Source organism: Lepus europaeus, chromosome 1 (genome assembly GCF_033115175.1).
Source record: "Lepus europaeus isolate LE1 chromosome 1, mLepTim1.pri, whole genome shotgun sequence".
NCBI classification, from domain to species: domain Eukaryota; kingdom Metazoa; phylum Chordata; class Mammalia; order Lagomorpha; family Leporidae; genus Lepus; species Lepus europaeus.
This window is the reverse complement of record NC_084827.1, coordinates 167198852-167270940: the sequence shown is the minus strand read 5'-3', so window position 1 is coordinate 167270940 and position 72089 is coordinate 167198852. Positions and strand designations below refer to the sequence as shown.

At 41.1% G+C, this 72089-nt stretch overlaps 1 protein-coding gene across 2 annotated transcripts; it reads right to left on the bottom strand.

The window, feature by feature from the left end:
* Positions 1-27634: 27634 nt before the first annotated feature.
* Positions 27635-71828, bottom strand: MOGAT1 (monoacylglycerol O-acyltransferase 1). Of its 2 annotated transcripts, none has more exons than XM_062192824.1 (6): positions 71632-71828; positions 49856-50034; positions 48940-49144; positions 44911-45085; positions 43828-44027; positions 27635-32293 (listed from the first exon to the last, which is right to left on the bottom strand). In XM_062192824.1, exons 1-6 carry the CDS (start codon positions 71723-71725, stop codon positions 32139-32141), a joined length of 1008 nt encoding a protein of 335 aa, XP_062048808.1. In that variant the 5' UTR covers positions 71726-71828; the 3' UTR covers positions 27635-32138. The 2 variants fall into 2 exon arrangements, with proteins under 2 accessions (XP_062048808.1, XP_062048819.1); XM_062192835.1 differs by lacking the exon at positions 27635-32293 and adding an exon at positions 36201-36285.
* Between the last annotated feature and the right edge of the window lie 261 nt (positions 71829-72089).

Below are 72089 nucleotides of genomic sequence, written 5' to 3'. Positions count from 1 at the left end.
GATATTTAAATTTAAAATAGCGCTCATTCTCATACATCCTCGGGCTTTTTTCACAAAGTTGTCAAGTAGGGTCTTGTTTCATTTCCCCATCCTTTTTGCTCAGGAACACACAACTGTGTCACAGGTAAAGTGAAGAAATTTGGGGAGAGAGGTGGAAGAAAAGAGAGAGGAAGGAAAGGAGGAATGGAAAAACACAAAAAGAAAAAAGTAGAAAAAGCAGGATCCAGAGTCAAGAGTTAAGGCTTACTAAACTGTAGCATATAATTGGTAACCCTTTCCCAAATGGGATCTCCTAATTGTTATGGGGCTTGAGAAATCGGACTTATTATCCTCATTTTGTGGATACAGAAGGTGCAAACTGCAAAAGACTTGGCCCATGGTGTTGGTTTCACACAGCCCCCAGGACTCCACAGCAGGCCAGTGTTGTGGTCAGGAGGCTGGGACAGCATTCTGCAGGGCACATGAGCGTCAGAATTACTTTTCCTCTCTTCTGTCAAGAGCCATACTAGGAACTGAGTAATATTGAAATGTGACCACATTAGGCACAAAAAGTGAACATCTGAAATGCCTGATGCTCAGAATCAAAGGAGGGAGAAAAAGGAAGGCAGTGACTACATCATCTGCCTGCTGTGTGCCAGCATTGTTGGATAACTTTTCAAACAGTTTTCCTCCTAACTTTACCAGCTATTCTTGACTAATTACAGCACAGACATAACTGTTTTTAACCATATATTCTTGTGTTTTAATAGTTTTTTCCAATGTGCTACAGGGATCCGACTTTCAGGGAATGGGTTGGATGTTTTTTATGTCCCGACTCATCTTTGTCTGCATTTTCTTTACTGTTACTGCAAACATCTGACAGCTCTGCTCATCTGTGCCATGAACTTCTTGCTTTCTACCCTGGTTTCTCTTCTCCAGCTCTGCAGGACTCCCTCTGGAGCCCACCCAAGAATTTTCGTGGAAGAACAAAATGAAAAGGGTGAGGGTGCTAACGCTTTATGGGCAGACTTTGACCAGTGGAGAAACTTGACACTTCCCTTTATCAAGCAGACAACGCTAAGGCCCAATCAGCAAGGTCTAGTGAGCTGAGCCCTGATTTTCCACAGCAAAACCCAGCTCCATGCTGCCTCTGCATCTGATGCATCATTGCATTAACTCTCCTCTTCTTATTTCCTCTCCAGAATGTCACAGTCCTGTTTCCTGAGGTCACATCCCAGAGTAAACTGCAAGCAAGCTTGGTTCAGGATCTGTTGAGGCAGGAGACTAAAATAGCGCCACTCATCCTCGTTCTTAATCCCAGATGATAATAAAAGGAAGCAATAATGCACCAGGAATGCCTTAAAGACTCAATTAACTGATGTTTTAGCAATCGTGGCCAGCTGCTTTACATTGTTATTACAACTGTATGAAAAAAAATAATTACCTAACAAGAAGTACTTCTCAAACTTGAGCGGCCATCAGAGTCACCAGGAGGGCTTGTCAACGTACACTGCAGGCCCTAACTCCAGAGCTTCTAACTCAGAAGGCCTGAGGTGGGACCTGAGGATACGCACTTATATCGGGTTCCCAGGTGATACTGATGCAGCTGATCCCTGGACCAGGGATGAAGCCTTGGAGGACCACTGCTCCATAGCAGCACTACACCACATAACTTTCTATGATAGTGGAAATGGTCTGAACTTGTTTCTGTACCATCCAGTATCCCCAGGCCACATATATCTTGAATAGTTGAAATATGGCTAGTGCCATAAAGGAACATAATTTACTTCATTTTTGTTTATTGAATTTTAAATTTACATAACCACAAGTGGCCAGTGGCTTGATATTGGAAAGCACAGGATTAGTTAGATCCTTGCTCTTCCCAAATGTGCTCTTTGGACTAGTATTGGCATCACTAGTATCTCAGGCCCTTGCCTCAGGCTAACTTAGTCAGAAATTGGATTTTAAAGTGATGTCTAGAGGATGTGTATGTAGACTAAATTTAAACAGTGGTTTGGCAGCCATTATGTCCCTAGTGCTGGACCAGATTTCCTACCCAACTATTAAGTACTGAAATTTGTTTCCCAAGAAGTTGTGAAGCCCAGCTCAGCTCTAAGTGAACGTGACCTTATTTGGAAATTGAGTGGGTGCAGATGTAATCATGTTAAGATGAGGTCATCAGTATGCCCCTAATCCAGTAGGAACTGGACCCTTGTAAGAAGGGGGAACTTCAGACAGAGACTCAAGGAGGACACTATGAGACAACAGAGGAAAGAGGGGAGAGACACAGCTGTAGCCAAGGAACACCAAGGATTGATGGTCACCAAGGCAGGCTGGAAATGGTGAATGAAGTCTTCTTCCCTACAAATTCCAGAGGGAACATGGCTCCTCAAACACCCTGACTTCCAGCACTGAACCTTGTGAATTGTGAGACAACAAATTCCTGTTGTTTTAAGCCACCCACTTGTGATATTGTTACAGTAGCCCCAGGAAAGAAATACACTAATTTGGGGTGAATTCCTCTGCTTCTCTGATGATGGAAATCTCTACTTGTGCAAGAGTAGGCATTATTTAATGACCTATTATAGAAGGATGCTTCATGGATTAAAGAGAACATCAGGGATCTCTGAAGGAAAGATTATCATAATTTGACAGGGAAATATTGGGGTCTGTCACACTATGAATTAAACATACAAGTAAAAAGATCTGAAAAGAGGGTGCTAAGTTGGAATCAACAACTTTTCTTACACTCACGGGTTTGATTCATATTTTTAGCATGCATATGTAAACTTGGATTTGCTATTATAACCTACAATGATGTATCCACATCACATTTTGCCCCAGTAAGTGTAGCACCTTTTATCCAGGGAATGGGCTCAGTTCTTAAACCAAAGAGATGGCAAATGCTGAAAACCTTCAACCAAGGAATAGTAATGGATCCTCCCCCTCAAACTCTCCCTGAGAATCTGACCTATTTTTCCCCCCAAACCAGCTTGCGACAGCAATTCATATTGAAGACAGCTGAGAATTCCAGCCTGTCTGTTGTCTCAAGGTCAGCCAATAGCTGCTGTTTTCCCAACTGCTTTGTCATTGGCAATTGGAGGAGCTATTGTAACAGATACCTTGACTTATCCATGGGTGCATGGCCAGGCCTGCTTCCAGGGTCAAAGGAACCAATGTAATGAGTATGAAAAGGAATTATTGGAATCATAAAAAGAAAAGGAAGGAAGAGAGGGAGTGAAGGAGGGAAGAAAAGAAATGGCCCTGGTCATTTCTACATTAAAATGGTAGACAGTTTAATAAAACAAAGTGGGTGGAATTTTCCACCACAGAATCTATTATTGTGCCTTACTGATAGAAAAAGGAGATGCTTTGCTGGCCATGGGCTAGATTAAGAAATAAGTAGGAGAGGCAGGCATTTAGTGCAGTGGCTAAGACATCAATTCAGATGCCTGTATCCCATGTTGGAATTCCTGATTCAAGTCTAAGCTCTGCTTTCAACCCAGTTTCCTGCTATGTGTACTCTGGGAAGCAACCAGTGACGGCTCATTAGGTCCCTACCACCTATGTGGGAGACCCGGATTGAGTTCCAGGCTCCTGGCTTCAGGCTGGCCCAGCTCTGGCTATTGCGGGCATCTGGGGAGTAAACCAAAAGATGGGAGATCGCAGTCTGTCTTTTTGTGTTTCTCTGCCTTTCAAATAAGATGAAAATAAATAAAAATTTTTACAAAAGAAACAAAAACTAAAATAGCATATAGTAAAATAATAGGTAATTCTGGAACCAAACCATTTTCTTAAAGAAGATTTATGTATTTACTTGAAAGTCAGAGTTACACAGAGAGAGGGGAGAAGCAGAAGAGAGAGGTCTTCCATCCGATGGTTCATTCCCCAGATGGCCGCAACGCCTGGAGCTGCGCTGATCCAAAGCCAGGAGCCACGAGCTTCTTCCAGGTTTCCCATACGGGTGCAGGGGCCCAAGGACTTGGACCATCTTCTAGTGCTTTTCCAGGCCATAGCAGAGAGCTGGATTGGAAGTGGAGCAGCTGGGTCTCGAACCAGCACCCATATGGGATACCGGTGCTTCAGGCCAGGGCATTAACCCACTGTGCCACAGCACCAGCCCCAAACAAACCATTTAAAAGTCTCTAGAACACAGCAAATTGAGAAGTGGGAAAAGTGGATCACTAACAAAATGACTAGTGAACAAAGGTGGCAAGGGACATCTTTGACACTTGGAGGAGTCAAAGAAGTAGTAAAGGGAAGGCCCTGGTTTGGGGGCCTGGGTGGTGGAGATGCCTGTGCTATTTCATAAATACAATTTTTTCAAAAGTTAGATATTCCTTCAGTTAGGTAATAGGTCTTTGGATTGTTTCTCTGCTCTTGGGAAGTTGATATAAAGAGGTACATTGAGGTGATTATCTTGAAGGGATAGAAATAGCAGATAGATATTAACTCTGAGTCCAAATATCCCACTGTTTCTTAGAGTGGCCCTTGAAAAACCACTCTAGCAAAATGAACACAGAAAGAGCAGCATCCAAAAATAGAAAAGTTGTGAAGAACAGCATCAGAATGAGAGGTTTTTTTTTTTTGTTGTTGTTGTTTTTTTTTTTTTTTTACAGATAGAGTTAGCGAGAGAGAGAGAGTGAGAGAGACAGAGAGAAAGGTCTTCCTTCCATTGGCTCACCCCCCAAATGGCCGCTATGGCCAGCACTACGCCGATCCAAAGCCAGGAGCCAGAAGCTTCCTCCTGGTCTCCCATGCGGGTTCAGGGGCCCAAGGACTTGGGCCACAGCAGAGAGCTGGACTGGAAGTAGAGCAGCCAGCACCAGAACCGGTGCCCTTATGGGATGCCGGTGCCTCAGGCGGAGGATTAACCAACTGTACCACAACGCCGGCCCCTACAATTATTTTTTAAAATAGTTTTTAATTGAAATATTATGGATATACATATCAATTCGAATTAGAAGCAAAATATTTATGATGAAAAATATTGCCTTTACCTATGGTTGCCAGGGGTTTAGTGGAGAGGGAAGGATGAGCAGGTAAAGCACAGCTGATTGTTAGGGTAGTGAAAATATGCTGTGTGATACTAAAAGGAGCGGTGTGTGTCGTGCATTTATCCCCACCTACAGCAAGGACAACACCAGGGGTGAGTCCCGTGGTGAACTGTGGACACAGGGGGATCATGACGCATCAGTGTCATTCACCTGCTCTGACCAATGGACCGTTCTGGTGAGGGATGTTCCTAATGGTGAGGGCGGGGAGGATATGAAAAATCCCTACTCCTTCCTCCTGTCTTGCTGTGAACCTAAACTTGCTCTAAAATATTAAGTAATTGTGTAAAAAGTGTTTCAATCTATTCCTACACAACTTCCTATCCTAATTCCCAAAGGCAATCACTTTTTATTCCTTTAGGCATTTCTTATGATAGTTAAAATTGCTAAATTACACGCTTCGTGATTTAAACATCAATTCAAGCCACTATCTATTGATTGTCCTATTCCTTATCTCCTCATTCACTCAACACTCAACATTTAAACTCTATCACTACTTATGGTCTCCATGATCACTTCAGTCAGTTACATTTGGGGGCCGGCATTGTGGACACGGGTTCAAGTCCTGGTTGCTCCATGTACAATCAAGCTCCCTCCTTATCTGTTTGGAAAAGCAGCAGAAGATGGCCCAAGTGCTCTCACACCTGTGAGAGGCCCACGCAAGGTTCCTGGCTTATAACTTCCGCCTGGCCCAACCCTGGCCATTGCTGCCATTTGGGGAATGAACCAGCGGATGGAAGATCTCTCTCTCTCTCTCTGTTTCTGTAACTCTGCCTTTCAAATAAATAAAATAAATCTTTAACAAAATAGAATGTGTTACATTTGTAACTTTAATGATACATGAGCACCACTGTTTCTTGCTCACCAGCTACAATCAGATCTCTAGATTCCCTAATTATCAAAAAAAAGTTATTACACATCCTCAACTTTCCTTCAGCTGTCCTCCCTCTTTCCAGCTGCTAATAGCCATCTTCCATTACTTTCGATTTACACTGTCAAGGTCATTAAAACTCACATTTTATTCTGTAATCATAACATTTTTTCCTATATTGTATGTAGACTCATTCTGAAGGTTGAAGATCAGCACAGTTTGGATTATTATGTCTGTTTAAAAGTGGTACACTTCAGAATCACTTTCTCCTTCTGATTATATTACTTTTATGTATCTTTCATCTTTCCTGGAGTTTTTAATTGCTTCTCCTTTATTTTTGCAGCATTTGCTTTAACAGCAATCACATATTTCCCCTCAAAGTTTTTGACAATTAGATCCTCCATTAAAGACTCCCCTAACCCTCCTGCTCTGTGCTTCAAGACCCTCCCCTCATCCACCAATCAGGACGACTGGGCCAACAGTAAAGCTCTCATTCTGGGGGCTGTCGCCGCAGCTCGCTTGGTTAATCCTCTGCCAGCAGCGCCGGCATCCCACGTGGGTGCAGTGTTCTAGTCCCGGCTGCTCCACTTCCTCAGCGCAGTGCTGAGGCAAGAAGCCCGTCCCTCCACCTCCCAGCATTTCTATGCACTTTTATGTAAACAATACATTATGCGTTTTTATGCAAACAAGTACAAATGCCACTACACAAGTAGGTGAGTTCCTTATTCCTTATAAGGCAATTACCTAAATTTATGCAATTTATTGATGCATTTGAGCAACTTAGGGGCTAGGTGTCTTACAGGAAGGTAGAAGAATCTAAATTCCAGGAATAGTTTCACTCCCATACCCTTAGGCCTGTCTTTTCTGGTTTAAAATAAAGCCTGTCATGGAGGAATGGTAGTTCTTGGCGACAGGTCCTGAAAGCTCTTAAGACCAAGATTTTAATATGTCGCCCCATATATATCACTTAATCTTAACATACTACATATTATTAAGTCTTAATTTCAAATGTTTTTAATCTAAACTAACTTACAGTTTGAATTAATTACTCATAACTGAACTCCACATCATGATTTAAATCTGCCACTGTGTCCCAGCCAAAACCAATCACGAGGTGATTGTCTTACCTTCATCATCCTCTGCCCAGCCTTCCCTTTGTGACTTGCTGGTTGAGCTCCAGCCAGGCATGCTTCAGAATGGATGCTTCTGTGCCCCACTAAGATCTGCCCTGCTCTCCAGGGTCCACACCCAGGCTTCTCCGTCACTCCTACTTGCTCTTAATTCTCTGATAAACTGTATTTGATACAGTGTTGTTTCTTGATTCATGTCCTGCTCCAAGGGCATTTTACCTGCAATATGGAAATTCTACCACCTTCCTGGTGCAATGGGATGGTGCTAAAGGTGGAGGTGGGATTGATGGTGGATAAGGAAACTAAGTGTTCCAAGAACTGTCTAACAAGCTGGGTGACCTTGGCCAAATCTTTCAGCTGATCTAGGTCTCATTTCCCTGAAAACAAAAGAATGAGGCCACACAAGAATATTTTTTAATATTCTTAACATGAAGGACAGTTTTGAAAATCTGATGAAATAGATCTATAGATTCATACCATCAGAAAAATGTATATTGTTCTTAAATTGTTTTTTGATATATAAAGGGACAAAAAGAAAAAAAAAAAAGGAAAAACATAGGAGGTCACAGATTTCCCCCTTATTTCACATTCTAAAGAAGAAATTTATTTGTTCTGCTTCCTGAGGATCTTGCCATACAGATCAGGGTAATCTGTAGAGAAGAGAATTGGCAGTAACAAGAGAGGCTAGATTGAGTTACCTAAGCAGGGTCAGGGCTCCAAAAGGTAAGAAGGATAGATCTAGGGTAGATAAAATGTACTTCATCAGAATTAAAAATGTATGCTTCCAAAGACACCATTAAGAAAGTGGAAATCAGCCCCCAGGATGGGATAAAATATTGGCAAATCATTTATCTAGTAGAGGACTTGCATCCAGAATATATAAAGAGCTTTTTACTGTCTCAACAATAAAAAAATATTCAATTAGAAAATGGGCTAATAAATTGAACAGACATATTCCCAACAATGGTATACAAATTATCCATAGCTTATGAAAAGACACTCATTACCACTAGCTTCATTTGTCACAGGAAGATGAAAAGCAAAACTCACAATGAGATATCACCTTATCCCCACTAGGATAGCTATAATAAGAAATATGGACAATAACAAGTGTTGGTAAGGAGGTGCAGAAATTGGAGCCCTCATACATTACTAGTAGGAATTAAAAATGGTTCAACTGCTGTGGAAAACTGTTTGACAGTTTCTCAAAAGGTTAAACATAGAGTTACTATGTGACCCAGCAATTCCACTCCCAGATACTCTCAAGTATACCAAAGAGAAATGAAAACACATGTTCACAGAAAAATTTATACACAAATATTCATAGCAATGTTATTCATGATAGCCAAAAAGTGTAAACAGCCCATATGTCCATAAATAAATAAATTGTGATATGCCTGAATAATGAAATAGTAATCAGCCACAAAAAGGAATGAAGTGCTGAGAGATGCTACAAGGATGAACCTTGAAAACACTATGCTAAGTGAAAAAATACAGGCACAGAAGGTCACATACCACATGATTCCTTTTATGTGTCCAAAGTAGGAAAATCCAAGGACAGATAGCAGATTAGTGGTTTCCACGGGCTGGGCAGGGGGGAAAAATTAATGGGGGATTGTAATGGGTGTGGTATTTATGGGGTGATGAAAATGTGAACTTAGTGGTGATGGATGCACACTTTCATGAATATACTAAATGTCATTGAATTATACCCTCTAAAAAGGTAATTTTATAGTGCATGAACTGTATTTCAACCAAAAAAAAAGAAATAGGTCATCAGGCTCAGAGGAGTTAGGGAGAGCAGAAATGAGGAAGACAATAGAGACAACATCAAGAGTTTGGAAAGAATGACAGAAGAAAGTTCAAAGCATCTTCTTTGTATGGATGTGGAAGAGATGAATGAGTAAAAAGGATTTTGAGGAAATTTGATGTATATTCAGTCTATGTCCCTACTTCCTTTTGTTATTTATTCTACAAACTATAAATTACATATTTTAAAGGATTTTGGAATTGGATTTGTGAGTTTTGAAAATCTAATGTTGAACTGAAACTTACTTTGTTTTCTAGATTTCATCAGTCAGCAAATGTGTTCATTGAGCATCTAGTGAGTATCAAGCCCCTTTCTAGGGACACTGGAGTACAGCGACGAACAAGACAGGATGAGAGGCTGCCCTACTGAAAATCGTTTTCCATTACTACAATAAAATACCTGATCAAGCCACCTCTGAAGGAAAGAAGGGTCTATTTAGCTTGCAGCTTTGCAGGTTCAAGCCCAAGATAGGGCAGTGCGATTGGTTTGACCTCTTGTGAGGGAACCAGGTGGCAATGGCAGAGCGTGAGTGCAGAAAGGATCATATGGCAAGCCACAAAGCAGAGATACTGGGTCCAAACTCAGGCTAATATAGCAATCTTCTTGTGAGAACTGTCTGCCTAGGGCACACCCCCAGTGACCTAAGGACTTCCTACTAGGCCTTATGTCCTAAGGGTTCCACCACTTTCTGGGGTCCAAGCCTTTAACATATGAGTCTTTGGGGGAGAGTCAATACCCAAACGAATGTCTAAACCATAGCATGTGTGTCTGCTCAGGTGTAGACTTGATGGAAAAAAATGAATACACACAATAACTTTATGTAGTAATAAAAAGAAGGTAGAGAAAAATAATATATAGTGATAGACTGTGAGTATGACATTTGGGAGTTCAGAGAGCACTTAAAACCTATAGGTTAAAAACCCCACATTTAGAATCCTTGAAAAGATAATCTCTAAACTGTCCTTTAATCTAAGGGGAAAAATCTGCAATTCATGGAGCAGGTATGGGAGATAATAAGCACTTCAAATTAAAAATAAGTAATATAGGCCGGCGCCGTGGCTTAACAGGCTAATCCTCCGCCTTGCGGCACCGGCACACCGGGTTCTAGTCCCGGTTGGGGCGCCGGATTCTGTCCTGGTTGCCCCTCTTCCAGGCCAGCTCTCTGCTGTGGCCAGGGAGTGCAGTGGAGGATGGCCCAAGTGCCTGGGCTCTGCACCCGCATGGGAGACCAGGAGAAGCATCTGGCTCCAAGCTTTGGATCAGCGCGATGCGCCGGCCGCAGCGGTCATTGGAGGGTGAACCAACGGCAATAGAAGACCTTTCTCTCTTTCTCTCTCTCACTGTCCACTCTGCCTGTCAAAAAATAAATTAAAAAAAATAAATAAATAATATAATGTGTCAGTCATGGAGCTGGTATTGTGGTATAGCGGGTAAAGCCTCCACCCGCAAGGCCAATATCCCACATGGGCAACGGTTTGTGTCCCAGCTACTCTATTTCTCATCCAGTCCCCTGCTAATGGCCTGGGAAAGCAGCGGAAAATGGCCCAAGTGCTTGGACTCCTGCATCCATGTGGGAGACCCAGATGAAGCTCCTGGGTCCTGACTCCTGGCTCCTGGCTTCAGTCTGGCCCAGTCCTGGCTGTTGCAGCCAACTGGGGAGTTAACAAGCCTAGGGAAGATCTCTCTCTCTCTCTCTCTCCCTCTGTGTCCCTTTCTCTCTCTCTGTAACTCTGACCTTCAAATAAATAAATCTTTTTTTAAAAAAGTATCAATTATTTGGAACCTACAAATTTGGAATTTGTGCTAATGTAATGAGGGGCTTGGGGCCGGCACTGTGGGGCAGTGGGTTAATGCCCTGGCCCAAAGCATCGGCATCCCATATGGACACCGGTTCAAGACCCGGCTGCTCCACTTCTGATCCAGCTTTCTGCTATGGCCTGGGAAAGCAGTAGAAGATGGCCCAGGTCCTTGGGCCCTTGCACCTGCGTGGGAGACCTGGAGGAATCTCCTGGCTCCTTGCCTCTGATCGACACAGCTCCGGTCGTTGCGGCCATCTGGGGAATGAACCATCGGATGAAAGACCTCTCTCTCTCTCTCTGCCTCTCCTCTCTGTGTAATTCTGACTTTCAAATAAATAAATAAATCTTAAAAAAAGAGGGGTTTGACTGAGATTTGTTTTTATTTTAACAAGTAAAAGAATTTGCAAAATAAGTAAGGCTAAAGTCAATCTACTTAACTCTGTAAACTGACAGGTGTTTCCTGAATGTCTCTTGAGCCTAAACCATTGAGATCAGCACTGAGGTGACATTTGGTGGCTGTGAAAGCTGGAAGGAACCTTGGCAATGATCTAACACAGACTTCAATCTCTCCATTGTACAAAGTGGAAACTGATCTGCAGAAGCTTAAGGGACTTGGCCAGGTTCCGCAGGGGGCTAGTCTCAGAGCTGGGATCACAGTCCAGGTGCCCTCATTCCAGGTCCCCTCAGAAGCATTCAACTGAAAATCATTGATATGCTAATGAAGATTGTTTAGTAATCAATGACCTAAAGTACTGTCTGAAACAATATATTACTTCTCAGTTCTGCCTGTACCCATTTACAATCATGAAACAGCAATTTGTTTGTTGGTTTTTATTTATTTATTCAAGTTCTCTATAGAACAATACACCCCTTCTTAATTCTGTCTTATCAGTTAGCATTAACAATTGATCGATTTTCCCATTCATTCAGCACTGTACTAAGAACCATTAGGAATGGGAACATCATTCAGATAAACCTTTCAACTCAAAAAACTAAAAATCCAGAGAAGGAAATTAGACATGGTCACACATAATTGTGATGTGGGTTGGATCTTGATGACACCGTTGGAGTGTGATCGTGTGTCACGAGTCTCCAAAGGAGCGGGCTCACATGTGCTTGCAAGAACAGGAAAGAGAAAGTATGTTCTGACTTTACAAAGCTTTAGAGAGGCAATGTCTGAAGTTAATGGAAACTCTTCAAGTGTTGGGGCGACAAAAAGCATATAAAGAAGAGAAAATCTGTAATTTCCCTAAAAGCACCCAAACAAATGATCTTTGTTTAACCACAGGGCACTTTGTTCAAATGGGTTGCTGAATCCTTAACCAAAGCCCTGTAATTTCACCCCAGTTGACCTCAGTTACAACTGCACTTAGAACAGATTTTAAAAATAGATTTTTAAAAGTGGAGTTCTCTCTAAACCAATAGATCTGGGCCTCATATCTGAAGCTGGCAGCCGTACTTGTCTAAGGATCTGACGAAATGACAATGCTGAATTTTTTAAATGAGGCTTGGTAGCCTGCCATGGAATAAACACTTTAAATGCCTCTCCCCACCCCCAACTCAAGTTTATTAAGTAACTAGTTACATACAGTAAAATTCAGACTGTTAGGTGCACAGATCTAAGAATTTTGACAAACAGAATGGTTTGCATCGTGATTTCCAAAGTTAGCTTTAGCACACTTGAGAACTGCAGAAAGGAGGAAAATCAATGGAGAGAAACAGGCTAGGGGTTAGCAATGATACAGAGCAAACATTTCAATGAGTCCTGAGTTCTGCCTGTTCAGGCAGTAGAATGCACCCTTCGCATAAATAATCCCAACTGTATTTCCCATTTCTATAGGAAAAATACTTTTACAATCCCTGTCTTACAGACGAGAAAACTCCAACTTGGACAGGTGAGGTTTCTTGGCCAAAGTCACATACCCAGGAAGTGGCAGGTGAGCTAGACTCTCCAGTTGACTCCATGGCCCCTTGGGGAGAATTTCTTCCTTTTCCTGCTCTGCTCCTGACTAGCTTTGTGAGAGAGCAGGTCTCCAGTTCCATACCAGAGTCCCACCATCCTGGTTTACAAGCAGAAATGAAACATTCTGATCAGCAGCCACCCCAGGGCTGACAGTAGCAGGAAAAAAGCCACACCGATATTGTGTGGCACAATAGGTTAAGCCACTGCTTCTGATGACAGCATCCCCTATCGGTGCCGGTTTAAGTCTTGGATACTCTGCTTCTTATCCAGGTCCCTGCTCATGCACCTGTGAGGGCACCAGAAGATGGCCAAGTACTTTAGTCCCTGCCACCCACATAGGAGTCCAGGATGGAGTTCCAGTCTCCTGGCTTCAGCCTGAGCCAGGTCTGGCTGTTGCAGCCATTTCTGGAGTGAGCCAGTAGAAGGAAGATCTTTCTCTGCCTTTCAAATAAATACATCTTTAAAAAATTTCCGAATTATTTAAAAAACTAAAAACAGCCCCAGAAGTTAGAGAAACACATGGAAACGCCATACATGCTTGCAGAAAGCCCATCTTGCTCCCATGCAAAACTCCTCCCATCCTCCCCCACCATTCGCAGCTGGCAGGGGGGGCCAACTACAATGCCATCTAGTGGGGTTCAGGAGGCTAAAGAAACAAGTGGTAAGGAAGTGCATTGGGCTTCAGTCTCGCAGAACAATGCGGCTACTGTTTCCTGTTCTGGCTTCTCTGGTCCTGTCACATCTTCACAGACCACAGACAAAGAGATCTGAGTTGGCGGAGCCACACTTGTGCGCTCAGCTTTCAGTTCTGCGGTTGCCAAGCCATCCTTACATCACATCACCCCATTCACTTCCTCCTCCCACCACCCTCCCGCAGCTGTGAAAGTCTACTATTGTCAGGTGGACTCCAAGGGGAGTGTCAAATGAGAAGGGAGGACAGACAGCATGCCTATTCTGTCTGCAGGAGATGAGTCTGGAAACCCATTTCCAAATTCTAACTCTGCCACCAAGTGGCGGTGGAAATTGGGGTGCTCCATTATCTAAGGCTCAGTTTCTACATTTGGAAGATGGGACAGACAAGAACTTCAGAAATGTGCCTTTTAGACCAAGAAAGATACTGCACATAAGTACACATGTAAATCCCAAAGCAGGGCTTTCTGGCATATTTTACTTGGTGGCACTCAGAGTAACATGTTATGTATTAGGAGTGAATCAGGTAAGGAAGCCCTGAGGGAGTTTTCCCCGCCCTAGGGACTCCAGTGGACCTACAGACACCCATGTCCCTTCCTGGCAACCCCAAGGATGAGGGCATCAAAAATTCATCACCCTTGCAACATCTGTGTCAAAGCACACCTTTTGGGAAGCTCAACTACAAACTTCCATACCCATGCAGGATAGAGTGGAATGGTCACATTATGTGAGTCCATGATTAATCTCCTTTCTCTTTCTGTTCTGGAGGACACTGTTTAATCACTAATCTCATAATATCATTTATAAAAGTAATACAATGGGCATGGACATTTGACACAGGTGATATGATGGGATGTCCGTATCCCATAGCAGAGTCTGGGTTTCAAGTCCTAGCTCTGCTCCTGATTCTAGTGTTCTGCTCATTCACACCCTGGGAGGCAGCAGTTGATGACTCAAGCACTTGGGTCCCTATCACCCACATGGGAGACCTGGGTTGAATTGCCATTTTCCAGCCACAACCTGACCCAGGCCCGGTTGTTGTAGACAGTTGAGGAATACATCTACAGATGGAAGACCTCTCTCCCCACCACTTCTCTCTCTGGGTGTGTGTTTGTGTGTATGTCTGCCTTGCAAATAACAATAATTAATCCTAGAACAAAAGAAGTATAAAATAATACACTGACATATTGGAACTAATAGTGAAAATAGAATGCTTTGTGCTGGGGGAAAACGAAAACCAGATTGGCCATGGTCTTTTTGTTCTTGCATAACAGGAAAACTTGAGTCACACAGTTACTGGTATTGGTTTGGGACTTACTGCTGCCAGGGCTTTGGATTGATGTCTCAGTAATTGCCTCAGAATTGCCCCAAGATAGCACAGAGAGGTACAAAATGACATCACCAAACTTTTAAAAGCAGGATGCCCAGTTTATCTCCCTATGCACTGGCCTCTCAATCTAGGAGGAAAAAATTTCCCAGAAGCCCCTAAGCAGACTCTCTTACAGATTGTTGACTCTCAGTTGAGCAACCTGTTTAGGGGGACACCAACTGGGGAGAGGGAGTTTTGAGTAGCTACTTACTAGGCTTTGAATTAAAGCTATACAAAGCCTTTCTGGTTAAAAGGAAAAGCAAGTCTTCAGTTCTAAATATTATGTAAATAAACTAACTTGTTACTATTAAAATATATAAATGAAATAAAAACAAGGCCTCTGCATTGTCCATAATACTTGCCAACCCTCAACGGACATTTGGACATTTGGCAGTGTGGTCTGTAATGGTTTGTTCAGATTTCTTACAATGGGAATTCCCATTTTTCCTTCTGAAAATTCCAGGATTTGTTTAAATGCCTTCAGAGCTTCAGTCTACCTGTTCCATGCAAACTGCCTCTTGCTCTTGGTTCATTAGTGCTGTTGTCATGCTATATTCATATCTCAACACCTTACTGGAGTGTAGGCTTTGAGATATTAATTTTGTATCGTCTTAAAGTACATAAATATCTTAAGTAAACTAATAAAAATGTTGAATTATAATCTAACGTTATCATGGGCATGACTTAATAAGTCAAATAGTGTTGGCTTATCATGAAAAGCATTAGCCTTCTGCCTTCCCCTTGATTCCTTTTCCAGAGTCAGTAATTGTCAACTCCTGTAGTTTTTCTTTATGTATTCATATCTGTATTTCTACGCTGGGTTCATAAGCCACTACTTTGTGGCTTCTTACTGTAGCCATCATCTGTTGGCTCTCTCCTGTGCACTAAGGGGCTTTGGCTCCCTCACACATCCCTGCACCTATTCTACTCCTGCTTCATCATCCCCATATGTTTATGTCTCTTTCTGTTGTTCCAAATGTTCATTTTGATGTATTATTCTATTCTTATTTTGCTGTTTCCAAACTTTCTCTTCTCTTTTCAAAAAATATAAATTACCATTTTCTGAGATTTCTTTCTGCTGTCTCCATCCTTCTTACATCTCTTGTTGGGTATATTCTCTCATGCTAAAGGCTTTCTTGAAATGTCTGATGATTCTTGAGTGTTTATTACTGGCATTCAAAAGTTGACTTGTGAATAGACAGTTTGTTCCTTGGTGGGCCACTATAGTGTGGCAGATGGGGACCCAGAGGATCAGAACTAAGGCAGGTCTTTGCTCCTGAGCTGGTCAGTTTCCCCAGAGAGGAATTCTCCAGTCTCCTTCTGGGGAACATAAATCTGGCTGCCCAGGATTATGGAAACCTAGTGTCGGAACAGGACTATGGGACTTGTCATTCAGTAAGAAGATATTTACTCGATCACTTTAAAGGTGACCCACTCCCCAGTTCCTTTCCATTGAACCTGGTATCTCAGAATTCAAAACTACCAGAATTTCCAAGAGCAACACACTTGTGCCTATTCAGATAGAAGGCCGACAATCTGCAGAAGTTGGGGGAGGAAACCTACAAGTCTGACTGCCACTGTAAGAGACTTTGCACTGCTCTGTTTTTGGTTCTCTCCAGCCTCAACCTTCCTCAGAGACACGTGGTGCCTTCATGACTCAGCCTTCTGACACTCAGCAGAGGAATTAGCTCACTTTTCACTGGAATCCCCTCTCCATTCCTTCTGCCATTAAGCTTCTTCTTTTAATGCTCCATCTGTTTTCCATTTTCCAAATAGTGTTGACATCACTTTCTCCTCGTACTCTCCCCTTCTTCTCTTTCTTTTTACCATTTTAATTCCTTTATTCTTTTTTTTAAAGATTTATTTATTTATTTGAAAGTCAGAGTTACACAGAGAGAGGAGAGGCAGAGAGAGAGGTCTTCCATTTGCTGGTTCACTCCCCAATTGGCCGCAGTGGCCAGAGCTGTGCCAAACCAAAGCCAGGAGCCAGGAGCTTCCTCCAGGTCTCCCATGCAGATTCAGGGGCCCAAGGACTTGGGCCATCTTCTATTGCTTTCCCAGGCCATAACAGAGAGCTGGATCAAAAGTGGAGCAGCCAGGACTCGAACCAGTGCCCATATGGGATGCCGACACTGAAGGTGGCGACTTTATCCGCTATGCCACAGTGCCGGCCCCAATTCCTTTATTCTGACTTCAGTGAGGTTTCATGAAAGAATAAGTATTTTACTTTCTTTTTTTAAAAAAAATTATTTATGTGCTTTGAAAATCAGAATTACAGAGAAGGAGCAAAGAGAGAGATTTTCCATCTTGCTGGTTCACTCCCCAGATGGCTATTATAGCCAGTGCTGGACCAGGCCAAAGCCAGGAGTCAGGAGCTTTTTCTGGGTCTCCCACATGGGTGGAAGGGCCCAAACACTTGGGCCATCTTCCATTGCTATCCCAGGCACATTAGCAGGGAGTTGGATTGGAAGTGAAACAGGCAGGACTCGCACCAGCACCCATATGGCACGCCAGCATTGCAAGCTGCAGCTTTACCTATTATGTCACAATGCCAGCCACTTGAAGAAATAAATATTAATACATGCATTCAATTTGTTATGTTTAACTGGATTTAATAAATATTAACTTCTGATGTCTAATTTTAGCTGGGCATATGCCCACCTAACTGTTTGTAGACATATGTGTGTATTTAGATACAGGACAAAGACATACTTGTACCTTGGGTAAGAGAAAAGACTATACTTTCCAGCTTCCACGGAAGCTTGCTGTGCCATGTAACTATGTTCAGGCCAATATAATGAAAGTGGACTTGATGTGTGCTACTTAATACACATTGTGTGCCTCTTCTGATCCTGTCTTTCTGTTTTCTCCACAGACTGGGATGTAGACGTAGCAGCAGCAGCTTCACGGATGCACACAAAGGCAGCACCCTAAGGGCTGGTGGGGAAACAACATGGAAGGAACTTGGATCTTCAAATGAACACATAGAGCAGAGCCATCACCATCCTCTGGAGTTGGAGGTCTCTTTGAGCTTAGCCTGTTCTTTCTTTTTTTTTCTTTTTTTTTTTTAAAGATGTATTTTATTTATTTGAAAGTCAGAGTTACACTGAGAGAGAAAGAGAGGCAGAGAGAGAGAGGTCCTCCATCCGCTGGTTCACTCCCCTGTTGGCCGCATCAGTTGAGCTGCACTGATCTGAAGCCAGGAGCCAGGAGCTTCCTCTGGGTCTTTCCACATGGGTGCAGGGGCCCAAGGACTTGTGACATCTTGCACTGCCTTCCCAGGCCACAGCTCAGTGCCCATACGGATGCCGGCACTGCAGGCGGAGGAGGCTTTACCCATTACTCCACAGTGCCGGTCTCTTACCCTGTTCTTTCATGCAACCACATTCAATGGCTCCCAAAGTGAGCCTGCATTTCTATTGCCCTGGGTGATTAAAAAATATATAGAATCCCTGCTCTCAGAGAGCTTGATTCAAGAAGTCTAGGATATGGTGCAGAAGTCCTTTTTTTAAAACTACCAGGCCGGCGCCGTGGCTTAACAGGCTAATCCTCTGCCTTGCGGCGCCGGCACCCCAGGTTCTAGTCCCGGTTGGGGCGCCGGATTCTGTCCCAGTTGCTCCTCTTCCAGTCCAGCTCTCTGCTATGGCCCGGGAAGGCAGTGGAGGATGGCCCAAGTGCCTGGGCTCTGCACCCGCATGGGAGACCAGGAGAAGCACCTGGCTCCTGGCTTTGGATCAGTACGATGCGCAGGCCGCAGCGGCCATTGGAGGGTGAACCAACAGCAAAAAGGAAGACCTTTCTCCCTGTCTTTCTCTCTCACTGTCCACTCTGCCTGTCAAAATAAATAAATAAATAAATAAATAAAACTACCAAGATTTTTCTGATAGTTTGCCAAGATTATGAACCACTGCCCTTGCCCAATTTACTGTAAGACATTTTCTTTCTATTCCCATGAGTTTCTTTTTTCCTTCTTCATTCATTGTCTTTGGATCTCCATAGTCTCTTTCTGATTCCCCTGTTAAAGTCAAATGTAGGGGGCTGGCGCTCTGGTGTAGCAGGTAAAACTCCCACCTGCAATGCTGGCATCCCATATGGGCGCCAATTTGAAACCCAGCTGCTCCACTTCTGATTCAGCTCTCCGCTATGGCCTGGGAAAGCAGTAGAAGATGGCCCAAGTGCTTGGGCCCCTGCACCTGTGTAGGAGACCCAGAAGAGGCTCCTGGCTCCTGGCTCTAGCCATTGCAGCCATTTGGGGAGTGAATCAGCAGATGCAATACTTTCTCTCTCTCTCTCTCTCTCTCTGCCTCTCTGCAATTCTTTCAAATAAATAAATCTTTTTTTTTTTTTTTTTTTTTTGACAGGCAGAGTGGACTTTGAGAGAGAGAGACAGAGAGGAAGGTCTTCCTTTGCAGTTGGTTCACCCTCCAATGGCTGCCGCGGCTGGTGCGCTGTGGCCAGCGCACCGCGCTGATCCGAAGCCAGGAGCCAGGTGCTTCTCCTGGTCTCCCATGGGGTGCAGGGCCCAAGCACTTGGGCCATCCTCCACTGCACTCCCTGGCCACAGCAGAGAGCTGGCCTGGAAGAGGGGCAACCGGGACAGAATCCAGCACCCCGACCGGGACTAGAACCCGGTGTGCCAGCGCCGCAAGGCGGAGGATTAGCCTATTGAGCCGCGACACCGGCCGTCAAATAAATAAATCTTTAAAAGAAAAATCTCCACACTGTTTACCACAGTGGCTGAACTAATCTATATTCCCACCAACAATGTGTAAGTGTACCCCTTTCTCTACATTCTCGCCAGCATTTATTACTCTGTGTTCTGGATTTTAGCCATTCTCATATCTCATTGTGGTTTTGATTTGCATTTCCCTGATGGCTAGTGATGTTGAACATTTTTTCATATATTGGTTGGCCATTTTTATTTCTTCTTTTGAGAAATCTCTATTGAAGTTCTTTGCCCATTTCTCAAATGGATTTTTGTTGTTGTTGTTGTTAAGTTTTTAAAGTTGTTGATATATTCAAGATATTATTCCTTTGTCAGATAGGTGGTTTGCAAATATTTTTTCCCATTCTGTTGGATCTCTCTTCACTTCATTGTTTCCTTTTCTGTGCAAAAACTTCTAGTTTAAAAAAAGTCCCATTTAGTTTTGCCTTTGTGGGTGTGCTTTGGGGGTCTTGGCCAAGAAAGTCATCCCCTACACCAATGTCTTGGAGTACTTCCCTACATTTTCTACCAGCAACTTCATGGCCTCAGATAATAAATTTAGATCTTTGATCCATTTTGAGTTGATTTTTGTATATGGTGAGAGGTATGGATCTAATTATACACACACACACACACACACATGTGTATATATATATATATATATATATATATATCCAGTTTTGTTAACACCATTTGCTGAAGAGATTATCCTAACTCCATTATATAGCCTGAGCATTTTTTTCAAAAATCAGTTGGCTGTATATATGTGCATTAATTTCTGGGCTCTTTATTCTGATGAATCAGTTTTTAATGCCAATACCATGATGTTTTAGTTACTATAGCTTTGTAGTATGCTTTGAAGTATGCTTTCTTGCTCATGATCATGTTGGTTACTCTTGGTCTTTTGTGATTCCATATGAATTTTAAAATTGTTTTTTCTAATTCTGTAAGGAGTGTCATTGGTATTTTGATAGGGATTGCATTGAATCTAAATAGATATATTTTTAAAAAGAATAATGGTCAGATCAACATATCTAATATATCATTATCCTATTTTAAATAGTATACAAGGTAGTTTTATCTTAGAATTTTCAAGAAGCTTAGGCAAACAGATCCTTGAGCAATTACATAGACGTCTGTATTATAGGGTCAATTTTCTGGTTACAGTGCTACATTCTAGAGTGTTCTCAGGTATGGATTGATCCAATCATGCAAGCACCAAAATACAAATTAAAAATACAAATTAAAGCAAAATATATAAAGTCTTCCGGCTCAGGAGATCAGCAATATAGATGTTCTGTGTTAAAGATCTTTGGCAAACTTGAATTTGCTTATGACAAAGAATATGATTTAGGTTTTCTTTTAATTTCAGGAAAATTAAAGTCAATCTGATAAGCTGAGTTTGTCGCACTTCTGGATATGCTGCATTCAAGATACAGAGCCTATTTGCAGCAGCTCTGTGAGTGTGTTCCCAAGCCATTCCCACTGTGCTCTCACAAATTATGAGCAAATTATGTCCAAATCCAGCAGTAAGAACGATTTTCACATTTCTAAAGGGTTGAAGAAAGATCAAAAGAATAGTATTTCATGGAAATATTTGAGATTCAAAATTCAGTGTCCATAAATAAAATTTTATTGGAAGATAGCCATGTTCATTTACATGTTATCTACACTGCCTTTGCACTAAAATGGCAGAACTGAGTTGTTGTAACAGAGATCAAATGACCTGCAAAGTCTGAGATATTCACTGTTTCAGTTGTTATGGAAAAGGTTTGCTGACCTTTGCCTTAAAGGATGGACAATCAAATCCTTTCCTAGTTATATTTGTAGCTGGGAGTGATCCATGTGGCCCAGATCTGACCAAAGAGATGTAAGGAAGGTCTGCAAGAAGGATTCTGGGAAAATGAGTGAAAGTAAAAGAGGAGAAAAGATTATTTTTTTTTAAAAAGGGGGGGGGTAAGGGATTATTTATTTGAAAGATGGAATGACAGAGAATTGAGGCAGGGTGGGGGGATACCTTCCATTGGCTTATTTATTTCTCAAATGGGGCAACAGCCAGGGCTGGGCCAGGCCAGATCCAGGATCCAGGAACTCCATCCTTGTGTCCCGTGTGTGTAGCAGGGACCCCACGCACTTGGGTTATCTTCCTCTGCCTTCCCAGGCACAAGAGCAGGGAGCTAGATGAGCTAGATCAGAAGCTGTGACTTGAACCGGCACAGTTACAAAACTCTGGTGTTACATGCAGCAGCTTAGCATGCTGCACCATAATGCTAGCCCTGAGAGGCCTCCTTTCTTCTTCTCGCCTTAAACAAAGATGTGATGTCTGGAGCTATGGTGACAATTTTTGCCACCATAATGAAACAAGCATGAGGTTGGTACATTCATACCCGATACATTACTGAGTATGTTGGTTACAGATACAGTGCTTTCTTGTCTCTGGAGTTGGTATTGATTTGAAGTAGAGTATGGGTTTTCTAAGTCTAGAATCAAGAATCATTATTTGGGAGAGTCATTGAGACAGATGCTTCTCCTGGGAAACTTTCTATTTCTTTAGGAATTTGATTGTGGTTATGTAACCCCAGATTCCAACTGCAGAGAGTTCAACTTTAGCACAACCTAAATCCATTAAGGTACTTGGGGTGGGTGGGATGTAAAATCGAGTTTTAGAGCTGTGTTCCAAGATTAAATGTGCTCATGAACATAGCAAAGGTGTAGAAGTATCAGTGACTGCTGGATCCTATGACTCAGTGAACTTCTGTATAGGAGAGATCATTTTATTACTGTTAGTGAACAGGAACTTGAAACTGAGAGGTCACTGCAAGCGTGTTTAGTAGAACCAGGTCCTGAGCATCTTCCTCCATGCCACATTTAGATTTCTTGCATTTACTGGAAGAAACACACCTTGCAGCTGGGGCTCAGTCCCTCCAGGAGAATCTCTGGATTGCTGGGAGATGCAGGAAATTCCAATTGAATCTACAACCACAAACAAACCTGAAAATAATTCTTCAGTAGATTCTGGCCAAATAATTCTGGCAGAGACATATCTCTGATGGAACTCAGGGAGTTAGCAAAAAGCACATTACACACCCCAGATAGAGAAGCAGACTGAAGTCCCTGTGTCCCCAAATTTCACAAAACAAGAGCCCAGAGCAAAATGAAATCACAGGCAGAGGGAAGGGAAGTTTCTCCTTTGAAATCATGGCCTGGGGCAGCTTCTGAGCCTATCAAGATCTGGAAAGGAAAATAACCCCTGAGTAAAGACAGGTTACAGGATGAGGGAAGAGCTTCAGACTTCAGAAGTTCAGTGTCAGCAGTGCCTTACGCATGCAACGTGTTTTCTCTGGCCACAAATGACCAAGAAAGCACACACCTTTGTAGAAATTCTATCATCTCAACACCCAAACCCAGCAGCTGTAGTCAAATCATCCTGGTTTGTTTTCTAGAACCCTCAACAGTAACAGTGCAAATACATAGTTCTAAAGGTCGCCTTGCCAGTGCACATTCTAACAAACATGATTGACTATACTGTGTTCACATGACTATTTGATCTTTGGACTTGCCGTGATCATATCACCTGTCAACTTGGCATAGTACTGGGGGGAAAATGGGATCTGAGTTTCCATCCAAGACTTTTAGCTGTCTGACTTTTTAGGTTAGAAACAGCAGGTTCTCGGGAGTAATTAGGAAAATTGCAAAGATCCTTATCACAGAGGCCTGGTAGGGTTAAGAGAGTTTAAGCTTACATTGCAGGAGTGGGGTGGGGGTGGGGGGGTGGTGGTCAACAGGCCTCACCTTCCCTCAGGGGTACCATGTATGAGACAACAACTCAGGCAGCACCAGATCTGTGACGGAAATGAAGGCCCTTGGGAACCCGTGGCATGGGATGCGAAAGTCTTTAGTTAATATGGAATGTATAATGTTTATTACGAAATGTATGATGATGCAGTGTCTTCCCCTTCTCATCTTCTGTCCTTGAACAGTCTCATCTCTTCCTTTTCAACTCTTCCCTACGTTCATGGTCCCTGACCTTACCTCCAAGACATAATAAGCAGGGGTTTATAAATTACTTACTACAATTCAAGTTTCCCCTTTCCCATCCTCTTCCTTTTATTTTCCTTTTTCCTGGATTATGGACAAAGAAGAAGCACATGTAAAGAGAAAAAAGTCAGAGAAGGTGGAAAGGAGACGCATGTTGGGGAACTTCTCATCACTGTCTTCCCTGGCTGAGAAGTGTACCCACCACCTCCAGAGTCAAGTGCTTTTAAAGCAAGGGTGTGGCTGTGTCCTGGGTTGAAACAGCAAAATGGGTCACATCCCATGGTCATTCGACAGTATATGAGTTATTCACAGAAAAACGGAATTGCAAGGTAAGTTTATTTGGGTGCTAAAAAATCAGAAATCCATGCATAGCTTTTCTGTAATATACATTTTCATGAACTTTTGAAGACCCCCCTCATATGCATGAATTTCAAAAACGTTTTGCTTCTGAATAAACTTACCTTTCAATTCCGTTTTCCATTAGTTTTTTGAAGCACCCTCATATTACTCACGATGTAGATCAAACTCAGTTTTAAAAGTCTAATTAGTTCCCAAAGGAATCACATTTGCTTTCATTCACAGTGATTTAAAATTTCCTTTGTGTGTACTTCAATTATAGTAATGAATAGGTACATATCTATATCATACCTATCTCTATTACTTACTGCTATATGTCATATGTGTCATATAACATAGTACACATAGCCCTTATACATATAATGTATAAACATGTATATGCAAAAACCCTCCTGAAGATCCTGTTAAAATTCTTCAATATGACTAAAAATTCTATATTCATAGATTCAATGTTATTTTAAAGATAAGTCAATTTGAAATTACAAATGGTATGATCCAACTCTTACATCATCAACCAATCTAAGATAAATCACAGCATTCATTTCAGCATCACATAAAATGTCAAGGCCAGGTTAAACTAAAGGTAAAATTTTTTCCATCTAGAATTTTCTAAGATGTAGTTGGGGAATTGGAGAAGGCAGGGAAGGAAATGTCAAATAGAAATTTCTCCTTAAATTTGGAACATGTGGCAAGCATCTTATGGAGAAAAACATCAAAATGTACTTAGAAAAACACACACAGGCATATAAACATGTAAGAAGCAAAATGAATTTAAAAATATACTTTGAAAAAATGATCTTTCCCCAACTAATGCTCTATGTAGTAATAGCCGTACACACACACACACACAAATCAAGACCTTTAAGCAAACAGATGTTCTTTTTAAATCTTTAATCTTTGCCAACAAATATTTGTCTGTTTGTGAAGGTTCTTGGCTGTGTGTTTTAGTGGGGAATATAAAATTTTGCCAACACAAAAAGAGTCCTCAGATGATTTCTCAGAGCTGAGGATGGATGCTGTGCGCTATGGTTTTGGAGCAAAGGCTGGTCAGAAATGGCTTTAGGGGCCGGCTCCGTGGCGCAGTAGGTTAATCCTCTGCCTGCGGTGCTGGCATCCCCTATGGGTGCTGGTTCTAATCCCAGCTGCTCCTCTTCCAGTACAGCTCTCTGCTATGGCCTAGGAAAGCAGTAGAAGATGGCCAAAGTCCTTGGGCCCCAGCAACCACGTGGGAGACTGGCAAGAAACTCCTGGCTCCTGGCTCCTGGCTTCAGATCAGCGCAGCTCCAGCTGTTGCGACCATCTGAGCAGTGAACCAGCGGAAGGAAGATCTTTCTCTCTGTCTCTTCCTCTCACTGTCTGTTACTCTACCTCTCAAATAAATAAATAAATAATTTTTTTTAAAAATGGTTTTAGAACAGAATCACTGCTAGAGGAACCTATAAATAACCTTGATGTTCATGTCCCACCCTCTCTGTTACTCAGTGGAGAGTATGTGCTTACTTATCCAGTATTGTGTGATTCCTCAGTTAGCCTGCAACTACTCAGGGAGCATGAGATACTCAGGAGCCACAGGTGTCCTGAATCCTACACCCAGAGCATGGGTTCTGGTCAGGGGATCTGGCATTTTGTCCGAGCTCCACTTTCCACCATCAGGCCAGGTTCTAGACCATACTGATCCAGCTTCCTATAAAATAAAAATAATAGCTACCTTATTAGAACTATTTTAAGACCTAAAACATTTAACTCTATATTTGGCATACCATAGGTAGCTGAAAAATATTGCCTATATTATATGATAATATTTATTATGTTATAGTATTCATAAAATACTGGGAAAAAAGTCTTGATTTGGTGTTGGGGTGCAGTCAGTTAAGCCAGCACTTGCAATGCTGGAATCTCATATGGGAGTGCTGGTTTGAGTCCTGGTTGCTCCACTTCTGATCCAGCTTTCTGCTGATGTGCCTAGGAAAGCAGCAGAAGATGGTCAGAGTACTTTGGGGCTCTGCCACTCATGTGAAAGACCAGGATGTAGTTCCTGGCTCCTGGCTTTGGCCTGGTCCAGCCCTGGTGGGTTGCAGCCATTCAGGAAGGGAACCAGTGGATAAAAGATTTTTCTCTCTTTCAAATAAATAATCTTTTTTAAAAAATTAATACTGTTAAAATTTTTTTAACAATAACAACAGAATGTTCTTTAGTCAGTAAAATACTTTAGCCAGTAAAAATGGTAATGAACACCAAAAACACTTAATAGGTCTCAAAAATCAAGGCACATGGCTTGTCATAAAAAGTGCTGACATCGAAGGAAATCTCACTCCTGACACACTTTTAATTTTTATTTATTTATTTGAGAGAGAGGGGAGAGAGCATGCACTCCTATCTGCTGGTTCACTTCCCAGTGGTGCACAACAGCCAGGGCTAGGCCAGCTGAGAACTCAATCCAGGTCTCTCATGTGGTGGCAGGAACCCAATTACTTGAGATCACCATTGCCTCTCTAGGTCATCATTAGTAGGAAGCTGGAGTGAGGTACTGCACCCGGGTACTTTGATATGGGATGTAGGTGTCTTAACCTCTAGGCTAAATGCCCATATGACATATTTTTTTAAAAAAGAAATTTCGTTTTTAACACGTTATTTTGGCAATCATGATTGACTTAATTTTACATAGTTGCTTTATTGATATAATTCACGTACTATAATACTTGAAATGTAGAGTTCACATAGAATGGCAGATGTCCTAAACAGCACTCTGGCCTCAGAATCAGCTCTTAAGGCATTCAGATCTGGCTAAAAAGCCCATAAGAGTATCTCAGGCATGGAAAGCCAAGACACTGTGGAAAAAAAAAAAAAAAAAAAAAAAAAAAAAAAAAAAAAAAACAAAACCCTAAATGAAAGATCTCCGTGAGTGAGATCCCAGTGGAAAGAACAGGCCATTAAAGAAGGAGGTACCTTTCTCTGAAGGGAGGAGAGAACTTCCACTTTGACTATGAGCTTGTCTAAATAAGATCGGAGTTGGTGAACTCAAGAGGCTTCCATAGCCTTGGAGGTCATGACAAGAGCCTCGGGTGATTACTGATGTCATAAATAAGAGTGGCAATTGTTAAATCAACAATAGGAGTCACTGTGCACGTACTCCCCATGTAGGATCTTTGTTCTTAATGTGAATTAACACTATAACTAATACTCAAACAGTACTTTATACTTTGTGCTTCTGTGTGGGTGCAAACTGTTGAAATCTTTACTTAGTATATACTAAGCTGATCTTCTGTATATAAAGATAATTGAAAATGAATCTTGATGAAGAATGGGATGGGAGAGAGTGGGAGATGGGAAGGTTGCAAGTGGGAGGGAGGTTATGGGGGGGAAAAGCCACTATAACCCAAAAGTTGTATTTTGGAAATTTATATTTGTTAAATAAAAGTTAAAAAAAAAAGAAATGTAGAGTTCAGGTTTTTAGTATATCAATAGCACTGTGAAGCATCACCGCACTCTAATTTTAGAACACTTTTCATCTTCTCTGCCCACTAGCAGTCATTGACTCTGTCTGTAATTTACACATGTTCCTACCTACCAGCGTTGGAACATGTCTGGATTAGACAGGCTCTGATTCTGTTTCCTCTTGCTGCTCCTGATCTAGTTTCAATCCTGCACACCTGCAGTTTTCAGTAGTCTTGCCTCTGCTTTGTGTTTTATCATTTTCCCCATCAAGAAGATTTAAAGCACTGACTCTCCAGTATGAGAATCTGCAATGCTCACCATTTTGCTGCAATTTTCTTGTCTATTTTCATGCCCAAGTCTAAATTATTTCAGCCTTACTAAGGTGTGGAAAAAGAAAACATTCCATCCAGTTTAAAAAAACACACCCACACATGTATCACTCAGGCAGAAAAACACATTTATTGGGCAAAACTTTTAAAAATGACAGTTTAAAAACACACACACACAACAAAACATACAATATAGAAAATATAAAAGTGTCATGGCCTCCTATGTTTTAATAATAAACTATAATTCCACATTTTTGAATGATATAAAGGAAGAGGACTCTTAAGTTAAATTTCTCCTATTTAGAAAATTTATTTCTTAGAAACATACAACTAAAGGTCATTGTGATCCTGGAGACACCGCAGTAGCAATTGGTGTTTTTTGTATACCAAGAAAGTGAAATGGTCATTTCAGCTCACTGAATTTCCTGGAGGAATAGAAGCAAGCAAGGATAGCAGTGACAAGGCAAAGTTATCAGATAGCTCATCTCCAAATAATTGTTATCATCATGACAGATAAAAGGCCAGGCAAAGACAGAGCTAGACAGCACCATGGAGACCATTTACTCCCACTCTATTTATGTAGGAAGGAAGTGAGCCAGTACCCTACACTATGTTATGGGAAGACCAGGGGTTAAAGGACTGTGTGAAATAAAGAGGAGAGGAGAGTGGGGAAGTTAGGCTCTCGGACTGTCCCAGGACCACTGCATGTCCATACTACAGGGCTTGGAATCCAACTAGAAAGCTCTGAGGCTACAAGTTGACCTGGAAATGATCTATGGGAGAGTTACTCAGACCCTGGGAATACAGGGAACTTCAGATTTATCTCTGTTCTCAAAATAGCCTAAGATAATTCTTAATCTGAATCTAAGAGCTGTGTAAAAGAAAAAGGAAAAAAAAAAAAAAAGGCAGCTTTACAATCTGGATGGACAAGGCTGGAGTCAGAATGGACTCAGGGCTCAGACTGCCTTTAAGGTGACAGAAGCTCTACTCTGCCTCTGTGTGACCAATGGGATTGCTTTGGCTTGCACTAATGATCACTGTCCATTAAAAGGGAAGATTATTTTCCAGTTCAGTTGGTCATCCTGGGAAAAAGGCACTGGGCCTTATCCACTGCTCCAATACATATGGCTCTAGTAGTGAAACTTGTTGAAAACTTGGACTTTTCCCCGGACACATAACCAAAATAGCTCTTGCAAAAGGAAAAAAAAAACCAACAATGTGGTATTCTGGCTTCAAACAAGAAAAATTTTCTCAATAACTAAAAGACAGAGCTTGCTTCAGAGTTTTTAATTGCTTGCCTTAAGTATATTGCTTCAATCACGCTCTACTTTTTTTAAACTTCTGTTTTATAGGAAGAGTATTGGGTTTATTAATCAACAACCCCAGAATAGTAGTACCTTCTGTTTAATCAAGGCAAATGAATATGAACACACAGTCATTTTTTAATTTTCATTAAACTAGGGTCCAAGTACTTCATATGCAAAAGGAATAACTACACAGGCTATGAAATCCCTCTTGGCTCTAAAACTTAGAAACGATCCAACCAACTTCCAGTTTGGTTCCTCAACCATTCATTGAGAGACTGCTTAGGAACTGGTCTGTTTGGGTGAGTACCCAAATGCAAATAAGACACAGATTCTTTTATTAAAGAACTCATCATCACATAGGTTAATTCTAGGCTGAGATAAATGTTCTCCTTTTCATATAAGATATCAAGGCACTAAACTGCAGGTGCTTGGGAAGGATTAACTACAATGATCAAAATATAAAGTACTAGAGAAATTCCTCTCTAGAAAGAATTGCTTCTGTGTTTGCTATCCTAGAGAAACTAGAAAAATTGGTTGGTTAGTTTAGAAGTTGCCCTGTTTTTCTCCCTTAAGAAACATATACAAATTCTATTTGTAGTAAATCCTCCATTTCTACAAAGTGGCATCACTTTGGTTAAAAAATACAAATATCTTGAGCTACTGGGGGGAGAGGAGAAACAATTCAACAAATTCCATCAGGTGTTTCTTGTCAGAGGAAAACACAGAACTAATATTAGCACCGATTCATAGTCATCACAAACTTTGGCCATCTGCATCAGTGAGGTAGTTTGGAATAGATGTAAAATCACACAGGTGTGGATAGATTTCACCTCCATGCTTCTCATGATGGTGATGCACCTTCCCTGAAAGCAGGGATTTCACTTCTAACCCATCATCCCTGCAGTACACACACTTTCACTGTTTTCACAGCAGTGGCAAAGGGTTTTCACTAAATCCACTAGCACCACTTGCTGTGGTTTCCCTTGGTAAAAAGGCCAAGCGGGACAGCCTTTGTATACATTGAAGCCACAGCCTTCACTTGAGTATAACAGATTTATCTGGTTATCAAAAATTTCATAAACTTCTATCTGCAAGACAAAGAAAATGACTTGGCCTATACCTGGTGTGCGAGGGAAATGAGAAAGCAATATTTAAATCACGCAGCACACGTGCACATTTTCACAAGGCAATAGGCCCAGTTTCTCCTACATGGCTATAGAGTTAGTTTTGTCATTGTTATTGTTTTGATTTATGACTTAAAATTTATATGTCATTACATAGTAGATGGAAATCTTTATTATAACAGGGGAAATCTGTCAAGTCCCTCTACTGAGTATATTATATGACCCACATTTGTGTGGTAGCAAAACTTCATATCAAAAAATTCATTTGGAATCTGTAGAACTCTATGGAAATTACAACTACGCCATGAGTCTATGAAAAGATTTTCAGCAAAGCTAGATTAAGACCTTTGGAGACTCTAAGAAGTGAAGAGATAATTTCCTCTCCCCCATAAACTGTACTGAAAAATAACATTTTATGTATGCCAAAATTAAAGTTTCACCTGTCTGGGTTTTTTTAATGGTAAAATCTAGATAAACTCATGATTGAATTTTTCTCATTTTTTAGTTCTCTTCCTTTACTAAACATGCACTTTAACTTCTGCTAGATAATTCAGCTGATGTTGGGTAGTCATTACTAATGATGAGATTAAAACTCATGCTTCTGTGAAGTCATGAAAGTTCAAGCATAAACTTTTCCAAAAGAATGAAATTTGTGGGTTTTATAATAACCTGGGGTCTCACTTTAACAAATAAAAATTGAACTTATTTCAAGGCCACAGGATCAATGGGTTCCTGGATTGCTCAACTAGTATGAAGTCAAAGGAATTCAGGCCAGAAATCTTCATATATAACAGTAAAGAAGGCTCACTTTCTTTTGTGTAAGACATTGTCTTAACCAAGGCCTTACCCAGCATGACTTTGTTTTGCCCAAGGCTTGATGTTTAAAAATTGGACATACTGCCAACAAGTTGTGACACTGCCCACAAATACCTAGAGTGGAGGAGGCACAGCAGCAAGCACCTAGCCATGGAGATCCTTTGGAGACCAGGCGTACTTACTGGCTGACTGGTTCCTTAGCACTCAGTGATCTCTGACTTGCTTCCTAGGAGCCAGTCTGTAGTACTGCTCACACCACTGCAGGACAACCAGACAGAGCAAATCATCTCTTTCTTAAGATGGACCTTGATTATAACAGATTTCATGGTAAAACCTATCTTTAAAAATTCTTCATGTATGGCATCATTTTGCACATTCAATTCCCAGATATGTTCATTAAAGAAGTACTTATGTACTGCTTCCTGAGTGCCATGAACTCCAGCACTAACCCCAGCACTGTGGCGACATCAGTAGTAGCAAAGACAAGGTTCCTGCTCATTCAGGTTCAGAGGAAACTTACTCCCAGGTCAACTGTGAATTGGACACATTTCCCTAGAGAGAACACTTTGCTTCAGAGTCTGGCTTACAATGAAAAGGCCATTTGAGAAGAAAATGGAAACTATTTCTACTGCTATGAAAACCTTTTGGAATTTCCATTGTCTGAAACACATGTAAAACTATGTCTTCCAAACTGACTTCCTTGCTATAGCAAATGTACACATCTCTAAGCATGAAAAGAAGTCAAGGAACAGTTCTTTGCCCACATGGTTTTCTATGTGGCAGACTCATTCTGTGTCCAAAATGACACAAAAATTCTGCACTATTGTACAAAAGTGTGTTGGTTGCCATGACTGAAAGGATCAAATTATTTATGTAAGAAAAGTAACATGATTCACCAGTAACTGGTCTGTTCAAACAAACCAAAAAACTCTTCTCGCTCCAATGCTATGTGGCAAATTATTTTACACCCTGTCTCTTACATGTTCCAGCTGTGTTGAACAACAGCTGTCATACTTGGTGAAAACACTATCTTCAATCATTGCTGTTTAGTAAAAGGGTCTAGTTATTTTTTGAAGCTGTCAATTTTTTGTAGTCTATGAGTAAATCTAAACCTCTTCATAACCTATAAAATGATTTAGACTTCCTAATTAAAGAATATTATTTAAAGTCCTACAGTTATCCTATAATCATCTACCATATTTTTATTTATCACAGAGAAAATATCAATACCTGTTACAATAAATAATATTTCTCAGATGCAAATTTGATTCCAGAGTCAAAAGAAAAAAAAACTTATTTAAAATATTTTTGTTATCAATATGATGTTTGCTTGTCCTCCTTTACACCTTATGAGAATTGCACTCATCTAAAAGTGAGAGTTTCATGCTCTGGGATACCATACTTTCCTTTGTGCTCCTCAAATAATTTTCTTAGCTCCTCCATATACGTCTGATGCAACTCCTCAATCTGCTCCTGGGTTGGGTGCGGAGTCTGATGAACGGGGATTGGGCGGCCAACTGGAAAAATAGACAATGCATCAGGCATAGGGAGCAAAACCACTCCACCTCAGACTTCTGCCTCTGATGGACTGCCACAGAACGATCTGCCAATCAGAGTCCCTCAGCCTGCTCGCGCCAATCCTTTTTTCATTTTACTGGCTGCCTACTGTGGTCACCCCATCCCTCTTGTTAACAAATAAAGAACTTTCCTTCTCGGCAGACACAGCAGTGTCAACACCCTGGTGGTTTTGACTTGGAGTCAAACGAGCTACTGTGCTGACTGCAGCTGTGAGTTAAGCACACATAGCTGTGTGTCCACGTCACCAGCATTCTCCCTTGAGTACAGCTGAAAGTCAGTCCACAGTGCCCTTATTATTACCGACCGTGAAATCTTTGAGTCATGGGGCATCCCTCCTTTCCTTAATGTCTTTCTGAACAATTAATATATATATATATAATATATATATATATTTTTTTTTTTGCAGCGAGGTATCCGTACTGGAGAAACACACAATCACAATGATTCTTTGGTGTAGTCTATAAGTCTCAGTAGAAAAATTAATAAGCCACATTCATGCAGTAGAATCCTAGGCAGTGGTTTTTTTTAAATAAAATAAATTAAATAAGTGTACAGGCACACAATATCTAAAATGCATTAAGTGAGAAAAGTTGTGAAATAATTCAGTATGATCCTACTTACAAGAAATATTTATATTTCTAGGTGCACAGTTACTGTTTGGTGCATAGAAAAAAGTCTTGACAGAGACAGAAACAACACAGTTTTCTCTAGGGAAGGAGGCAGAAATGGGGAAAATTTCACTTTCTCTGTATTATATGAATTTTCTCCCAAGGAGAAATCATTTGTAGGAACTACATCACCAATACACTAATTGATTAAATTAAGTCTTGCAACTTTACATATAAAAGGTATTTAAATAATAAACAGTACCTCACTGTCTCAGCTTCTAAAGATAATACAAAAATACACAAGGCTTTGGTACTTGCCCTCTTGGCCCCTTTGCTGGTCTGATGCTGTTACAGATACCAAGGGTTGAAAATAGGATGTTCAATGACAGCCCACCAGCAAACTGCTTCTTCTGACCTTTGATCCTCTTGGGTACAGTGAGCTCAAATCAGCCAGTAGAGGGGATTTCCTTTGTCTTACCCTGAGTTACTCTGTGCTACCAACCAGGCTCAGATCCAAGTCAGTTACAGAAAGTGGTTAGTTAAGAGAAAACTGAGCATGTGTTAAGTCATAGAGAAGGAAGGAAGTACTAAATCAGATCAGTACGTGGGCAAGCAGGCACAGAGAAGTGAACAGTGCATGAACTCGCACACATACCTTCACTGCAGCATGATATTCTCAGACTGTCAACTATTCAACCAGATACAGACTCGGGAAGCTCACGGACAGTTTTGACAGCCTGGATGCCAGTTTACACATTCAACATAAAGAACTAGAAGCTTAGCTATTTCACTGTTGGTTGTGGTTTGAATATGCACATAGAGGCTTATACAGTAATGCAATGGAATTGAAAGCTGGTTGTAGACGAAGGAACCAGGTCTAGTCTGAGCTCAGCAGCAAGTGCACTGGGCAGGTAACTTTCTTTCTGGCCTTAATTTTCACATGTACAAGATAAAAGACTAGAACTCCATTATCTTCCATCCAGCTCTGTTGTAGCTTGATGGGAAAAAATTTGAGAAACTTACATGTAAATCTACTGGCATATTTGTGGTTTTATAGAAATAGCTTTTGTTTTCTTAGTGAAAAAATCCCAATGAGACAGGTCTACGTAGCTATTCAAGGGGAGGATGGGAACTAAGAAAGAAACAGTGGTCTAACAGAATGAAGCATGTTGTCTCCAGATTCCTTAGGAAATCTGCATTCTGAATCAGTGAATCTTCTTCCTTCTCAGGTACCCTAACATTAACTTCATCTCTGGTCTTTCAATGCTAGTAGTTTTCCTATATTTCAGGTGGTTCTCCAGAGAACTCAGACATGCCCATTGCTGTGCTTTGGCTGTAGTCTGAGTGACCTCACCTCCCAAGGCTTCAGGTGCTGAAATTTAATCCCCATTGTGTAGTATTGAGATGGTGGAGCTTAATCCTCATCATGAGGTGAGTAGTGATTATGAAGTGATTAGGATGAGATACTGTTATTAGGGTGGAACACTTGAATCCAGGTCACTTTATAAGCAGCAGGAGAGAGACACACAAACATGCATGATCCCTGTCTCTTGCAGTGTGATGCTCTGCAGTGCCTTGGGACTCTGCCAGCAAAAAGGTCATTGCCAAATGAGGCTTCTAGACCACTGACTTCCAGAACTGTGAGCCCACATCAACCTCTGTTCTTTATAAAGTTAGCCAGCCTCCTCTGTGTCATTGTAGTAATGAAACATTGACTGAATACCTGTGTGAGACGGATGCAATATGCTTGCCTTGCTCTCATTTATGTGTAGAGAAACCAAGATGCTCATTTCCAATACAGCTATTGAGAGGCTAAATTGACATATATTGGACATAACATGATTATTGATTGAGGGTCCGCTAGATATTATTAAATCAAATCCTTGGAACAATTAACTAAGCAGCTATTGTTGTTCTTCTTTTAAAACTGAGAATAATGAGGCAAAGAAAGGTTAAGGAGTAAACCAACAGAAGACACTGCAAACCTGAAGCGCAGTGTCAGAAATGTAAAACTCTTCAGGAATGGGCTCTGCCCAAAAGGCCGTGGGATGAGAGCACATCTAAGACATCCACACTCCTCCTGCCACATGGCCACAATGCTCACTTCAATTCTGCAGAGGGGAGTGCATCAGATCAGGACACCACCCTGAGGGGACCCTGATTGCAGCTCAGCCCTAAACTGCCTGGCCCAGCATTCAATTACTTGAGGTTGCAGTTCACATCAAGGACCTGTTATGTTATGAGCTCCATCTGCATTTCAGCTCTTACCATCATTAAAGCTCAAGGTCCTCACCTAGTTAACCAGGTTAGAAAACATCCCTGCCACACCCATCACCAGCAAGGGTCAGATAAAAAGATCCACAAATTAGGAGTATCTGAAAAGGTCCCCATAGCCCTACAAGACCAAAATTTTCTCTCTCTCTCTCTTTCTCTCTCTCTCTCTCTCTCTCCACAAAAGGATTTTTTTTTTCATCATTAAGGAGAAGGAAAAAGTATTTTCAACATAGAACTCAGAGTTCCAAAAGGCTGCAAAATTCCTGTTTTACAACACAAAGGGAAAAAAACAGCTGCACCAGGCTGCCTTTGTAAAACTCCTTGCCCTGGAAAAATCAACCAACGCCTACTTGCAGCACAGTCAGGATTCAGAGCTTTTGTTTATGTTTTACTGCTTTTTATAGCTGGTATGCTTGACTGTTCCATTTTCCATTCTGCCCAACAGCCCAAGATCAGTTATGGGTTTATTGCCTTACATAGCAGTCAGACTCCAGTTTCCAGAGTGCTGTGCAATCGTTACCTAAGACCAATGAGCTGCTTTGTGAGCCATGGGTTACCCTAGAGAAGGGTTTGGAAATGGAAATTAGTTGCTTCTCATGGAGGCAGAGAGTAGACCTTTCAACAACAACAAAACACTCTCTGCTCTCTTGCTGTAGTGATCAAGATCCACAGCTTATTGCTCTAATGGTCTCATGCACAAACCACTCTGCCTCGAAATTCCTCACAACTAGTACCATGAGGCCAAGTGGGCTTGTGAAGAATGGAAATGTTGGTCCTGGTGAGACCCAAGTTCAAATCTAACTTCTTGCTTATGGTGAAGGCTCAAAAGATGCCCAGTATAAGTGCATTGTACATACATAATCATACACACCCTCACTCATGAACATCCACTGAGCACTTGTACTGTGCACTGAAGTGTCACAAAATATGCCACCCCAAAATAGGGAGTATGAGCTAATTGACTCACATTCTGAGCTGAAGTCACTTAAAAATGCCACAGAGGGTGATTTTGCAAAACAAGAAGGGCATTCCAGATTCTCCTTTCCTTCCTGAAACAGAAAATATAACTCCTATGTAAAAGATGCCCTCCCTACCCCAGAAGAAACATTCTGATCAAAGCCAAAAATGGGAAGCCAGGTCAAGAGAAACGTATCAGACCTTCTTAAAATAACTCACCTTCAATTACTCTCCCCATCTAGTTTACTTTTCCATACTTGCCTTTCTGTCTTTGTCTAATTTGGTATATAAACACTTGGGCCTCACCGCTTAATTTATTTGTTTGAAAGTGAGAGAGAGAGAGAGATTGAGAAAAAGAGAGAGAGGGCCCTACAGAAAGTTAGAGACAGATTTTGCACCTACTGGTTCACTCCCCAAATTCCCTCAACAGCTGGGGGTAGGCCAGGCCAAACCTAGATCCTACATGGGAGCCTCCATGGACCTAGGACAATCTGTGTGCTCCCCTGTGGCTCCTAACTCATGGAAATTGGAGTCTCAGGCCCAGCTGGAGACCCTGAGAGGTAGTGAGAGTAAAGTTTCATCTCCCTCACAGCACCATGCTAGTCCTCTTAATACTATTATCTATTTTAATCTCTTCCACTTTACAATTGAAACTTCAGTTAAGTCCCCCTTCCTTTTTTGTAATTTCCAAAAATTCTTCAGCCTGCTTTTTTCCCACCAGGATACAATGATGATCTGAAACATAATGGGCTACTTTTGTAGTTTGTGGTTTGAAACCAGTTTTATTTAAATAAAATATATTCTCTTCCTATCTTTTTAATTTAAAATAAATCAAGGGTGAGTGTTTGGCATGTTTAAAGTGGTTAAGATGCCCTTTGGATGCCCACATCCTTTATCAGAGAGCCTGGATTCAAGTCTCAGTTCTGCTTTGCATTCCAGCTTCATTCTAGTCAGCACCATGGGAGGCAGCAGGTGACAGCTCAAGTAGTTGGGTCTCCACCACTCATGTAGAAGATCTGGATTGAGTTCCTGGCTCTCAGCTTTGGCTTGGCCCAGTGTCAGCCCCAGCTGTTGCAGGCATTTTGGAGTGAACCAGCAGATAAGAGATCTCTCTCTCTTCCTGTCACTCGAATAAGAAAAATTTTTTTAAAAATATAAAACTCACACAAAGAACAACATAATAAGCACCTGAATGCCCTCTTCTAGACTCACCAACCTCTAACATTTTGCATATATGTGTATTAACACATCCAATATCACTTGTACTTTTGTAGAACCATTCAAGTTATGCAATCAATGATTCAATCATGTGAATCCTCCCTAAATATCTCCACATTACCCCAGAACAGTGTCCTGTATGACAACACCATTATCTTACTTACAAAATTTAGCCTCTGCAAAGTATTACTGTGAAGTTAATCCACATTCAAACTTGATCAATTGTCTCAATCACATCCCGTGTAATTGTTTTCCCCAGTCTACAACAGCTGTTTTTGCATCTTTGAGTATCCTTCATGTTTATCTTTCATGACATTGACTTTTTTTTTTGAAAGGCAGAGTGGACAGTGAAAGAGAGAGACAGAGAGAAAGGTCTTCCTTTGCCATTGGTTCACCCTCCAATGGCCCCCTCTGCCGGCACACCGCGCTGATCCGAAGCCAGGAGCCAGGTGCTTATCCTGGTTTCCCATGGGATGCAGGGCCCAAGCACTTGGGCCATCCTCCACTGCACTCCCAGGCCACAGCAGAGAGCTGGCCTGGAAGAGGGGCAACCAGGACAGAATCCAGTGCCCCAACCGGGACTAGAACCTGGTGTGCCAGCGCCTCAAGGCAGATGATTAGCCTATTGAGCCACGGCGCCGGCCGACATTGACTTTTTTTAAAGAGTTCAGACCAGTTGTTTCATACAATGTCCCACAAAATAGATTTGTCTGATTATGTCCTCATGATTTGATTCAGAATAAGATTTTGGCAGGAAAAATGCTCTCAACAAGCTGGTCAGGAAGGCTTTGGATCTGTATGCCACCTCACATCTGCCTAGCATCTGGAGTTGTCAGAGGGCTTTCCCACAGACCAGGAGCCTTAATATCCAGAATAACCCTAAGAGAAGACAGGACAATTACACTGATTTCTTCTTTTACAGTTGTAAACCTGAAGCCCAGAGAAGATGAAGCAAACATTAAGGCCACTCAGAGTCAGACCTCAAACAACACCACTTCCTTCTGTATATCCAGCAGATGCATAATATATGTTTACTTAATGCCAGTGCCAATCTGCTATATACAGCTGGTGTCCAAGCGTTAGCCATCAGCCTCATGGCAGGCCTACCTATGGGAAGAATCATTTTTTTCAATGATATGGTATTTTTCAGTTGGCATCAGAATAAAAATGAAATAAACACTTCTATCTTATCCTGCAGCAGAAGACAGGCTCAGGAGTTCACAGAAACTAAGCTTTGAGGCTACTTCTAACAGAATTGGAGTCCTCTTCTATACGCAACCACACGTGATAAGGCTGTCTGGGTATCTATATTCTAAATAATCTAACACTGGAAAGGAGCAATATTCTTATTTGTGGTAAAATACCAATAAGTACATTAGATATACTAAAGTTAGAAAATCACTTGTAAAATCATTTGTAATCAAGACTGTAATCACTGATTCAGGCAACGATTATCAATGGATATTAAAACTATCAAGGAACAGGATAGTTACAAAGACTCTATCACCAGTCCCAGGTCCCTTAATAATAAAGAGAAAAAAGAATGCTTTCTTTTTAATGGAGAAATCTGACAAATACCTCGCCCACTGGTCAAAGTTAGTGTTACTAACAATGAGACAAGTGGACACCACACGCCTGTGACACCATGCACTGAGAAGGAAACAGCATTTCTGTGCAATGGCTGCTAAATAGACGTAACCGAGAGCAGTCAAGGTGAAACATAGCAGCCGGACTTGAGTAACATTCTGCAGAACAACAGCCTGGGCCTTCAGAACTACTCACATCATGAAGACAAAGCAGGGATGAAGAACTATTCCAGCTTAAAGAAGGCAAATGAGATGCGAAAATGCAATACATGACCCAGCTCAGAGAAAAGATAAATTTCTTCTCCCCAACTTCCCCCTCCCCCCCCAAAAAAAAACACTGGTGGAAAGGAAACTCTTCAGACAATTGGTCAAATCTGAATATAGACTGTACACAATTTTTTACATTTTATTTTCACTTCTTCAAGAGTCATAGAGACAGAAAGAGAATTTGACAGAAGATAGAGAAAGTGCCTGTCTGTTGGCCCACTCCCCAAATGTCTGCAACAGCTGGGGCTGGGCCGGCCAAAGACATGAGCCAGGAACTCAATCCACGTCTCCCACCTGGATGGCAGGGACTCACAAACCTGCTGCATCCCAGCACGTGCGTTAGCAGAAAGCTGGACTTACAAGCAGAGCAGCGACTTGACCCCAGGTTCTCTTGATATGGGCTGTGGGTCTCTTATCTTACCTGCTACACCATAGTATTCATATGAGTGTTAATTTTTCTTAATTGTACTTATGGAAGAAAACAATCTCCTTAAGAGATATACATAAAACTAATCAGAAGCAAAAGGTCATGATATATGCACTTACTAAATACTTCTGTGATAACAACAGTAGAAAGTGTATTTATTACAGAGAAAGAGAGAAAAAGCTGTAACAAAAATGTTAGCAAGTGTTGGATCCAGAAAAAGGTACACAGACATGAATGTGATGATTCATGCAACTTTTCTGAATGTTTAAATGCTTCTACCTAAAGTTTAAAACAATTAAAACCAGCACATACTTCCATATGTAAAGTTTTCTCTTTTAATAGCAGGTGCGCTTGGTATCTTATTTTCTTGTCCAATCATGCTACTTCCCATCACTCCTGCTGTTCTGCCTCTAATACTGGAACTCATTGATTGACCTTAAAATTCCTAATGTGGGGACCAGTGCTGTGGCACCGTGTGTTAAGCCGCTATCTGCAGCGTCAGCATCCCATAAGAGCGCTGGTTCAACTCCTGGCTGTTCCACTTCTGATCCAGCTCTCTGCTAATGCACCTGCAAAAGCAAGTCCTTGGGCCCCTGCATGTAGGTGGGAGATCTGGATGAAGCTCCTGGCTCCTGGCTTCGGCCTGGCCCAGCTCAGGTGGTTGTGGTCATTTGGTCTCCCTCTCTCAAACTCGGACTTTCAAATAAAATAAATAAATCTAAAAAAAAAAAAATTCTAATGTGTACTTATCCTGTTCCTAAAATCTTAAATATTGCAATCAGATAGGCATAATGAAAGACTAATCTGTTTATCTGCAAATGTTTCTTGAGCTCCTACTCCGTGGGTCCCAGGAAAAGCAGCAAACAAATCAGATCCTCTGCCCTCGTGGGCCTCTGCGGTGCTGACACAAAGCCTCGTTAACTTATGGCAACTATGATTCTTCACACGTTTTTCTGAAAGTCTAAACGTATTTCATTTGTCTCTCCTGGTTGTCAGAATGGATGTGACATTGAAATCAGTTTGTCTCCTTACTCCTTGATGAAATACAGCTAATGTGGATATTTTATTGTAGTTTGGTAAAGTGATAAGAACATCCATGAAATACACAAATGACATACTATTTGTGAAATGCGTGAAGAAAAAACACCTATGTATAGTAACTCCTTTACAAAGAAGGCCCATTGAGAAAGCCCCTCAGCAAACAGAAGAGAGGATTTTGATGGAGAAGCCAGAGAAACCCGATGGTTCAGCAAGGCCTGCCGTGAGGAATATGCAGAAAGGGCACCTGGGACCTACAGTGGCACTTTGGAGTTACTGAGCATGCATTTTTAAGGGGACTTAGTCACTAGGACATTAAAAGATAAAACCATCAGAGTGTTAATAAGAAATAGAACAACTGAAACAAATGCTCTGGTTCAGTTCATTGATGAACAAGAGTCTGGAAGCTGTGTGTGGAACTATTGATAGGACAGAGAATCTGGGCTTCTCTGGATACCTGTGAGTGAGTGGATCACAGTTAGTGATAGCTTAGGACGAACCAGGCTAATGTTGTCATTGAGTTCTTACGGTGCAAGATAGGAATTATTTAATTCAATAAACTTGTAATTTAGTAGAAGGGAGAACAAGGGTGCTGCAACACAACTTGCAATTCTGGAAGGTTCCCGAATCCTCCCTAGGGTGGTACAGGTAGAGTGGATCACAGTTAGTGATAGCTTAGGACGAACCAGGCTAATGTTGTCATTGAGTTCTTATGGTGCAAGATAGGAATTATTTAATTCAATAAACTTGTAATTTAGTAGAAGGGAGAACAAGGGTGCTGCAACACAACTTGCAATTCTGGAAGGTTCCCGAATCCTCCCTAGGGTGGTACAGGTAGAGTGGATCACAGTTAGTGATAGCTTAGGACGAACCAGGCTAATGTTGTCATTGAGTTCTTATGGTGCAAGATAGGAATTATTTAATTCAATAAACTTGTAATTTAGTAGAAGGGAGAACAAGGGTGCTGCAACACAACTTGCAATTCTGGAAGGTTCCCGAATCCTCCCTAGGGTGGTACAGGTAGAATTCATGTCAGAGTAAGCAAAGAACTCTGGGATTTAAGTACATTGTTTTTAAAAAGAAATGGACATAGTTTAGAATATTGTTTCAGTACATCTTGTGCTTTGTTCTCTTCTGGCATTTTGTACATAGGTTTACTTTTGTTATGCAATTGTAAATATTCTGTCCTCATGTTATTTCCATAAAAATCTTTAAATACACATAATCTTGAGGGTCTACCTCACAATTAGGGCTGTGCTACATCATCTGACTCCTACTGTTAGACCAAAAGACCATAACAGCTAAATCATTATGAAACATTCATGTTCTATACTTGACTTTTAAAGGTTTCAAATGATAATGGGACACCAAAGATGCTACAGACTGGAAACTATTGTAATTGTCTGGGGTGAGGAGTAGGTAGAGAAATCTTCCTTTATTCTGAATGTTCAAGAGAAACACATCAGAAAGGCAGTAATGAAAACAAGAACTATAGTTTTCAAGTCTTTACAACTAGCCTACACTCAGCAATTCCACTTCACCCTTACCATTTCATTATTTTGTCAGTAGAGCTATAACCTGGCTCTATCAAATCACAAACCACTTTAGAAACCAAAAAACACTAAAGAAACAGAAAACCTTAACTCAATCAGGTGGTAACTAATCATTTAACTCACAGAATATACTTGCTTTCAACAATTGTAAGTTATTTCATATGAGTATTTAGCTGAACTTTTAGTTTCCAAAAAAACACCTTACATTCGTTTGTATCACCCCTAAAAATCCAACCACAGAAATTCCCACTTAAGAGATATAAAAATTATTAACTAATACTATACCAAAGAAATGTAGCTAGTTTAGCTTGAAAAACACAATTGAAAACTTAAAGTTATCTCAGTGTTCTCTTGCACACTAATTTACAGGCTGCAAATATTCCAATTTTGTTAGATACAACATTAAAAATAACAGCAGGGGCTGGCACTGTGGTGGAGCAGGTAAAGCTGCTGCCTGCCACACCAGCATCCCATATGGTTCAAGTTCGGGCTGCTCCACTTTCGACCCAGCTCCCTCCTGATATGCTTGGGAAAGCAGTGGAGGATGGCCCAAGTGCCTGGGCGTCTGCACCCACATGGGAGATCTGTAATAAGCTCCTGACTCCTGGTTTCTGTCTGGCCCAGCCCTGGCGTTGTGGCCATTGGGGGAGTGAACCAGCAGATGGAAGACTTCTCTCTCTCTCTCTCTCTCTCTCTCTTCCTCTCTCTCTCTGTAACTCTGCCTTTCAAAATGAATAAGATAATCTTAAAAAAAATAAAAATAGCATCATATGACTGCATGTGAAATGCAAAATTTTTACAAACTGCTAGGAGTAAAATCCTATTCTAAGGAAGGAGAACTAAAAAATCTTTGGACCTCACTGGAATTTCATTTAATTAGCTATTTGTGCAGAAAATATTATTTCCAGTTTCATACAAAGTATAAAGTTTTGGTTAATTCTGCTATAGCTCATTACTTCCTCATTTTTAGCTCTTTAAGTCTCCTTCCAACTTGAGGAGACTTGCTGTTGTGTCCTCTTATCAACATGATGTTCACTCACCTCTCCCTTTCTCAATCTCTCAAACATGCAACTTTTTAAAATAACAATCATTATATATTGAAATGCATATAAATACAACAAGTTGCAAAAATATGCTTTTTCTATAGAAACTGCTGCCTACATGAACTGACCATGATGAAGGCATCGATTATATGGAAGTTTTCATTTACTAATACACTATGAAGTAACCTGTTCATCAAAGAATCGTTATGCTTCAATTTTCTGGCACACAGAAATATTCATTATAGACTATTAGAAACACAATTGGATTCTACCTGTAGTTCAACAGCAGTATTCTAGGAAGTATACATTTCTCATTCAAATAGAAAATGTAATAATTTCATAAATAAAAGGCATATTGTAATGAAGATCACATAACAGCTATATGATTATTATTTTATGAAGTTCTTAGTCAAAGCTACTTCTCTTTCATGAGCACCTCAGTCAATAGCAATAAGTATTGCTTAAGGTAAGATAATTATTTTTATCCATTTTATGTACATACCAACAGTGTTGATAGGTTTCCTATAAGGCATTAGGCCAAAATTGTACTGAAAAATTCCTCTGGCATGAAATAGTGGCAAAGTAAACCCCGTGATCTTCTGCAGTTTCTCTTGAACAGTTCGAAGCCACGAGCCTTCAGGGTTGTTAATTTGTTTAAACAGTTCATTTTCACCAAAAGAAAACACAGGGACCAAATAGGCACTACAAGTAACAAAGGTGGAGAATAAGAATTTTAAATGAAAAGGACTGAAGTAATGTATTTTGCCCAGCTGAAATTTCCAACAAATTCCTAAATATCTTAAATTCCTACACTGCTAACTTCATGTTCCATACATTGAAACTTATCATTGAAATCCTTTGGCAAGGAATTTCAGCTAGCAAGATATTTATTCTGCAGAAAATCAAAGTTCTAGGAAGCATTTACCTATAGCTTTGTTCATTGTTCATTTGGCTGGAAATTGACAGGTGTATATTAGCTTTTGCTTCTTGCTGTTGTGTGTTTTTCTGTTTTTAAAGTTAAATGTAGGCCGGCTCCGTGGCTTAACAGGCTAATCCTCCACCTTGCGGCGCCAGCACACAGGGTTCTAGTCCCGGTCGGGGCGCCGGATTCTGTCCCGGTTGCCCCTCTTCCAGGCCAGCTCTCTGCTATGGCCTGGGAAGGCAGTGGAGGATGGCCCAAGTCCTTGGGCCCTGCACCCGCATGGGAGACCAGGAGAAGCACCTGGCTCCTGGCTTCGGATCAGTGAGATGCGCCGGCCGCAGCGGCCATTGAAGGGTGAACCAATGGCAAAAAGGAAGACCTTTCTCTCTGTCTCTCTCTCTCACTATCCACTCTGCCTGTAAAATAAATAAATAAATAAAAATTAAAAAAGTTAAATGTAACTGCTGGATGCTGTAGCAGTGAGTTATTTTAGAAGGAAGGTCATATTCCAATCCCCAGGAATGCCCACATCTACTTTTATTAGAAGATTCTTTAGGAGGGAGTCTGTCCATAAGGGCTAGAATAGTTACATTATTTCTTTGTGTTAATTTAATAATGTCTTAATTTTCCCAACCCAGTTACCTGAAATGAAAAGCCACCTACCCGTGGGTCAAAGCAATTTTAATGAATCCTTTCCGTTGGCGGATGAACAGCGTGAATTTTCCAGGATGGGCATCCAGTGACTCTTCTGCTCCCCCAAGGACAATGACTGAAATGTTCCCACCTCCCTGCTTGCTCAGCACATAGGACACACTTTTCTTGGAAACAGACACTGGTCCTTAGTGAACAAAACAAACAGTGTAACTGAGCAACCCCTTTTAAACTTAAAAAATGTTATTATATTCTAGAGCAACAGCACACATTTAACAAAATTCCCTATACTGTTTACCTTTGGAGCATTTTGCAAGTTTAAAATTTTTGCATAGTAAAATCTTTGTTAGTTTATTGATAAGATCTAACATTCTGACAGGTAATGGGTTAGGTCTTTAAATCGTCACTTGATCTTAATGAATCTACCATTTGTATGGATGGGTTTTGCACTGCTGAATTCTATGAGACTCCATTCATGCTGCTTGCTTGGTAAAAGGTGCACCCCAATACCCTGGAGTTGTTTGTTGCACACCTGCACAGCTATAGGTGGTAGCCATGATCATTACCCTGGCAGACCCTTGCTCAGAACCAAAAATATATCTAAGAGGTTGCAAGGATGTTCTGAACACACAACAGCCTGTCTTCAGAGATCCTATATGGATTTTTGTTTACCAGACCTGGATTTATAATGGAAATGGTCTCAAAAGCTCAGACATTTGACAAATAACATAGATCACTTGCCAGATCTCTTCATGGTTCCAAATGTTTAGTCTGAGTTGGGTAAATCATTCATTTTAAATAGTCACATTCATGATTCTTCTGTATATCAGGCTTTCCCATGTGAAAACAACTCTAAAGATTCCTTTTCAGATTTTGCATCCACTATAGACTCTTGGAGGAAAATACAGACAAAGAGAAAAACACAAACTGCAAATGGCCCACATTTTGTTGATATTTGCTTTCAACACTTTGCATGTTTCCTTCTATTCTGGGTTTTGTCCAGCCTTTTAAAGTCATAACAGAATATGTTAGACAGGATTTACAAAGACATAGCACATCTATGGCACATGAAGGGAAAATGGCACATGAATTTTACTAGAGGTTGTTATTCTTATGGGAATGTACTATGAGTCAGGATTCTGAATGACCAACTACTCTGCTGACAGCAGAGGCGAAGGGTGGTGCAGTAGATGTCAGAGAACCTGAGCCTACCTCTTCCGAATTCACTGAGGTTAAGGCATACTGTTCTGCTCTGCATGACTTGAATGGGAACTGAGAGGCATTGTCTCTTCCCCTGGAAGGAGGGCCTCCTGATTCCCAGACACAGCTCTCTCCAAGCTTGCCTCAGGCCACTGCATCCTTAAACACTACCATTTCTCAGGGCACCTTCATTTTCTTTCAAGTCTTCTAAACTGGTTCACACCACAGGCTCAACTGCACTAAACTGTGTGAATCCTCCTGATTTCATCTTCCAGCAGATCTTCCTCCTCAGCCTCCAGGCCCACATTTTCAACATTCTCAATGAACTTCTCTATGTCAACAGCTCAAAGGCATTTCAAATTCCATCTCCCCAAACCCAGTGCATCAAAATCTCCCTTATAGTGGTACCTCTTCCAACACTACCTATCACCCAAATCAGAAATTTTGTTTCTCCCATGTGTATTCCCCTCTCTTAGCCACCGAATTGATTGACCACTAATTCATTAAATCAGATGCATTTATTGAGCACTTGCTGCAGGCCAGGTACTGTGCTAGAGGCTGATAATAATGGCATTATTGCTGCCTTCATGAGGTAGAATCAGCCACCATGTCTTGTTGACTCTATCAATTGGTTTTCATATTGATCTCTTCCATATTTGCACTGCCACAGCCACTGTGCTAATTTGGCCCTTACCAACTCTCTCCTTTGATCACTGCAATGAGCCCTTCCCGTCGCCACAGGCTCCAGGCTCACCTCCCTCCAACTTGTCTCCAAGCTGTAGCCTGAATAATCTTTCTAACAAGTATAATCCAACCAGGACCCTCCTTTGCCTACCAAATTCATTCCCTACCAAGTTCCCTGTAGCTTACCTGCAAGACACAATCTAAAGTCCTTGCATAGTAAATAAAGAAGGCTATTGTCATCTGACTCCTGTTATCTGCCCAGCCTTGATAGGCAGACAGAAAATGTCTGCTCTGGCTGACCTCTGGTGAGTAGATACACCAGTAGGGGCCAAGATGAATGGTTTGGAGGTGGAATTTAAGAGTTTATAGCCACAAAAACCTCTTTGGTAAGAACAAAGATTTCTTTGGTAAGATCTGTCAACAAGGGACCCCTGAAACCTCATTGAGTCCTTACTGCATGAGGTCTGGTGCACATATCTGTCAGTCTTTCACACCCAGAGAGACAGCCACCATGGCAGGCAGAATTGAAGAGTCCTCTTGCACCAGGGGCTGGCTGTCCCAGGAAGCAGTTCTGGACATTACCGAAAGCTCTCTAGACTTAGAGACAGGGACAACATAAATCTCCACTGGCTATGGGCATGGATATTCTTCTTTAACTTTTAGGACACTAAGGGCCATAGCAAAGGGAAGGATTTATGTGATAAGCCAATGATGGCAGACAAGTTTCATCCCAAATGAACTGTTATAAAAGGCAGGGATTATGGGCCAGTATATGAAAAGAGACTCTGCTACTTACTAAATTTGTGTCTGACATGGCCATGGAGAGGGGTGTACCTACATCTCTTATGCCATGAATTTGACTCACCTGCTGTCAACTACGAACTCACCTGAGGCTACCCTTTGACTCATCAAAGACTATTCTGTAAACATATTTCTGTACTGTTTTGAAATTTTTAACATATGCCTTTAATTTTCTTCCTTTAATAAAACTCAAATCTAATGTAAGTAAACCGAGGAAGAGGAGTGTTCCCTTCATTCCCTTCTTGGTAGTTTGAGGAGGTTAGTGCACCCTCTAGAGGGTGGATGCGGAACCTTTTGGTAATTTGGGATGTATATTGCGCCCTCTAGTGCACCCTCTTATCCAGACTTCTTGAGCTCTGTGAGTTTAAGCAAAAACAGAACCTGAATACTCAGGGGTGGACTGTGGCCCTTTGGTACTTAGTTACATAGTTATAACAGTGAGTTGGGTAATTAATTGGAAGTAATGAAAATCTGAGAAATGATGAAAAATTCTGTCCCCAAATGTCATTTATTGACCCTGAAATTACAATGCTTCAAAAACAGAACATTCACTTTTCTTTATATCCAAGAAATGCAAAAATGATAATAAATAATCTACACAACCTTCACAAATGTAATGCACTTTTTAAGTTACTATAGTTCATGGTTAGTCAATAAGTAGTTCAAGGTGAAAAACAAAATACATTGAGCCTCTTTAGTTGAAATGAGAACTATTAACCCAAGGATAGCCTTCTGTACACATTTATATAGCATCTTTATAGTATTTCATATAAACTTCATTCTCAGAATTGGCACAATTACAGTTTCACTAGCCAAAAAGTCTTCTTTTGGTTCAGGGTAGCATAGTAAATGGACTGGTTTCTGACCAAGTTATATTTGATGTGGGAAGAAAAAACAAATTGAGTATGTTTAGTTTATGACATTACCAAGACATATAGAGGACATTTTCCACTCCTAAGGTCACAAACGCATGCAAAGCGCCTCTCCAAGAGAGTGACATCACTTGTTTGATGTATGACTTTTTCTTCTGCACACAGGTATATAAAATGCATTCACTAATTTATTCTTTCATTGCATTACTATTTCCTGAACACAGCTATGTTTCAGGCACCATGCTAGATCCTTGGCGTGGAACAGAAAAAGACATAGTTTGTGTGATCCTGGCACTTCCAGTTCAGTGGGAAGGGGGTGGGAGGAGCAAGAAACACCAGGCAGCCTGTGAAGGGCCAGGCAGGGAGAGGGGCACAGGACACATTTCCGCTAAGAAGCTGTGAGCCCAGTGGGCTTGGGAAGGAAGGATCTGTGTGCTCCTGCTACCCCAGGGCCTTGAGGAAAGAATGACCTGCCATCACTTACCACAACTCATGAGATATTCTCGGAAGAGAGGACACCGGAACCAGAACGGGAGCACGTGAAGATACGCAGTGAAGCCGGGGAACAGCTCCTTGAATTCCGAGTAATTTGTACAAAAATTTCCAAAGGCTCCAACCACAAGAACTCCATGAGGGTGAAACCCAAATATATAGTTGCGACTTGGATCCAGACCCTGAGTTTTGATGAGCTACAGCACATTCACATTGAGATAAAAAAAAAATAAAATATCCCCAGATTAAGTTCCAATAAGAAACAAAAGGATTCGTGATGAGTTCTCGTGTCAAGAGGAAATGGAAAACACAACTTGTTTTAAGTCTCTGGGCTGGAGCTGTCTTCAAATTTCTAAACTGTCTCCTGACCTCAGACTCCTTTGTGTGCAGTCTTCTACACTTTGTCAACTCAGTTTAGAGTTCCTTTAGTAAGTTGGACCAAATTGATGGCTTCCTTCCTGCTGGACTTTGAATATTTCCCCCAAAAAGCATGTGTTGGAAATTCAACACCGGATGCAGCAATGTTGGGAGGTGGGGCCTAATGAAAGGTAATCAAACTATGAGGGCAAAGTGAATGGATCAAGGTCATTACTGTGGGAGTGGGTTCCCTACCATAAAAGGAGGCAATTGGCCCCCTCTTTCTCTCTGGCTTCTCTTACTCTTCTGCTACAGGGTGATGCAGCAAGAAGGCTCTTGCTAGGCATATTGACATTGTACTATCCTGCCTCCAGCAGTGTGACAGATAAATTTTCTTTCTTTATAAATTAACCAGTCTCTGATACTCTGTTATAAAAGCAAAAAACAAACTGAGATACTCCCTCTGAACAGGAAAAATTTTAGATATATGTGTTGAAAACAAATGTCCATTCTTCTCCCAATTCAAAACAATACAAAACAATTCTACTCACATGAATTGGAAAATAGTCCTTAAAGTACCTCCAAACAGTCCAATTTCTGATCCAGTTAAATCTTCTGCCTCCTTGCTCTGGGGTCCACCAGTCAAAATAAAGCCATGTCAAATAGGGGACGTAAAGGAACCAATAGTTGTGTATGATCAGTATCACGATGATTCCAACACACACCTGTGCTGTATCAAAGGGGACCAGGGTTAGGTAGCATGCTTACTGCACTGCACAAGCCAAGGTCCAAGAGCAGAGGATTTAATACACACAAAGTATGGTAAATGAAGCTTCAGTTCAGGTGAGGTCAGAAATACAAGACAGTAATAATACAGTCTTATTTAACATTTAATGGATGTTCATTGTTGCCAAGCATTGTACTATGCATTATGTCTGGATATTTTCCCTTAATTCTCATCAAGCCAAAGTACCAATAAAATAGCCCTAGTACTCTTAATGTCTTTTTATGGGAAAGAAAATGGAAACTTTGAGAGGTTAAGTGAGTTGCCCAAGTCACACAGCATTAAGTGGGTAAACAGTGGACCGATCTGAATTCAAAGTCCTTCCCCTCTTAGCCATGCCTTCCCTACACTGCTTCCCTAAGGACATCAACTCCCTAACATGACACACAGAGGAGTTATCACTGGTAGGAGGGATGTAGAGCACTTCCTGTTAGAAGAAATCCCCCATTCCTACTTTGAGCAACCACTATTCATTTGCTCTCAAACACAGCACATTCTAGCCAAAACTTTGTTTTCAGGAATTTTATTGTCACAGAAACAGAATGGGGAGGTCTCTAAATCTTAGTATGTATCTCTTGCAATATTTTATAATTAGAGAGCAATTCTAATTGTTCATGTACCTAACAATATAGCTTCAAAACATGGGGGCGGGGGTGGGGGGGGGTGGGCAGCGCCGTGGCATAGTGGGTAAAGCCGCACCTGTGGCGCCAGCAACATTGGTTTGAATCCCAACTGCTCCACTTCCAATCCAGATCCCTGCTAATGCACCTGGAAAAGCAGAAGAAGCTAGCCCAGGTGCAGCGATGTGGGAGACCCAGAAGAAGCTCTGGCTATGGATTGCCTCAGCTCTAGCCATTATGGACATTAGGGGAGTGAACTAGGGGATGGAAAAAATATATATCTCTCTCTCTATTGCTCTCTCTCTCTATTGCTCTCTCTCTCTCTCTATTGCTCTCTCTCTCTCTCTCTCTCTCTCTGTAACTCTGCCCTTCAAATAAATAAATAAATCTTTAAAAATATATATATATATATGGGAAAAAATGGACAAAACTTGATGCGGGTAGTAGTGACAAGAACATTCAACTTAAAGCAACCCATTAAGCAAAGTTACATATCTTTTAGATGTCTGTTATATATTACAATAAAAAATTTATCTAAAGAAAAATATAATAATATCTGGGTAGAGTTTCAGGCTCTGGCTTCAGACTGGTCCAGTCCTGGCTGCTGCGGATATTGTGGATATTTGAAGAGTAAACCAGCAGGTGGAAGATCTCTCTCTCTCTCTCTCTCTCTCTCTCTCTCTCTCTCTCTATATATATATATATATATATACATAAGTCTCTGTTTCTCTTTCTCTGTCACTCTGTCTTTCAAGTAGATGAAAATAAATAAATATATCTTTAAAAGACTGGGGTGAAGCCGGCGCCGTGGTTCAATAGGCTAATCCTCCGCCTTGCCGCGCCGGCACACCAGGTTCTAGTCCTGGTTGGGGCGCCGGATTCTATCCCGGTTGCCCCTCTTCCAGGCCAGCTCTCTGCTGTGGCCAGGGAGTGCAGTGGAGGATGGCCCAAGTGCTTGGGCCCTGCACCCCATGGGAGACCAGGGTAAGCACCTGGCTCCTGCCATCGGATCAGCGCGGTGTGCTGGCCACAGCGCGCCGGCCATGGCAGCCATTGGAGGGTGAACCAACGGCAAAAGGAAGACCTTTCTCTCTGTCTCTCTCTCTCACTGTCCACTCTGTCAAAAACAAAAACAACAACAACAACAACAACAAAAAAGACTGGGGTGAGCATTTAACCTGGTGGTTAAGATGCTAGTTAAGACATCAACATCCCATATTGGAGTCTTGGGTTCAATTCCCAGTTCTGGCTCCTGATTCCAACTTCTAGCTTCCTGGGAAGCAGCAGATGATGGCTTAAATAATCAAGTCTCTGACACTCATAGGGGAGACCTGGATTGAATTTTTAGCTCCTGGCTTTATCTTTGCCTAGTTCAAGCCATTGTGGGCATTTGGGGAACAAACCATCAGATCAAAGTGCGCTCTCTCTCTCTCTCTCTCTGCCTCTCAAATTAAAAATAAAAGAGGCTGGCATTCTGGCATAGCAGATAATGTCAGCACATGCAATACTGGCATCCTATGTGGGCTGCTTCACTTCTTTTTTTTTAAAGAATTATTTTATTTATTTGAAAGACAGAGTTACAGAGAGAGGTAGAGCCAAAGAGACAGAGAGGTCTCCCATTCCACTGGTTCACTCCCCAAATGACCGCAACAGCCAGTGCTGAGCTGATCCAAAGCCAGGAGCCAGAAACTTCTTCCAGGTCTCCCATGCGGGTGCAGGGGCCCAAGCACTTGGGCCATCCTCCACTGCCCTCCCAGGCCACAGCAGGGAGCTGGACTGGAAGAGGAGCAACCGGGACTAGAACCCCGTGCCCATATGGGATGCTGGCGCCACAGGCAGAGGATTAACCGAGTGAGCCACGGCACCAGCCCCCAAGAGATACAATTTTAAAGTTTTTGCTTCTAAATCTGTATATAGGAAATACATGAAATTTGTATTTAAATAAAATTTTAAAAATAATAATAAAGTTTTTTGTTCTGCTAACATATTCACTAGCTTTTATTTTTCTCAATGAATTTTTTACAATGTCAAAGCACAAAGTCATAGTCTACTGGACAGAATTAATTTTATTTATGTATTTATTTATTTATTTTTTGACAGGCAGAGTGGACAGTGAGAGAGAGAGAGACAGAGAGAAAGGTCTTCCTTTGCCATTGGTTCACCCTCCAATGGCCGCTGCGGCCGGAGCGCTGCAGCTGGCGCACCGCGCTGATCTGAAGCCAGGAGCCAGGTGCTTATCCTGGTCTCCCATGGGGTGCAGGGCCCAAGCACTTGGGCCATCCTCCACTGCACTCCCAGGCCATAGCAGAGAGCTGGCCTGGAAGAGGGGCAACCGGGACAGAATCCTGCGCCCCAACCAGGACTAGAACCCGGTGTGCCAGCGCCACAGGCGGAGGATTAGCCTGTTGAGCTGCAGCGCCGGCCCAGAATTAATTTTAGAAAGCCATTTGAGGAATAGGAGAGGAAGGAGGAATAAGGGTGGGAGTGAGGGTAGAAGGGAGGGTAGGGTGGGAAGAATCACTATGTTCCTAAATTTGTATTTAGGAAATTCATGAAGTTTGTATACCTTAAATTAAAAAAAAAAAAATCACACACATGCTACAGTGAAGAGCAAAATACAAGAAAACCTTGGCAAGAACAAATGCTTAAAAGATTTTAGTCATAGGCTGGCGCCGCGGCTCACTAGGCTAATCCTCCGCCTTGCCACGCCGGCACACCGGGTTCTAGTCCCGGTCAGGGCACCGGATTCTGTCCCGGTTGCCCCTCTTCCAGGCCAGCTCTCTGTTGTGGCCAGGGAGTGCAGTGGAGGATGGCCCAAGTGCTTGGGCCCTGCACCCCATGGGAGACCAGGGTAAGCACCTGGCTCCTGCCATCGGATCAGTGCGGTGCGCCGGCCGCAGCGCGCAAACCGCGGCGGCCATTGGAGGGTGAACCAACGGCAAAAGGAAAACCTTTCTCTCTGTCTCTCTCTTTCACTGTCCACTCTGCCTGTCAAAAAATTTTAAAAAAAATTTTTTTTAGTCATAACCCTCTTGAACAAGCAGTACAATTTGGTTCTATTCTCCAAAAGACAGAAGTCAGTTTCATCCTCAGGAATGCAAATAGTAATACTGCAAAAGCTTAGTATGGATTCACAATTTCACAGGAATCTGAAATTCACCAAGACAATTTTCCCTTTTAGGATCATAAAAACTACAGACTTGAAGCTTTTTTCTTTTTCCATATAATACACAAAACTTCTAAACATCCTTAAAAAAAATATAAATAGTCTCAGTATGTTACGTAGAGTCACATACTATGGCAAAGATATCTTATTAATTGAAGAAATAAGCCAATTTAATGTTATCTAGTCCAAGTCTTTATTAATAACTCTTCTCACCAGGGTAACATTCCTTGTTCTGATATGGAGGTTTAGCACCAAAATCATTTTTGTCTTCTAAATCTTCTTCCTTGTTATCAATATCTGGGCCATTAGGAGTTCTTTCCAATTTAGGTGATTCAATTTCTGGTTTTGGTTGTGTTACTGCAGTCACCAATCTAGTGCTCACTTCAGTCCCCAGATTCTATCAACTTTGCTAGAAAGAACTCTTCCCCACAATAATCCATGAAGGTATCTGAATAATAGAGCTTGATCCATTGCATGAGACAGAGGCATGAAGAGTAAGGCATTGCTATGTTTCAAATGCAGTTTGGGTGGGTCCCCCAAGGGGCCAAGTGCCAGAAGCTTGGTCCCCAGTGTGGCATTGTTAAGGTAGCAGAATCCTTAAGAGGTGGAGCGTAGAGGAAGGCAATTAGGTTATGGGGTCTCCACTCTCATGAATGGATTAATGCTGTCTTAGGGGAGTGGATCAGGTCTGGTAGGAGTGGACTAGTTTCCTGAGAGCAGCTTAGTATGAAAGGATCGAGATTGATCCCATCACAGATCTTGCTCACTTGTCCCCACCTGTGTCCTTGTGCACACAGCTCGTCCCCTTTGCACTTCTTTGCTGTGTCATGATGCAGCCTGGGGACCCTTGCCAGGATGCCAGCACCATGCTGTTTGGACCTGTCAGTCACCTGAATCACAAGCCAAGTAATTCTGTTTACTTTGTAAGTTATCCAGACTCAGGTGGTTTGTTGTACCACAAAACAGACTATGACAGACATATATCTTTAGCAAAAAACATAATATTTTATATTTATAAAATATTTATATAATAATGTTCATATTTCCTGAAACACATAAATCAATAAATTTCCCAGGATGGATTTAACCAAAATATATACCTGAACCTAGTCAGAGGCTTCACTTAACTGCTCTCTCCAGGGTGGGTTAAAAGTTAACAGAGTGGATGAAAGGTTAAGAAGTCTGTGTCCTCCATGCCACTGTGGGGTGTTTTGTTGCATTCTGGAAATGTCAAGAAAGTTTCCATGAGTCCAGAAGCAAGGCCAAAAGGGTGTCCTCTGCCCTTTGCCCTCATTCCTATCAGGATGAACCCACTTTGCTTCATCTATTTCCCTCTATCCAGATGTGAGTGCTAACAGTTTACCACCCTTGGGTAGTTTTGTTTATTTGTTTACATGTGCAAAAAAACTTATAAGAAACATATGAGAGTACTTCAAAAAGCTGATGAAAAATGTCAATAAAATATATTTATTTTTGCTGTAATTTCAAAGTCCTTATATAGTTTTTTTATCATATGCAATTATCACAAACTTTTTGAAGGTCTTCATACATAGGCCTTATTCTGTACTCAAAGTGAGATCAGGTGGGTTCAGTCCAGCAGTTGAGATGCCAGTTAAGAGGTCTACATCCCATACTGGAGTACACGGATTCAGGTGCCAGCTCTGGCTGCTGACTGCAGCTTCCTGCGAATGCAGACCCTACAAGGGAATCAAGTAATTTGCTGCAATAATTCGATAATTCAAATAATTGGATCAAATAATTGGCTTCCTGCCACCCACCAGGGGAACTTGGATTGAGTTCCCAGCTCCCGGCTTAGGGCCTAACCCACCCCTAGTCATTGCAGGCATTTGAAGTGAACCAGCAGATGACAGCTCGCTCTCTCTCTCTCTCTCTCTCTGTTTCCTAACTAAATAAATATTTTTTAAGGCTGGATCAGGTGAGCTAAGGTGAAGCAGAAGGGGAAAGAACAGGTTTTGAATGTCACTTCACTTTATGTAAGGAACCTCATCAACTCCCCCCAAACCTCAATGTTCACATTACTGTCCTCATTTTACATTCACAAACTGAGGCTTGGGGAGTTTGTGCAAAGGATTTAAACCTGGATCTCTCTAATCTGGAAACCCATGCTCTTCTCTTCACAAAACCACACTATTCCCTAGCTAATGGTAGTAACAATGTGGGCTTATATGCATTTATTACAAGTATATACATAGTTTCACACACTTAGAAAGTCAGGCAAGTGGGAGGTTCTGTTTTCTTACCACAAAGATGGAAAGACCAAGACCAAAGGCAAGATAATTTAAATTCAGTCACAGAGTGTGCAAAGAACAGGTTCATAATTCAATGCTACTAAGTCACTCTTCCACTAACCCAACCACATGTATTTTAGTTGGATTCACATTTCATATCTCTTTGTGTTCAGTATATGTTTTATAAGTATCAAAGCTAAGATGTGGGTCTGGAACTGCACTGCTTATGCTGGAATATGCCACTGACTAGGACAAGTTCTTTTACTTATCTGGGACAATATAAATTTTTTTTTTATCTCTTGTGCCTCACTTGCTTTACCTGTAAAATGGGCTAATGACAGCACCCATTTCTAAAGGGTGCTGAGGGAGTAAATGACATTAAGATGCACACTGCCTGGCACAGAGCCACTGTGATAATAATTTTGTGTACTATTATATATTTGGAATATGCAACAAGTAGAAATAGACAGAATATCAGCCATATTCCTGTCACCCAACAAAAAACTATGAGAAATTTTTTTCCCTTTGCCACCAATAAACAGGTTATGCTTTTATCACAATGCTTTTTAAAATTCTGAACCTTATCAATTATGACTACCTCATGTTAGCTGTTGGGTATTATAAATTATGTGTTATTTTTAATGACTGGTCAGCATTCTGTTGATTGTCAATACTAATTTAAACATTCTCTTAGTTTTGAATGCTTGCTCTTCTAGCACATTTTTCTCTATAAAAGTAATCTTGTATAAAGTTTCCTCATATTTTGATTTACTTCCACATGACCATAAATAAAATACACTAAGCAGAAACATCTTTGTCACTTGATAAATCTGATACTTTGCTATCCAAAAGAGTTGTTCTAATTTAAACTTGTACTCCACACATGGTTTGCATTCTTTTATGCTTCACATCATAAACAGAATGAAAATAGATTTTTAATCTCTTGATTCTAAATTGGACTGGAAGAAGAAAGCAGCATAAAAACTAGGTGACTAGATAACCTCTGTTTTCTATTTTTAGCTCATTAAGCAATCGTATGTAACTTGATTCTCCTAAACTGAGGCCAAAGAAAAGAGAAAGATACAACACTCTACTCCAATGCATTGTACAGCTCTCAACACTGATGTCGATAACTTTTTACAGTGGATAGAATCACAAATCAAATTGAATTGAAGGCCTGAACTTCAACTGGATTCATTTAGATAAATTCTGGACTAAAAGCCACAGTCAGCACCTTATCACTGATAATCTATTTTTACTTAACTAGTCCCATAAAATCTATTTTCTCTACATAGTTGAGAAAGCTGCCACTACTCTTTTTTTATGAGTTGAAATTCACATAAAATAAAATTAACCATTTAAAGTGAACAATCCACTGGCATCTAATATATTCATAATGTTTTTAATTAGGTTGAGTTATCCTTATGGTTGGGATCAGAAGTGTTCTGTGCTATACTTAACATGGAGTTAATCATATATGTATACTATTAAATATAAACAGATCTTAGTAAAGAATAAGAGTGAGAATAAGAAAGGAAAGAGGAAGTGGGGGTGGGAGGATGGGCACAATGGGGAGAATTACCAAGATCCTGAAGTTGTAATTGTGAAATATATGAAGTTTGCAACTGCAAAGCAGTATACTCCTACATACATTCCTATGGACTTCTAAGAGTACAGCTTAACAACTAGCCATAGGACCCCAAAATCCCTTAAGCCGGTTGATAAAAATAGTAGCTTAAGTGTTATAAAGGTTAAATGGATAGGAATAAGTGGTAAAGTGACCATATAGAAAGGATCAAGTGTTAAAGTGATCATGTAAATAGGAATAAATGTTTGAAACAATAATAGAATTAAAAAGGAGTGAAGGCTCCAACATGGGAAGCAGCCCATACAACAGATTCATAGAATGACAACAGCTTTAAGTAGCACTCCAATCTCAGAATCAGCCCTAAAGGCATTCCAGTTGGGCTAGAAAGCCCAGGAGGAACATGGAAAGCCAAGACATTCTGGGGAAAAAATGTCCTACATAAAGGACCCCTGTGGGTGAGACACCAGTGGAAAGAACTGGACACCAAAGAAGGATGTACTTTTCTTTGAAGGGAGGAGGGAATTTCCACTTTGCTTATGGCCTTGTCAAGCCAGCAGATCCAAAAGGCTTCCATAGGCAAGGCAGCTCATGTCAAGAGCTTTGGGTGAGCACTGATGTCATATATAAGAGTGTTATTTGTTAAATAAACAACAAGAGTCACTGTGCACTAACTTCCCATGCAGGACCTCTGTCCCTAAAGAGTTGTATTGTGAGACTTAATAGCAAAACTTGTTCTCAAGAATCAGTTCCATTTAGTTCGTTAAATGGAGGATAATACTATGTCTCATAAGTTAAAGTTATGTCTAAGAGCTCACAAAAGATGTACCATCCTTGAGTTCTTCTTTAAAGGCAACTAAGTTTTTAAAAGGAAAGAAGGGGGAGCTGGTGCTGTGGTGTAGTGGGTAAAGCCGCCACTTGCAGTGCTGGCATCCCATATGGGTGCTAGTTCAAGTCCCAGCTGCTCCACTTTGAATTCAGCTCTCTGCTATGGTCTGAGAAAGCAGTGGAAGATGGCCCAAGTCTTTGGGCTCTTGCACTCACGTGGAAGACCTGGAAGAAGCTCCTAGCTTCTGGCTTTGGAATGGCCCAGCTCTGCTGGTTGCAGCCATTTGGGGAATGAACCAGCAGATGGAAAGTCCTCTCTCTCTCTCTCTCTGTGTGTGGGGCATGAGCGCGGCCATGGCACGGCCAGGCCAGGCCCGGCCCAGGGGGCTCCGCATGCGCAGCTGCCCCCGGGTATCCCCGCCCGAGCTGCGTGGAACGGAGCTGCGCGGAGCCAAGTAAGATGGTGCCCAGAGGAAGTAAGATGGGCGGAATCCAAAGTTGTTTACCACTAAAACTAATTGGCTGCGCAACATCAGGGGAGGTAACAAAACTAGTAACAAGTGTGTAGACATAGGGCTAGTCCTATAGAAATCCCCCCATAAGGTGATTTTTTAAGTGATTGGTTGGTCCTTAGCCCTGCCCCAATGACTCTACAGTTTTGTGCTATAAAAGGTACTATTATGCACAAAGTAAATGAATCCTTGCTACTAGACTTTGCTCCCTGCTGCGTCTGACTGTCTCCGGGATCGGGAGGCTGGGGAACGGGCGAGCGGCGCACTCACCTTTCCTCGGACCCAGTCCATCCTGTACGGGTGGACTAAGACCCTGCATCTCTCTCTCTCTCTCTCTCTCTCTCTCTGCCTCCTCTCTCTGTAACAGACTTTCAAATAAATAAATAAGTCTTAAAAAAAAAAAAAGGAAAGAAGGGGAATGAAAGAAGGGAAAAGAAGATAAAAAAATAACAAAATCACCTTCGAGAAATAATAACATAGAACAGCCCTTGTCTAGACTGTGGAGGACAGTTCTCTTAGTTTTTTATTCTATTCTTTCTTTTCTTCTTTCTTTCTGTTTCTTTTTCTTTCTCGGACTAAACAGAAGAGGGAGGAGGAAGGGGAGAAGTGAGTGGGAAGAATTACTATGTTCCTAATATTACATTTATGAGATACTTACAAATAAAAATTTGAAAAAATTTGAAAAGAAGACGTGTTCTGGAGGGTTTCTTTGGCGGGGGTGAGAGGTGGGATGGATTTTAAAATACTTGTATGTACATAATGAAGTGGCTTGTGGATGGGTCCCAGATCTAAACACAAAGCTCATTTACATCTCAAATATACCTTGTACCCAGCTTGAAGGTAATTTATACAATATTTTTAGGCCACCTGCATTTTGACTGCAACCCGCCACAAGAGATCAGGTATGGAGTTTTCTTCATGTGGTGTTAGCATCAGCACACAAAACGTTTTGGATTTGGGAGAATTTTGGATTTCAGATTTTCAGATTAGGGTTGCTCAATGTGTGCTCTATCTAGTACTCAAACACTTCCATTATTTCAAAATAAAACTCTGTACCCATTAAGCAAGTATTCCCCATTGCCCTCCAGCCTCTGCACCTGGCAATCACCAATCGGCATTCTGTTTCTTTGGCTTTACCTATTTTGGATATGTCCTTTGTAGACTTTGACTTAACAACAAGTTTTTTTGAGATTCTTCTGTGTTGAGGTGTGAATCAACACTTTATTTCTTTCCATGGCCAAAAAACATACTCATGTATATATATGCCACAATATGCTTATTCATCCATCTATTGATGGACATTGGGTTGTTTCCACCTTTTAACTACTGTGAAGGGTGCTGGAATGTCTCAATCACTTCAACAGTACTAGAAGTCCCAAATAAATGAAGTTCAACCAAAGTATATGCACTGTCATTAAATTTAACATCACCTTTAAGGGACAAAATGACATGATGCTTCCTGATGTAATCTAATAGGAAATACGTCCCATCACCTTCAGTCCAAGTTGTGGTGCATTCTACAAGATAATTAGCAAATTAACCTTATAAAAGATTTTTTTAAGTCTAAAAATTGGCCTAGCTTCCAAGGAGATTTTAACAATTAGGGATATTTGAATATGAGCCATATATTAAATAAGATCATTGTAAAACTGATGAACCTCTTGGGTATTATAGTAGGATTCTGATCATGTAGGAAATTCTTGTTTTCAGGAGATAGATGTCAAAGTACTTAGGGATGAAACGTCATATTTTTACAACTCTTTCTTTCAAATGGCTCATCAGCAACAATAAAGTGAGGATGGGAATGAGGAGATGGGTACACAAATGTAGCAAATGCTAAAAACATTGGTGAATCTAGGTTAAAAAGAATGGTTTTATTTCAATTTTATTAGTTTAGAGCACAAGAGATCTACCATCTTAACAAATTTCTACATGTACCATATACAACTGTTAACAATAGGTATGATGTCTGTGACATGACAAATATATATGCTTGGTCTCTGCCTCCAATTCCCTGCACAGAGCTCCTAAAATCATTGCAATTTCTTGATCATTAGGGGTGCTGGGTGCATCTTTTGCTCTGCTATTTTGTCTCTGACCCAGATTCCTACAGAGCTCCTATTCTCTTGAATGTCCTGGAAGAGAGGGATGTCATTTGTCCTAATGGGACATCCTTTAGTGGGCTCCTGGATGGGCGTTGGTCACCAGAAAGTCCAAGCCATGACTTAAAATTTGGAACCTTCACCCCCACCTTCATCCTCTAAGGAGAGGCAAGAGGATAGAAATGGAGTTAATAACCATCATATCCAATTGATGAAGCCTCTATAAAAGTCCAGAAGTAAAAGGTTCAGAGAACATCCAGGTTGGCAAACAAATCCACATGTTGTGAGGGTGGTGCATTCCAACTCCGGAGGAATAGAAGCTCCAGTGCTTCAGATCCTATGTGTCTCCTCATCTGGCTGTTCATCCACATCTTTAATCATACTCACTGCAATAAACTGGTAAAAGCATTCCCCTAAGCCCAAGAAGGTGGCTGTGAAAAACCTCATTGTTTAGCCATTGGATTAGAAATGCAGGTCTCGACCTGAACTTGCTATTGGCATCTGAAGCAGGGCAGTCTGGTAGGCTGACCCCTTGATGTTTAGCAGCTAACACTCACTCCAGGGACATAGTGTCAGAATCAAATTGTAGGATGTTCAAGCTGGTGTCCAGAGAGTTGGATAAAGCATTGGTACAGGGAGGAAAAAAAAAAAAAAACTTATACCCTTCACAAAAGTTAATTCAAAATGGATCACAGATCTAAACGTAACATGCAAAACTAAAACTCCTGGGGGTTAACGGATGAAAATCTAGATGTCTTTGAGTTTGTCAATGACTTTTGAAATAAGACACCAAAGGCCCCAACCAGAAAGAAAGAATTATAAACTTTCATAAAATTTAAAAAATGTTTGCTTTGTAAATGACACTGTCAACAAAGTAAAACAAAGTAATAGTCTTGGAGAAAATATTTGCAAAAGACATAGCTTATAAAGTACTATTATCCCAAACATATAAAGAACTCTTAAATTCAAGGCTAAGAAAATGATCCAGGAGGTAGGCACTGTGGTGCAGGGGGTTAGGCTGCTGCTTGGGAGGTTCATATCCCATATCGGAGTACCTAGGCTGTTGTCCCATCTCTGCTTTTGATCCAATTTCCTGCCAATGTACAAACTGAGAGATGGCAGATGATGGCTCAGGCACTAGGGTACCTGCCACCCACCAGAGAGACACAAATGGAGTTCCTGGCTCCTGGCTCTGACTTGGCCCAGCCTCAGTTTTTGCTGGCATCTGGAGAGTAGAACCAGTGGATGGAAGATATCTGCCCCACCCTGCATTTCATATGAATAAAAAAACTTTGAAAAATGTTCATGGGAAAATAAGTTTTAACAAAAAAGACAACTCAATTACAAAATGGGCCAAACACCTAAATAGACACCCCCCAAAGAAAACACACAAGCACATTAAAAGATGTGTCATACATCATCAGGAAAATGAAAATTGAAACAACAATGTGATTTCACTACACACTTTCTAAAATGGTAAAAATCCAGAACGCTGACAATACCAAATGTTGGCAAGCATACGGAGCAGCAGGAACTCTCATCCACGCTGGTGGAAATGCACAATAGTACAGCCACGCTGGAAGACAGTCTGGCAGTTTCTTAACAATCAAAAGCATTTTTTTACCATGTGATCCAACAGATACTGCTTGACACATTGAAAAACTGATTTTACAAGATTCAATGCAATATGTTATTTGATGTATTCTCAGGTGCATTTTTGGATAAAATTAAATTAAAAATAAACAGGAAGAAAATAATATGCCAAAAATTAACTATGGTTATCTCCAAATGAGACTAGAAGCTTTTCTAGTTTATTCTAAAAGTTCTCCTACATTGCTCAGTTTTTCTAGTAACAAGCATGAATTATGCTATCACATAAAAATCTTTTTAAATAAATAAAATGACTCTATTAAAGGGAAAAGAACTACGTAAAACTCTTCATAACAAATCTACTTACATAACAATATTCATGGAGTGGGCATTTTAGCAATTAAGATGCTAGCCTCCCATACTGGAGTACCTGAGTTCAAGTCCCAGCTCCAGCTCTTGACTCCAGCTTCCTGCTAATGCACATCCTGGGAGGCAGCAGTGATAACCCAAGTGATTAAGCTCCTGCCACCCACATGGGAGAACTGGGTTGTACTCCTAGCTCTAATTGTTGGCCCTAGTCTAGTCCTACTCAGCAACTTTGGACATTTGGAGAATGAAGGAGCTAATGAGATATCTCTCTCCCTCTTCCTCTCATAAATAAGTACTTTTTAAAAAGAATATTCTTATTTTAAAAATTACCTTTAAATTTCCATAAGTGGAGTAGGAGTTGTAGCATGGTGCGTTAAGCCTCTGCTTATAACACTGGCATCCTAACTTGGCACCTGTTTGAGTCCCAGCTGCTCTACTTCTGATCCAGCTCCTAACTAATGCCTAGGAAAGCAGCAGAAGATGGCCCAAGTATCTGGGTTCCTGCCACCCATGTGGGAGACCCAGATGAAGTTCCTGGTTCCTGGCTCCAGCCTGGCTCAGCCCTGAACATAGTGGCCATTTGTGGAGTGAACTACTCAATGGAAGATCCCTGTGTCTGTCTGTCTGCCTGTTTCCCTCTCTCTCTGTAACAACTCTGCCTGTCAAATCAATAAATAAATCTTTTTTAAAAAATCTATGAGCAACCTGTATCCAAAAAAAGTAAAAACTGTTGAAAGTTCATTTACTTGCTTTAAATAATGACCAATATTAAGAACTGCTTTACATATTTAACTTATATGTGCATCATTCCCGTTCTCATCCAAGATTGTTCATTTTTCCCCCTGTGAAATTGTTTCTACACTTATTTTAACCATTTACCAGAATATGGAGAAAATGAATGGAACATGGGGCAGGTACAATCCGTTCTTTTTTTTTTATTTTTTATTTTTATTTTTTTTTAGTATTATTGCCAGAGGCATTGTACCTTAAAACATCAATCAGTGTCATTTGCTGGATATAAGAATGTAGTGGAACATTCTTCTGGTATTTAAAATACCTATTTTAAGGGATCTTGCCTCCCAAGTTTCCTAGGATGATACTGAAGGATGAACTTCAAACTCCTTTGCAGAATTTTGAAATTCAGTTTTCCTGAAATGTGAGTCTGCTCCACAGTGCTTTCAAAAGTATTACAGGAAACATCATTTTTGTTGCTTTAAAATGAGCCCATCATTGGACCTACTTCTTTGACTTAAAAAGGCAAATAAATCATAACAAGAATGCAATTGAAACTAATCCCATGTTCTGAATATTTCAGAAATGTTTCCAAACCTAAATCAAAATAAGCCCAAACATTTTGTGTAAGTGCAACCCAAAAATCAAGGAGATAATTCATAATAGAGGAGGAACATTAATATTTGTGAAAGTCCAAAGAGTGAATCACACAGGTGGATGTTAAAATGCATTCTCTCAAAATGTTTCAGATTAAAGGAAATGAAAAAGGCAACTAAATACAATGGGTCGTTTCCTTTGCTATTCCAGGAGTAGGGCAGTTATAGAAATACAAATAAGATCCATGAACTATACCACAGAACTGTATTTTTAAAAATACCCCAGACAGAAGCAGGCGTCTGGCCCAGAAGTTAAGATGTTATTTAAAACAGCCGCACCTATAGCAGCGTGCCTGAATAGTTTCCTGCTAACACAGACCCTGGGAGCAGTGGTGATGGCTCAAATAACGGCTACAGCCACTCATGTGGGAGGCCTAGATTGAGTTTCCCAGCCCAGTTCCACCCTTGCCATTGCAGGTATCTGGGGAATGAAACAGCAGATAGAATGTCCCTCTCTCCCTCTCTCCCTCTCTCTCTCTCTCTCATACTCTCTCACAAATAAATAATTTTTTTAAAACCCTCAGATGATTCTTAAATATATTATTAAGTTTGAAAACACCTGGTATAAATAAACCCATACAGTGAAAGACTCAATGTTGTTGATATACGAGTTCCCTCCAAATCAACCTATATACTACTTCTAACAAAAAAAATCTCAATTAAAATCCCAGAAGACTTTTTTAGTGGAATTTGAGAAGATGATCCTAATATGCATATGGAAATGGTAAGGACCTAGAATAATCAAGGCAATTTGAAAAACAAAACAAAAGATTTGATGGCTAATGCTATCTGATTTCAAATATTAAAAACTGGGGCCGGCCCTGTGGTGCAGCAGGTTAAAGCCCTGGCCTGCACTGCCAGCATCTCCTACGGGCACCAGTTCAAGTTCCAGCTGATCCATTTCTGATCCATTTCTGATCTCAAGTCCTTGGGCCCCTGCACCCAAGTTGAAAACCCAGAAGAAGCTCCTGGTTCCTGGCTTTGGATCAGCTCAGCTCCAGCCTTTTGGGGAGTGAACCAGCAGATAGAAGACCTGTCAGTCTGTCCATATGTCTCTCTGTAACTCTGTCTTTCAAATAAATAAAATAAATGAATCTTTAAATAAAAAAAGAATTAAAAACTACAGTAATCAAAATAGCATACCATGGCATCAAATTAGACAAACAGACCAAATAAAATGTCCAGAAATAAACCCATACACATATGAATAATTGCTATTTGACAAAGGTACAAGGGCCATTCTGTGGAGGACAGCTTTCTTCTTTCCCTCCCTTTTTCTCTCTCTCTTTCAAAAACAGAATTGAAATGATATATTCATATACATATATATAGATACAACAAAAAATTAGCTTAGACCTTGCATTATATACAAAAATTAACTCAAAATAGATCATAAACTTCTCTATAAAACAGAAAACCTATAGAGGAAAACATAGGAAAAAAAACTCTATGACTTCAGTTTAAGCAAAGATTTCTTAGATATAATCTCTAAAACATAAACTATTTAAGAAAGTGGATAAATTGGACTCCATCAGAATTAAACTGCTCTGCAAGAGACACTAATAAGAATATGAAAAGATAACCTACAGACTGAAAGAAAATCTGTACAAAGCATATACCTGAGGAAAGACTTAACACAGAATATACAAAGAATTCATAAAACTGAGTAACAGGAAAATAAACAATCCAATCACAGATGGGCAAAAAAATTAAAGAGATACTTCAATAAATAATAGATGACAAACAAGCACATGAAAAGAAGCTCAACATCATTAATAATAGGGGAAATGCACACTGTAGTTACAATAAGTACCACTGTATACCTATTAAAACTGTACAATAACACCGACTATATCAAGTGATGGCAACAATTTGAAGCACTTAGAAGTCTCATGAACTTTTGAAGGTAACATAATTTGGAGGAAAATTTGACAGATTCTTTAAAAGTTAAACTTCTGCCTACTATATGATCCAATCATTCCAGTCTTAAGTTTACTGAAGAAGAAATAAAGCATTTTTAAAAAAGATTTATTTATTTATGTGAAAGGCAGTGTTAGAGAGAAGCAGAGGCAGAGAAAAGAGAAAGAGAGGTCTTCCACCCACTGTTTCACTCCCCAGGTAGCTGCATCGGCAGGAACTGAGCCATCAGAAGCCAGGAGCCAGGAGCTTCTTCCATGTCTTCCACTCTAGTGCAGGAGCCCAAGGACTTGGGCCATCTTCTACTGCTTTCCCAGGCCATAGCTGAGGGTTGGATTTGAAGTGGAGCAGCTGAGACTTCAACCAGCACCCAGACTGGATGTTGGCACTGCAGGCGGAGGCTTAGCCTACTGTGCCACAGGGCTGGTCCCAAAACAGTATATTTTCACACAAAGTTTTGTAAGTGAAGTCCTCATAAGTTTTATGCATAATAGCTGCAATCCAAATATTAATCAAGAGATGAATGGACAAATGACAATCAATCCACTGAATAGAACACTACTCAGAAACCAAAAGCAAATAACTATCAATATACACAAGAATGAAGCTCAAAATAATCATGTTGTGTGAAAGGAATCAGACTCAAAAAAGTGAAAGAAAACTCTAGAAATGCATACTAATCTGCCGTGACTGAAAGCAGATCAATGGCTGCCCAGGAGGGATGGAGAGGGACTGAGAAAAAGGGATTACCAAGGCAAATGAGAAATCTTTGGGGCTGACAGCTATGTGTGGTGATGGCTTCTTACCAAATTGCATGCTTTAAATATGTGCATTTTATTGTATTTCAAGTATACCTCAAAAAAACTGCTTAAATAAATAAAGCCATTCAGTAAACGATCTTGGTTTCATTTATTCACATGTGGTCTTGGGCAGGATACTTAGTTTCTTAAATTCCATTTTTTTTTTCATCTAAAAAAGAAATATACTAATCCCTGTCATGGAGTTGTAGATAGTAGATGGTCAATAAATGTATCACTTTCTTTTTTAGTTTTTCTACAAGTACTTTACATTTAACAGATTAGTGGAATACAAGCTAGTAAGAAAGTAATGTTTCTGCTTCTTGGATAACCCAGTAACACTGAATGACAAGTATTTACATTTATCTCAAAGAAACAATGTTTGAGTTCCTGAGTGAATGAAACAGCTTGCTATTTTTTAATTAACCTTAAGTGCTACTAACTTAAATTCACTTTCCTGGGGATAGGAAGAAAAATGCATTTCAGGAATTAATTTAGAGATCTTAAAATACACTATAGTTAATAAAACATTTCTTTCACCACTGGAAGTAACCATACATCAATTCCTTACTTAAAGACTGAAAATTCAATTGAGAAAAAAGTTGGCATTTATTCTTCCTTTTCTGTCAGAATTGAACTGTAGGGTGGTCAAATGGCCCTATATGATCAGGAAAAAAAATATGAAAAAAAAAAATGTTCCTTTCAGAAATTCTAGCTAATACAAGGAATATTTTTAAAGTTCATAGAAAATGCATGTTACAAAAAAGTATACATAGATTTCAACTTTTTGCACCAAAATAAATTGATCATTCAATTCACTTTTTCTATGACCTTTTAGAAGTTCACTTGAATATGAAAAATGAAAGATAGAATAAGCAACTATCATTTGCAGCATCAAGTAAGGCAATTTAGGGAAACATAAACCACTAGGTGAAAGGTCAGTGGTGTGGAGGTAGCATTTGTTTACAGCATTTCAATTATCACCTCTCAATTACTTCCTTCCTAGACTCCATTAACCAGTTTTGGACACCCACCTTTGTGTGCATCTTGCAATGCTGCTATGGTTTGAATATGGTTTGTCTCCAAGAAGTCATGCAGATGTTAATCCCCCAAATTTCTTGTTAATGGTATTAAGAGGGTGGAAACTCAGTCTAACTAAGATGTTTGGAGGAGAGACCTAGGAAGAGTGATTAGATCACTAGGGCGAAGACTCCATGATTGAATTCTGGTGGCTTTATAAGAATGGAGGGGCCAGCACTGAGGCATAGCAGGTAGAGCCACTGTCTGCAGTGCTGGCATCCCATGTGGGCACCGGTCCCAGCTGCTCCTCTTCTGATCCAGATCTCACTATGGCCTGTGAAGGCAGTAGAAGATGGGTCAAGTTCTTGGGTCCCTGTAACCATGTTGAAGACCTGAAAGAAGCTCTTGGCTCCTGGTTTCAGATTGGCCCAGCTCTGGCTACTGTAGCCATTTGGGGAGTGAACCAGCAGATAGAAGACACCTCACTTTCTCTTTCTTTCTTCCTCTTTCTCTTTCTCTGCCTCTTTGTAACTCTTTCAAATAAATAAATAAGTCTTAAAAAAGAAGAAGAAGAAGAAGAAGAAGAAGAAGAAGAAGAGGAAGAAGAAGAAGAAGAAGAAGAAGAAGAAGAAGAAGAAGAAGAAGAAGAAGAAGAAGAAGAAGAAGAAGAAGAAGAATGGGGAGAACACTCAGACATGGACAGATGCACCTGCTACTGCCATAATGTGATATAGCCAGATGGGGCCCTTGCCAGAGCCTGAGTCATGCCTTTTGGACTTTGAACCTTCAGAGCCATGAGAAGAAATAAACTTCTTTTCTTTTTAAAGCAGCCTGCCTCAGGTACTTTGTTATATAGTAATGAAAGCACACAGCAGTCTGTGGAAAGTACATTGCCAAAGTTTCACTGAAGTTTAATCAAGCTCATAACTCTAACTTCAATTTTAAAAGAAACACAGTGGAAAAAGGAACACATCAATGCTATGCAGAAGCAATCAGACAAATCCACAGGTGGAACGTCCTATGGGACGGATGGCCTGGCTACTTCAGTGCTTCACTGACAAGAAAACAAATGCAGTCACAATGTTTTAGATGAAAACACACATGAAACCCACAGGGGTCTTGTTTGGATCCATGTTCAAATTGCCACTAAAAGTACATTTTGTCATGATTTAGGAGATGTGAATATGAACTGGGTCTAGATTGTTTTAAACAAATTTGTTAACTATATTGAGTTGGACAACGGTACCATGGTTATGTATGGAATATTTAGTTTTAAGATATTTAGATTAAAGTATTTAGGATGAAAACACCATAAATGACAATATTTTTGCAAAGTCACACATAAATATAGCAAATGATTAAATAATTATAAACCTAGGTAATGAGTATATGGGAATTCATTCCCTTCTCTCTTCTGTGTTGGAAATTTCCATTATTTTCAAAACATGATAATATAAAGTAACATGCTCTTAGTAACAAAGTGTCAACTGTGTAAAATTTAAAACTGTAAAGAAATTGTCAATGGAGTTACTGTGATTCAAATCAAATTGAGTGTAGCTTATTGAGTCCTATCAATTCCTACTTACTAATCCTAATCACTAACTCAAGTCATATGTGGCTAAAACCAGCTGCTACTGAACCACATGACCTTGAGCAATTTACCTCACCTCTGGGCTTCCTCATCTCTAACATGACAAGGGCAACACACCCCAAGGGTTGCTGTGAGATTATATGAGTTAACACTCTTAAGGACATGGAAGGTGGTTAGCTCCTCTTCCAGACGATAAAGCAGAAACAAGAACTTCTTGCCCATCCATGGCCAGGAACGTGCTAGGTGCTCCATCAGGTAATTTGTAGACTAGGATGGTCATTCAGACATTTCTCAAAAACCCATAGACATAAACAAATACAACCAGTGACAAGTTCCATGAAAAGGGCGTGGGCTCTCAAGGATGTGCCCAATGATCAGTTTGGAAGTCAGGTTCCCAGCTCAAGCCATTAAAGCAGATGATAGCAGTGCTCTGGTTAAAGCAGGGACTTTGGCTAGAATACATGGGTTTGTATCCAGCGCTTTCACCTACTACCAGCTGTGTGACTTTGAGAAATGTTCTTCACCTGGTATTTCCCTCATCTGTACAAGCGGTATAGGAATAGTCCTTACCTCCTGGGGGTGGCCATGGGAGTGTGAGGATCACACACTTAAAAGAAGAAGGTGTTTAGCATGTGGCACCAACTAAGCCTTGGTAAGGCTGTCCCTTATTGTCTTGATGGTCCTTTGGTCCAGAGCAAAATGCCCTGGAATATTACCAGCCCACTCACTGTTTGCCTTGTGAGGACCTAATGAGTTAATGTTTGAGTTGCCTTTCTCACAAGCCTTACTTGCACACTAGAGTCACCCAAAGTTCTCTAAAAAAAAAAAAAAAAAAAAAGGTGTTCTGATGCAACAGTTGGACTCTGGGCATCTGCATGTTTCAGAAGTTCCTCCTGGGATTCCTGTGTGCAGCCAAAGGTAGAGAACCACTAATGGAGGTAGTGAAAACACAAAGTGCAAAAAACCCAAAAAGCATAAAAATTCTACTATGCAAAGAGTTTTACTATTATCACAGCGCCAACAGGATAAAATTCAGGATCTTAGAGCATACAAAAATGATTTTCACTTCCAGAAGAGTTTAAGTTCTCATGGAAGGGGTTCCCCCAAATTCCTTCTTCCTATACTGCTCCCATTTACCATAAGAGCGGAGCAAACTTTTAGAAAAACGTCACCCTGCGCGTCTAGACTCGTGTACCTTTCTACCTGGGCTTGAACTGGGAATCGGTCGGGACACACTCCTCGCGGCCTTACAATCTCCAGTTGAAAGCCGTTCAACCCAACCCAATATTCCGGGCGGCTGCAAAAAGGCGCACCAGGGAGACGGGACACACGGAAAAATGTTCGAGGCTATTTGTCATGAGGGTGGGGACACGAGACTCAGGTGTTCAATACGTCGGCACTACTGTTCCATTTATGAATCACACAGTTCAAGAAACGAGTTTACCAACTTCAGGGGAACTAAATAATTCGACAGCGCCGTGGGGTCTCGGTTCTACCTGGGTGCACACGGTTGCCAAAACTCACCGAGCTGTTTGTTTATAACCCGAGCCATTTATTGGAGAATAATACCTCGATTTTTATAACCACATAGGGGAAGATACAGTCGCAAACAGTGGTTCAGTACGAGCTACACGTGGGTAAGGAAACCCCAGCCGGCAGCTCCGCGTCAGCTACAGGCGCCCTCTTTGACCTGGCCGCTCCGGCTGACAGCGGCACCGGGTTGGACCGTCCCGCAAGGACAGCCTGCAGCGCGGAGCTGCAGCCCGGGCACTCCGGCTGGGTCGTTCGCGGCCCGGGCGGGTTCCTTACCCAGCAGCAGGAAGGACAGGACCCACTGCAGCACCGCCGCCGTCTGCAGCCGCCTCGCCAGGGGAATATTGAGTGGCGCAAACTCCACCTTCATGGTCTGGCCCGGGTAGGATGGCGCCAACCGCAGCAGCCTGTACCCTCGCTGCTCTGCGGCGCCTGCGGGAAGTGTGCGGCGGGATCGGAGACCGGCGGCCGGATCGGAGGTCGCCGGAGGAGGCGGTGGCCTGGGAACAGGCGGGGACTGGACTTCGCCTTGGGTGGAAAGGCGCGCCTGGGCTGAGACCGGGGGCTGCCAATCATACTTGCCGGACGCAAGCAGAGGCCCGGAGCGCCCCAGGCGCATGGGCTGGCGCGCCTCGGGGCGAGCAGGAGATCGCCAAGGGCACAAGGGACTGAGAGAGGGGTCATCTGGCGACAGGTCCTAGCGCGACAGCCCCGTTTCCTGCCCCCTTGCCGAA

What these genes read in the sequence shown, in the direction of transcription:
- MOGAT1 (XM_062192824.1), bottom strand. Translation starts at nt 71,725, where the DNA reads ATGAAGGTGGAGTTTGCGCCACTCAATATTCCCCTGGCGAGGCGGCTG. An exon ending in AGGACTATTTTCCAATTCAT is followed by an intron (nt 49,145 to 49,855) that starts GTGAGTAGAATT and finishes AATGTGCTGTAG; the next exon opens with CTCATCAAAACTCAGGGTCT. An exon ending in AGAATATCTCATGAGTTGTG is followed by an intron (nt 45,086 to 48,939) that starts GTAAGTGATGGC and finishes TTGTTCACTAAG; the next exon opens with GACCAGTGTCTGTTTCCAAG.